Genomic DNA, 72,089 nt, shown 5'->3' with positions numbered 1-72,089 from the left:
TCTAATAACATGTATAGTAATTTGACAGAGTAAAATTATGTCTCTGTAATATAACAAACACATTGGCTTGTAATTTACGTATATTTTAACATCATCATTTTATTATTTTATGTTTACCATATCTTGTAAAAGTATCAGTCTGCAACAGATTGAAAATTTTTAAAATAATAAAAATAGAATTTTCAACAGAAATTGAGAAGCTCTGCTCTGGGGATCAAAAAACAGAAAGAATTATTCCCCCTGAGTGAGGCATGCACAAGCATCCTTGACTTTAGGGGTGGGGGTTGCTCCTTCTCAGGGCTCTCTAGAGTACTTCTCTTTATTCTTAGATCTAGGTTAGCCAAGGTCAAAACCAAGCAACCCAATGAATGACAACAACACCCTTTACTTTATCCATCATCCCAACTACCTTGACATTTAATTTAAAAACTACGTTTATGAAGCTATAGGAGAAAACAAAACTATCCTCAAAGAGACAACTAAGGAACATGGAAAGCCACTGTGATGTCTGCTTCCGAGACAAAATCTAGCCCATTTGGAAGACTAGTACCCTCTAGGGGTGGGATTCCTCTCCCACAATGTATCCTGTTCCTGTGACTGGCACAGGAAAGCTCTTGCTTCAGATCTTGACATGAGGACGTCCTCCTTCTGGCTTTAGCACCCACTCCTTTAGGGAGGCTGACCAGACAGGAGAAGACAGTAAGAGTGATTAACAGGGCCAACATCAGCACCAGACAGAACTGGTACTTTATAGGCTCTGGCTACTTGAAGCATGATTTTGGAAGTGTTTTATAATCACCTGTGCTTCAGTTTCATAACCAATTAAATACAGAATGGAGATAATGAATACCTACATCATAACACTGCTATGAGGAAAGATGAAATTCATACATGGAAAGTGCTGTTCTTAGTCATTGAAATAAAGTAGCAAATGATTATTATTTCTACTACTATGACTATCATTACTAATAGTAATAGTAGCCACGTCCATATCTATACCTCAGGGTCATTTTCAGAAAGAGAGGAATCTAACTATATATTTGCATGAAACTAAATAAAATAAAATTTTGGCAATTGAAGGTTTTGTGACATGTGCAATAAAAGCAACAATTAACACAGAAAGCTGTCTTCTACAATTATATTAGGTTGGTGCAAAAGTAATGGTGGTTTTTTAAGTTATTTTTAACCTTTTAAACTGCAATTACTTTTGCACTAACCTGATAACTGTTATTGAAGAGATGAATAGACATTCTAAGCAGCTCCAAAATCAGAACAATTAATGCGTAAGACTTATAGGGTGGCAGATATATATATAATGTATACACATTTTAAGAATGGAAAAAAAGCTGTACTAAAATCATGTTGATGGTAACCACTTTGGGCACTCTTGCAATTGCAGAAGTCAAATGTAACTTGTATTCATCTTTTCTTACCCATATTTATTGAGTATTACAATTTTAATACAGATTTTTCCTTTCTTAAAATGCGTATACATTTTTTTGGCACTGTGTGTATGTGTGTCTGTGTATGTGTGTATAACATACATATATACATACATATATGCATATATAGCAAGAGAGAACATTAATATGCTAGGTGGAATATGGAGATGGAATTGTTCTTATATACTATATTGTGTCATTTCATTTATCAATTTATCAAAATCATGTACTACAACTGTATCATTATCTTCTTATACATATAAGGATACTACATCTTAGAAATTCTACGTAACTTAACTGAAGATTCTGATCTTGAATGGAGGCCAAGCCAGGCCTTGAACCTAAGTAAACCCCAAATTATTTACTACTGTGCGGTTTGGTTTGAAAATGGGCCTTCTTTCAATATTTTATAAATATCTTTATCATTATGAGGATGATTTTGCTCTTCAACAGGGGAATATGGCAATGTCTGGAGACAGTTTTGGTTGTTGTACTTTGAGGTTAAGTGTTGCTACTGGCATCTAGTAGGTCGGGATTGGGACGGCTGCGAAACATGCTTCATTATACACGGAAGCTCTCAGTAGTACTGGAGTTGAAAACTCCTGCCAATTCACTAAAGTTCTTCAAATATTTAAGACTGGCTACCTCTACCGGGTTTAGTTGTTTGTCATCGTCAAATTTAAGAATATGCCCATTGTGTTTATATCTCTATGTCTCTAGCTTCCTTTTTGCTCCAGTTTTCCATTCAGTTTCTTTTTCAAGATCTCTTATAAACAATGTCTTCCTACAACAACTTGTTAAAACTGGTGTTCAACCTGGCAAAACACTGACCATCTTTTTTGTCCTTAAAAATTCTATAGTTACAAATTTTGAGAGATTTATTTTATATTTTGATATTTTCTACTTAGGAAATAAACATAAATTCCAGTTCCTTTGGGGGATTATTTGCTCCTATTTGTATAGTAGCTCTGAGAAAAGTAATTTGCCATGTAAATGTGTGTCACACAAGTTACTGGAAAACTTCCAGCTTCCTTCTCTTCTCCAGCACCCATCTTGGAAACTGCCACCACTGTGGTTCTGTCATTCTGGAAGCAGGTGAAGAGGCATCCCTGCATTTTCATTCCTTTAGGTTTTACCAGGAAAAGACAGATTCCATTGATTTCCACCTCCTCCACTGAGACTCAAGCTCCAAGCTGCACAGGGCTTTTAGAGCAAAATCAGAATGATTTGGAAGGTATCACCAGAGTTTCCTAATAGGCAAAAACATGCTTTTAATACAAAGCTGTGGCTTGACTAGATGCCCAGGATATGCTAGGCACAATCTGATTTGGGCATCTGCATTATGATTATATTATCATAATTGAAGCATTGCAATATGGGGAAATGGCTTTATTACCTTCAACTGATACTTCCATCTCAACACTAAAAATAAGATCTTCCTTATTTGGGGGGGGAAATTGAACTATTTTAAAATCTTGAGCATTTCCTCACGCAATAGAAATGCAAAGGTGCACGTTTATATAAAAGTAAACATCATAGAATAAAGCAAAGAAACTTGAAAAAACAAAAGTGAGAACTACTTGTAAAGAACTTATTTTTTAATATGTGTACAGTTTCTGAATATAATAAATGTTAAATGTGTATCTGTTAAATAAATCTAGCCATCAATCAACTACAAAATTCTACCAAATTATAATGCCTATCCATGTCTTAGCAAAGATCCATCTCATTAAAATGTTACACACATCTTATTAAAATGATACACATAACAAATTAAAATATCTTCCTACTAATAATCATAAATAATTTATACCTTACAAGTTTATTTTGTGCCAGGCACAGTGCTAAATGCTCTATATGAAGAATCACTTTTAATTCATTTAATTTACATAAAAATATCATAAGGTAGGTTGCAATATTAACATGCCCAACTTACAGATGATGAAACATGTTTGTTCAAAAATGTTAAATCTATTGTGAGTTAGTTCAAAACTGGAATACGAACCCAGATCTACCTGAATCTAAATCTCACCCTCCAAACCACTATGTAATAGTCTAAACGAGTAAGTTGGACTATTTCCATTCGAATATACACTTGCTGAGGAAACTGGCATAGAGGTACCTGTCAGGATTTATCCTCTAGGAGTCACTTTAGTTAAGTACCAACTCCAGAAAGCCTAAATTGGCCCTAGATGTTTGTCTACGTGTCCCTAGAACCATGCAAAGCAGCAAGGAGGTTTCCATCTAAAACACCCCATCTCTTCACCTGCTTAGGTGTCTTCTTCCTGTTCTGTTTTAGTCATATATTCAAAAGGCCCACGGCTATTTTCCTGGAAACTTTGAACTCTGTTTTTGTATTTACCTATGACTGGGCTGGATTATGCTTGTGCCTCTTGGGATATAATTGCTTATAGATTTTTACGCTCTACCTTGGACCCTCATCTGTAGAGGCTGAACTGAATCCCACCTAACAGGTCAAGGGAGAGCCACCAGCCACCTCCCCATTTACAAGGGTGACATAATCTCCAAAATTGGAGATATACTTACAGGACCGATACACTTGCAGAAATAAAGGATAACATGTTCATCACACGTATTTAAACATGTGTAACATTAGCTGACCCCACCACTAGACTAGCAATAATTTTTAAGAATTATGGAATTAAGCTGTGACATGCATAGTCATCATCAAGTATTGGATTTTTATGTTAAAATTGTTCAATGTTAACTGTAGACATTTAAATTATATCAGCTTTGAAACCAATATATTGACAACTAATATTTATTTAATATTATCTGCTTTAATAAAAGGAAGTGATATGAGTTTCTTTTGAATTAATAAGGGACTTGTGCAACTATCCTTGAGTCCTACTTACACTAGCACATAATGCTGGGGCAAGCCCCAAAATTAGAGTAAAATATATTGACGTAGAGAAAGAAGGAAAAGAGGAAAACTAGTGGCAGTTCATACTTCTCTTTTACTAAATTAGATGTTCCTTAAACGTAGGCACTCTAATGTTTATATGACCATAATATTTAACAGAATGTGAGTTTCTGTTTTTCTTTTTCATTTGGTGGCCCCAAAAGATGACAGCAAGATTTCTTTTTTTAATCTCATTAAATTGACAGCATAAATTTTATTTTATTTTAGTTGTAATTATTCTAAGCCCCACTGTAGAAGCGACATATTGGATTGCCAGGGCAAAGACAGCAACAAGGTGTCAATGAAAGTGGAAACAGTAAAACTACTAAAATCAGACCTAAGATCTCAAAATTCCAGCACTCTTGGGGATAATTAGTGGAGAGGTAAACATTCTGTTTAAACTTCTGTGACTATTGAGAAAATCATTGTGTTCACATCTGGTAGAATAACTGACAGATACAGGACTGATTTCTGGTTCTCAAGGGCAGGTTAAACTTCATGTAGCATCTTCTGTTGAAGAAGACAGGGAAGAGTCACACGACTTTAGGAAATATTTTCACATTAATGTTTAAAATGAAAGAAAGTCGTGATGTTCAAAGCCTTGGGGAGCTGGAAAACTCACTCATAAAAGCCCACTTTTCCTGGGATAAATAAAATACTTGATAATAAGATTACAACCTTCATAATATTAGTTATTAAATTGGTTATTAAATTGTTGTTGTGAAATATCTTTTGGAGGGCTATACCTGAGATGGGAAGAACTTAATAATTAATAACGTTTACTCAGAAAGCGCCATGATGTCCATGTTTTTATCTAAGGACTATCCATTTTGTCAAGAAGTTTTAAATGCCTCTCCTCCACTGCAGTGCAGTAGGGAAATCAGAATGCAAGTTCGGATTAGAAAAGGGTAAACCCATCCTGGATAAATAAGTGAGGCAGGCAGATAGCATTTTTCAGAGCCTCATGCACCCAGTTAAAAACTCAGAGGTCAAAGTAAACTTTGAACACAAACAAGTACAGGAACTTTTTTAAAAAATGTTTTCAAGTTGGAAAATGATCCTGATATCATAAAACAACAAAGTCCTACACGATACAAAAGAAAAGGCCTATGGAGTCCTCAGAAGTGGATCACCTGAACCAGACCAACGTGGGTAGAGAAATATGGAATGATTACAACCAGGCACCGTTTTATTCATTTTAATGTTTCTTTCAGCTCATTTATTAGTGAAAAGGGGATAGTTGTTTTTTATGAAAACTTCATAACACGTCTTTTTAAGATTTGTTGAATATATTTATGCTTAAATTGACATACCCTGTTTCTCCGAAAATAAGACCTAGCTGGACAATCTGCTCTCATGTGTCTTTTGGAGCAAAAATTAATATAAGACCCAGTCTTATTTTACTATCATACAAGGATATATCATATCATATCATATCGTATCGTATCATATCATATCATATCATATCAATACCGGGTGTGAAAATAATTTTGCTCCAAAAGATACATGAGAGCTGATTGCCCAGGTAGGTCTTATTTTTGGGGAAACAGGGTATAATAAATTAAATTGGGTTCTTTTTCCATAGTGTACTTTCTAAAACACATTTCATAATATCCTAGATCGAGGGTCAGCAAACATTGTCTGTAAAATGTCAGAGAGTCCTTTTCAACAAATGATTCTAGAGCAATTAGACATCCATCAACAAAAAACACAAAAACAAAACAAAAACAAAATAAAATGGGAACCTTGACAAAACTCTCACCTTATATGAAATTTAATTCAAAATGGATAAAAGACTTAAATGTAAAAATATATAACTTTTAGCCAAATATCATAAGAAAAATCTTTGGGATTTAGGGCTAGATGAAGAGGTCATAGACCTGACATTAAAAACATGATCCATAGAAGAAATATTGATGAAATGGATGTCATCAAAATTAGAAACTTTGGCTCTGGGACACACCCCATTAAGAGTATGAAAAGACAAGTATGGAGTGGGAGAAAATATTTTCAAACAATGTATCTGGCAATGCAGTAATATTTAGAATAAAGAACTGTCAAAACTCAATAGTAGAAAAAAAAAGACAATCTAATTAGAAAATATGCAAAAGACATAAACAATCATTTCACAAAAGATATCAAAAAATCATATGAAAAGAAATCAAACATTGAACCATTACAGAAATGCAAATTAAAGCTACAATGATACATCACCATAATGGCTAAATCACCTATCAGAATGGCTAAAATAAAAAAATATATAAAATAGTGACAACAAATGCTGTCAAGGATGCAGGAAAATGAAATCATTCATACATTGCTTATTGTAAAGCAAAATGGTACAGCAAGTCTGGAAGAGAGTTTGGTCGTTTCTTAAAAAACTAAATACGCAACTACCTTATGACCCAGCAATTGCACATCTGGACATTTATCCCAGATAAACGAAGATATACATTACACAAAACCTTTACATAAATGTTCAAAGCAGCTTTATTTTTAGTACCCAAAAGTTGGGAACAACCCAGATATACTTCAATAGGTAAATAGTTAAACAAATTGTAGTATATGTATACTACAATAGTATACTATTCAGCAATAAAAAGGAATGAAATTTTGATACATATAACACATTAGATGAATCTCCAGAGATTACACTAGGTGAAATAAGCCAATCCCAAAAGGTAACATCCTTCATGTTTCCATATATATATAACATTCTTAAAATGACAGTTATAGAAATGGAGGAGAAATGAAGGTGATTTTCAGAGGTAAAGGTGGGGGTGGGGACTGAAAGAGAAGTAGATTTGATTATAAAAGGGTAACATAAAGGGTCCTTTTGGTGATGGGACTTTTCTGTAACATAATATTGTCACTGTCCTGGTTGTGATATAGTACTATACTTTTGAAAGATGCTATGAGTGGGGAAAATGGGGTGCAGTTTACCTGAGTTATTTCTGTGTTATTCCTTCTAATGGCATTTGAATTGAAAGTTATCTCAAATTAAAGAGTTTAATTTAAAGAAAAAAAGCCATAAATATTTTTGGCTTTGTAGGCCAGGAAGTCTCTGTTGCAAGTATTCACCAAAGTCCTGCAGTGAGAAAGCAACCACAGATAAGTAAATGAATGAACTTGGCAGTGTTTCAATAAAACTTTATTCATCTAAACAGACAGTAGACTGGGTTTGACCCAGGCCCAGTAGTCTGCACACACTTGTCCTCAGTTAAACAACCCCTAGAAAAATAAGTATATGTAACCCTTCAGAAGAAGCTATGTTACAAATGATGAAACAGTTCAGAAACCAAAAAGTAAATTTAAAATAATAAATCCTTAATTTGAATTTTTAATACTATAAGAGGAAGATTTATATCAGAGCAATTTTTTGATATCTTTCCCTTTTACGTTGTCTTCACTTTGCAGGTGCTTTACCACTGCTCTGTTTTCAAATTCTTGAAAAATGCCTTCTCTAGCTTCTGCCCTCATGCTTTTAACTGCTCTTTATTGCTTTCTCCCACTCTAAATAGATTGAAAACTTACCATAGTTTGCCATATATAATGTGCACCCACGTTTCTGGCTCAAACTTCCAAGGGAAAAAATTTTTCCTTTTAATTTTTTAACTCAAATTTCTATTTGTTTACATTTAGATACTGGATTTTTGTATTATAAAGGAATTTTAGCATTTATTTTTTAACATCTTATGGTACAAGAAATTTTATGTAACAAATAATTAAAAAACACAAGAACACATACAAGGTACAAAAAATTTTATGTACCAGTAACAAATTTACAATATTTACATCATAGAAGGCCGAGAACTTTTAATCATTGCAAGTTCGAGGGAAGTTCAACAAAACCAATTATCGTATTCCAGATATTATTTTGCACACGGATATCATTATTGATTTCTAGAGTTATACTTTTAACTCATAAGCATAAATAAAAGAATTAAAAACATTTATATGGATACGGAATTAGTACTACCCATGTATAATGTGCATCCTTATTTTTCCCTCACAAATTTGGGCAAAAAAGTGTGCATTATATACTGCAAAATACAGTATTTTGTTAAGTCCAAACCTTTTCTCTGTTACCTATCTGGTCCTGTTTTCCACCCACAATCCTCAATTTCCCATTAACCCCAAAGAACAAATCTATCCAGAAAGAGCCATCTGTGAAGAATGGGTGAGGGGAAGAAAAAGCACTAGCAAAGTAAAAAGTCTTGTTAATGATTGAGACAGAGGAAAACAATAGCAAAAATTCATATACTCATCACTTCTGTCATGCTCTTTATGAACATGCCTGAATTAGGTGGGACATACCCATCTCTTTAAAGGTGCCTTGAGTAAAGGTAAGCAGTTCAGCAATTGCTGTTTTTACAGTTCTTTACTATACAATGCCACACACTACATACACCAGGAAAAACTCTTCTGAGACATTTGGGTTGAAAAGATAACTAATTATACATTCAGTTTGTTCAAAATAGGGTAAGGAGTTTTTGTGTTTTTTGTTTTGCTTTATTTTGTTTTTGCATAGTTTTCTTTCTGTGAATCCAAAATATCCAGCCACGAAGGACATTTGGTGTTTATTATGAATGATGACCCCCTAAATTCCTTCCTACATATTACAAGTCCAAGTCTCACCTGGACTCTTTGGCCCTGCACATTACCATCCATCTTGAAACGGAATGCCCCAAACCGATGAAAGAGAAATGAGGCAATCAAATAATGCCTGTCAGAAAACGAAATATGCCACGGCATATTTCTTCTCATTACTGCATATTATGAAGACTAATGGCAGAGATGAATATCTTTAGTCAGAGCCACTTATAAAGGAATTAACATTTAAAAGTAATTGCTGTAGTTCATAATTGGTTGATTAGGTGTTCTTAACTCCTTAGGCCCTTTTCTTACTTGAACTACATGATACATGCCACGCTTGCAGAGGGCCAATTTGAGTAAAAGGAAATGTAATGTATCCCTTAAAAATATTGTTAGAAGATGTTATCATCTATGTCACAACCTCCCAGATCAGTTATTGTCTTCTGTGATAGAAGTCACAAACTACCATGATGAAGGTAATTGACATGGAGATATAAATTATGGCATGGAGATATAAATAATCTATCCAACTTGTTTGAACTATTCCACAAATTGTGTTTGTTTTTTTTAAAGCCAGTCATATTATTTTATTAATCCTAGTAGCTACAATTCTCCGTGCCATACCAGTGGGTTATCAGTGAATTATATCCCTCTTGGGGTTTTTCTCTTTTTAAATTACGTAATCTCCAATAGGTTTTGTATGGGGGCAGGTGTCCAAAAGGGCTGCTATTTTTTTTTTCCTATGAGGGAAAAAAAAAGCTGTGTCTTTAGTCCTCTGTTGCTTTGCTTTCTGCTGCCACCAGTCCCTCTGTTGCCTATGGGCTCTCCAAAAGCAGAAAAATATGGACATTCCAGATCAAGAAGAGAGAGAGGAAATTCACACTTTCTTTGTTTTTTCGTTCTATTCAGGGCCCCGAGAGATTGGATAAAGCCTCTCTGTGATGACAGCAGATCTGTTTACTCAGTGTCCTGAAGCAAATGTCAGTCTCTTCCTCCAACACCCTCACAGACACACCCAGAAATAATGTTTTACCGGCTATCTGAGCATCCCTTAGCCCAGTCAAGTTGACACATAAAATCAACCAGCGTACTCTTTCTCATATCAGCCAATTTATGAACTTTAGGCTAAATAGACTTTTCATCACTCACAGCATTCATCACACAATGCACCCTGTCTACTTCTGTGAGGCAGAAAGTAGCAAAGGAAGACAGGAATGATTTAGGAGAAAGATCAGCTTTGCATCCAGAAGACATGCTTTTGGGACTGTCCATTCCACTTTCTAGCTGTGTGTGTTAACTTGTCTGAATGCATAAAATGTGCATAATCATAACAAACCTCCCAGAGCTGTTGTGAGTACTGAATGAGATAGATAATTTACCTGAAACCTCTTAATGAATAATAAAACTCTAGGTAGACTCAAAGAGATGTTTCTGTTGCCCAGGCATAATTGAGACTAAAGCCACTTTTAAATTACAATTGTATTTTCACACCTTGATTTCATATGTATAATTTGGAAAATTATAGGGTATGGTTAGTTCTAAAGCAGAGAAGCTAGCTACTTGTCTTTGACTTTCTGATTTTGGATAAAATTTGAAACCAGAGGGGCACAAAGAATTGCTTTGGTAAAAATGCAGAAATAATAGCTGTCTGCTGATAAGAGCAAACACATTTTAATTCTGAAATCCCCCACTGTGAGAAAGACCAGAAAATTATCTTTGCATAGGTAATAACATTGATTATGAACCAGAAAACACTGCATATCTCAGTTTCTGAAAAAGAAGACAATACCCTAAAGAGTTACCACTATTTGTCTTTCCTAAAAGAACAGGTGGTTGATTTTTAAGGTGGAGTAGGAAATAGGCTTTGTCTTTCTTTAATTCTCCTAATAAACCTACTAAAGCCTAAACAAAGAAATATATCAACTGAGCCTCTGGAAATTAAAAGATCAGTTGCACACAGGCTTTCCAAAAGTGAAACTTCTTGTATAGCTAGTTATTCCTTCATCTTTAATTAAGTCACTAATTCTTAAATATGTCCACTGCAGCTTATTTACAGGTGCAGGGTAACTGATAATATCAGCGTTCACAAGCGAACAGACTTCATCAACCTCAGGTCTGAGATTTAGGTCAAGCTTTGACATTTACTACACAACTATGAGAAAAATTTTTTTTAGCCTGTAAACCTGTTGCATCATCTGTGAAATAATAATATTTACTTCACTGTCATATGAAGGGAAAATGAGATGGGGCAGGAAGAGCACTTGCCACCTTGCTTAGCACAGAGGAGATCTCAGTAAACCTTTGCTATAAAAATAAACAAACCAAGCACTAAGCATCTGAGTACAAAACCCTATGTCAGCCTGCTGTATTACTACAGTTCAGGTAAATTTTGTATTCAACCCCATAATAATCTCTACTTGTTTGATTTTAAAAATAAATTTCTTCCAAAATATTGATGCAAAACTGACATTCCAGAAAGGACTATGATTGTCCCAAGGACCAATCTGTTTTCTCAATCCTAAAGGTTAAGACATGAAATTACGATATAAATAGACATTTTAACAAAAATCAAAAATCAGTTTTCTCCTGATAAGATGCTATCAACTCACAAATGAACTCATTTAGTGACTTGAGTCACATAAGTAAATGATCAGACTATAGTCAGCCAGGTTTTTTTCCTAATGTAATCTGCTTTAGCCAAGAGGAAATTAGCACAGGGAACCTGGGCTTCCTCTTGGAATAACCAGGAAATAAAATGCTTTGGCCCAAGAGGAAAACACAGAAACATGACAATTTTAAACTTTTTATCTCCCAAATGAATCATAATTACCCCCACCTTATTTCTGCCCAGCCTCCTACTCCCATGGTAAATCACAGGAATGTGAATTGGGAATGACCTTAGAGGACACATACTTAAAAGGGCACCCCATTCCATGGAAGTCCTGACAGATTTAGCCTTATGATTTCCACTTGAGACTCATATTCGGTGTGGGAGATGGTAAGAGCCCCTTTGGAGCACTGTAATTGTTCCATGATGAGTGGTAGAGTCTGTTGGTATCTCAGCTCTCCCTGGCTGGGGCGTGACAAAATGGGCATCACCCAAGGAAGAAATGATGGGGCAAATTATTGCTGTAGAGACGTTATCACACAATAGAGTTTCATTATAGTTCTTTCACCCTTCTTTCTCTATCCTGGGTCTTCTTTATTCTACTACACTGCATCACGACCACAAATTCATAGGGCTTCCTTTCTTAGGATGATCTCTCCAAAATCACTAAATTGCCTGGAAAAGGAAATGCTTCTCGTTATTTGAATAATTTAGGAATCAAATAGAGGTAGGGTGAAACAGACTGTGTGCCACGTACTATATATGAGAACTTGAGCATGTTTCTTAACTTCTCTGTGTGTTGTGTCCCTCACATAGTAATAATATTGTGATGACAAAATGAGGTACCTATTTTAGAGTGTCCAACACAATGTCTAGAATATAAAGATGTGCATAATAATCAGTAGCTTTTTCCCCCCTGCCCCATGTTAGTTCACAACCTAGTAACTCTAGAAATTTAGCAAGATTAGATTCTGGAGAGGCAGATCTTCACAAATCAAAGAATAATGCTTCTAGTTTAAACAAATTTCTGTGTACAAAATTAATAGCACACATTTACTGGCATTATGTTTTATGTGTTTAATTCCATTTAATCAGCTTAGAAGACTGTGAGGCAGATATCAGCATTCTTCCTCTGATAAAGCTATAGAACTAAGGCTCAGAAGGGTTAATAACTTGGCCACTGTCTCTCAAAAAATAAGTGAAAAAAGTTAGAATACAGACCTAGTTCTCTCTGTCTCAAAGTCCTGCCCTAGGTTTTTATGTTATAACTTTGAACTGGACTCCAAACAGTATTCCTCTAAGGGGATCCCTTGAAATTCCCTGCATCAGAATCAACTGTGCTACTTGTTAAAAATTCAGATTCATGGCCCATTTCCAGGCCTACTGAAACAAAATCTATGGGGTGTGAGGCCTAAACTTTTGTACTTTTAATAAAATGTCCAGAAAATCCTTCTGCTTTGTCAAAGCCTTTGTTGTTATAGGCTATTGCACATGACTATTCTTAACCCCTGTCCCATGGAGTTTAGTATAGGATTGGTCAGTTGATTTCTAGTTAACTGACAAATGCCCATAGGATTTAGTCATTTAAAAAACAAATAAATGAATAAAAATGAAATTCTGAAGCCCAAAAACTCTGTAGGTGCAATAAACAGGACAACAGAACTTTCCAGTTGTCCTTATTTTCATATCCCTATACACTGGAGGACTTGACTAAATGTAGCATCCTAGGGTACATACAAAACTACATAGTCCATTGAAAAGACTGGGGCATCATCATGTTCTCTTATACATTACATTAGGAAACTTGTCTTCAAATGCAAGAGAAAATTTTCTTGCTAGAAAGGATGGCAGAGCTAAATTTTATTAATTAGTTAGTTAGTTAGCTATTACTTATTTATTTTTATTTTCCCAAAGCTTTTCTCCAAGTAAAAGTATATTATCAGTAAGAGTTTATATTTAGTAAAGTTAAAGCTTTCAAATGTGGAACAGATGTCATGCAGACTCTAAAATATTGTTGTGAAACAGCCAAAGGCAGTTTGGGGTTACAGGTATTGGAAATGCACCAAGGCATATACTTTAGAGTCTGTGCTACCAAAAGGATGTCTCAAGGAAACTAATAGATCTATTTATCCTGAAGCCTGCCTGGTCCAGCCAGCCAGATGGGATATACTGAATGACAGGGCTTATTTCTATGAACTAACAAAAGCCAGGATGGGGTCATTTGGGAGTTGGAGATTGGTGAGTTTCCATTCCAGACCTTGAATTACATACAACAAATGCTGAAAGGGAAAGAAGCAAAGATCAAAAATCAGTAACTGGTAGCTTTGTGAAGGTACTCTCAACTTAGGGAAAAATAGAAAAATGTTCCTTCGCCATCCCCAGAGGCTACCTGACTCATGAGTTGAAAGGCAAGTGGGAGAACCATAATCTTTAAAGGACCCACTCAGTTCACTGCATGATTCTGGCCTAATGACCTATGGGCTCCTCAGCTTTCAGATGAGATAACCAAGCTCACCATCCTCTGTCTCTTATGTTTGGAGGTGAATGGGGAGTAAGGCAGGCAAAACACACTATAAACAGATAACGAAAAATATTTTTAGGAATGAAATGGATTGCAGTGGGCATTGGAGGAATAGCACCTCAGTTTCTAGAGTGGATTGCAGTTGGCCTAGGCCAATCAATGTAACTCATCCCCTTTGGAAATAGTAACTTGTTCAGATCCTTAAACAATTAGTATATGAAATTCAACTGGCCAGGTAATTTTCAGTAATTTTAATAGTAACTAGAAGCCCAGATAATTTTTATCTATCTGTCTGTCTATCTATCTATCTATCTATCTATCTATCTATCTATCTATCTATCATCTATTTTTTTCTAAATAGTCTTAATAAATTATCAAACATCAAAAACCATTGAAAGAATTTTACACTAAACTTGGTATACCCTCCATCTACATTCTACCGCTAATATCTTATTATTTTACCACCTATCCATTCTTCTATCTATCCATCAATCCATCTTATTTGTAATGTATTTCAAAATAAATTTTAGATGTCAATGGATTTTACCATTAATAATATACTTAATATAATTAAATTATTTGGTTACAATTTTCTTCTTTTGGATGTAAATTTACAGACAACAAAGTACATAAATCTTAAGTACATATTTGATTAATGCATATATCTCTGTAACACAAAGCCGTATTAAGATGTTGAACATGACCAGCATCCAAGAACGATTTCTCATATCTCTATCCAGTCATATTCCACCAATGCCAGAAGAAACCACTGTTCTAATCATTTTCCACCAGAGACTAGTTTTCTTATTATTGCTGTGTATATAAATGGAATAATACAGAAGGTATTCCTGTGTAAGTTTTCTTCTAGTTCAATTATTTTTCAGCTTTATCCGTATTATTGTATGTGATAGTAATTTGTGCTTTTTATTGCTGAGTAGTATTTTGTTATATGTCCATACCACAGTTTATCTGTCCACCTGTTGTTTGATACCTGGGCTGGTCCATTTTTTTTTTTAAATAAAGCTATCAATATTCTTTTACAAACAGGGGGGCAAGAGTGCATAGAAAAGTCTGCCCCAACAAGGAAGGTTATTTTAACACTGACATTGTATAGAACTGCTAGAATGCAATGATGAAAAGCAGACTGATTATCCTAAGTTTTATTCTTGTTTTTAAATTCACTACATGCAATGTACTCACTTACTGCCTGTCTGTACCTGGGTGAGCTTCTCCCAGGGTCCCTCATGTCCCGTCTTAGAACCCCACTGACCACATACCTGGTTCATATCTATTCACCCATTTCCTAGTGTAGTGCCTGGCACACCCACAGCTCAATAAATATTTAGCAATTTGCTGAGTGAATGACCTGCCATTGACAATGACAGAACAGCAGAACTCAAGAGGCCTTTCTTGTTTCTACAGCTTCTTATAGCCCACTCTTCTATGATAAAATAAATATGCCAAAATATGAATAAACACTTTTAATGTCATGGAAATACTTCTCAAAAATTCTCCTGGAGGTTTTGATTTAAGTCTGTAGGCAAACCCCGTCTTGTGTAGGATATTTGGCATCAGTTTGAGGTAAATGACATTTTACCCCTGTTCATTGGAATTTAAAATGTATTTACGTCAAATGAGTTCTTTCTAACCATTTCACTCCAGTTTTAAATAAACAGCCAACATTCATTTCATATGGACATCAGTTTGCACCTGTGTGAATAAATGGTCTAAATTTGGGAAATTTATTTTGTAATATTCTGTATGCCTATTTTCAGGGCTGTTTTTATAAGTGAGAAAGTCAATTTAAAATGTTACTACATCTAGGAATAAACCAAAAATTGTGTTATTGAAATTATATTGAATCTTGACTGTATACAGATAAACAGCTAGTCATTTCTTTGTAATTGGTATTCTGCTATATTTGGAATCCTAATTTATTGCATTATTCTGGCCTCCCCCTTGTCGTTTTTCAACAAATAAATTATTTTTATGCTCATGACTTATTGAGGAAAATGACTAGCAAATGTCCATACAACACAGAACCGCTATATCTTTGGAATGGGCTCAAAATCACTTCTAAAGATTTGAAGACAAAATTTAGCATTTAATTTTTTGTACTCTGAAAGGCATAATTATAGACTCTGGGATCAAAGAAAATGTCCTTCTGTCTCAATCTCACCATTTCCTATTTCTGTGAACTTGGGAAATTCACTAAATGTCTCTGTCTCCTTTTCAAATGGAGGCAATCAACACTGAACTACACTCATGGGATGTTTGTGAGGATCAAATGTGTTGCTGCACATACCACCCTAGTCCACGAGGACAGCTGAGTACAAATGCCAGCGCCTCTATCTCTTTCAACGTTCAATGTCCAACAATCTTTTTTTAATGTTCACAACCAAGGTCTGAATTATTATGAACATTGTATAGACAAGGCCACTGAGGCTCAGAAGGACTGATGCAGTATGATGACTCTCTGGGTCTCAAACATTCTCAAACATTGTCTCTATCGTCACACCCTATTCCTTTGTCAGGACACTGTAGCTTAAAAAAAATGTGTTCAGCAATAAACAGGGTCTCAAGTTCCCTTGCCTATTCAACTACTGCAAATGCAACAAAGAATTTTACTGCATCTAATAAATATTTCATATCAAAAATTTGATAGAAATTCCCCTACCTCAAGCTTCACTTGAAAATTGATGAAGTAAAGTTATTCAGAACAGCTTATCATTTTCAGCAAGCTAAGAAAACTGACTTCCCTGAAGTGAAATATGTGAAAATTGCCTGAATGTTTGAAATTTAAGACCTAAGCGATTATCCATCTAGGCACCTGCAATTCACTATCTTTGATTTCATGGGCAAAATAAATTCTCCAAAATGTACTTATACATATCTCCAAAGATGAGAAAATTCCTGAATTTATTGAACCGGTTGTGTTACACCATTTAATTTTTATATCGCCACTTTGTTCCTTTAAAGATCGTAGATGGAGCGCTACACTAGTACTAAGATTCTCTCATATATGCTTCACTGAGTCAAATTCAATGGTCAAAGGTGGAAGGTGAAGATAAATGCGCAATCCCCAGGTGGGAAAGGAAGCAGTGAAGCAGAGAATTCCTGAATCATAAATCTTTAACCTGCCTGACAGGCAGGGAGAATGTAAGCTAATGAGGTGTAAAAGGTACAAATCCATTTCTGGATTACTATCCATCTTCAGAATCACGGATCAGCGATCCCCAAAAAGCAGGCACAACCTGGCTGGACATTCACCGCTCTAAACGTCTTCCCTGCCACCTCCCATTATTCAATGGGTGTACCTTCTTAAGTAAAATGTAATTCGTATCTAGGGTAGGAGGAGCTTTGCGAATCAGGCTTTATGGTGTACGATTATTATTTTTGCAGGAACTAGGAATTTGCTAGGGAGAAGAGAAAAAATAAAAATGTTTAAACATCATCTGAATTTGAATTTATGATTTAGAAACCATCTGTTGCCTTGTGATGATTTTTAAGCTTCCCACTTAGGCAACATCTGCTTATGCACCATGTATTTTCCAAGTAGATTTATTTATTTATTTGTTTGTTTGTGTATTGAATTAATTCATCTCCAGGAAAACACAGATTTTCCTCAAAGTAGGATCTAGTAGAATATGAAATATAAGTCCAGCAATGGACTCATGTGTCCACATTATTCAAAAATCCTGGCGTGAAACCTAAGCCCCAGGGTCATGTTGTTTCCTTTCTTTCCCCCACTGTCCACTCTTGAGTTAGAGTTGTTCCAGAAATGTAGACAGTGGTGACTTCACGGGTGTGAAACCTGGGCGGTCACACTCAGAAGGGCCTCATTCATGATTTAATGCTCTGTTGTTTCCATCTTGACATTCGTAATAATTTCATCTTTGCTTTTGTGTTTTGTGAGTGAGGCTCCATGGGCTAACAGAACACGCATGTGAGCAAAGGAGATACACATAACGTGCATGTCTGTGACTCTTCCTTGCCATCCTGTCTGTGTAAGTGGTGTTGATACACCATAAACACAAAGTTCTGGTGGATCCACGACATAGGGGAGTGACAGCAAGACTCAAAGGTGGTACACGGTAAGCATGTTCCTTTAATGACAGACAAGCAGGGTACTGACAATTTTGAGAGACTACACTTTCTGTTCAAACTAGCACATTCTTTGGAGGAAGAAGACAACGTCATTCTAAAAAACAGGAACAATTAAGGAATTCTAGCATATCTTTTCTTTCTTTACTTCCCTGTATCAGCCAACCACTTATACAAAAATGTGACACAGAAGTAAAAGGAAACACAAGGCAACCTATAGTTTCTTTTCTTTTCACTCCCTCCTTACTTACCCTATGCCAAAGATAGTGTTGGTAAAATGTACACCTATCAAGAAGAAAAGTAAAAACAGTTGAGTTGGTTTGTGTATTGTTTCTATTGTTCTGTTAAGAATAGAATACATATGCATATACGAACTAGAAAATAGGAATTGTGTAATTTTGATAATTTTACCTATAAATTAAATGCTCTTATATTTTCATTTAAAACTAACATTGCCCAATATAAAGATGAATGGTAAAATTCATGGTAATAATACACAATTTTAATTCTCTATGTAGAAAGACTCTAAAATATCAAATAACTACCATGTTTCCCTGGAAATAAGATCAGGTCTTATATTAAATTTTTTGCTCTAAAAGATGCATTACGGCTTACTTTCAGGGGATGTCATCCTGAAAAAATCATGCTAGGGCTTATTTTCCGGTTAAGTCTTATTTTGGGGGAAACACGGTATGACAAGACATACCACAAAAAAGGGGGGGAAATCTTTATATTTTAGTGTTTTTAGTGGCAATTTTTACCTGCTCTTTAAAACAAGGTCTACATTTTTATTTGCAGTGGACCTCATACATTATGTAGTTGGCCCTGAATAGAGAGAAATCTCCTTTATTATTATTCCCGGGAATTACTGGAAGTGTCTCGTGGATTCAAGAGGAATCCGTTAACTATAAAGAAGATGATTTTGGTAGAAAAAAATCTCACATAATCTACCCCCTCCTTCAAAACTGGATTCTGTACATGTGTGTCAGTTGGCATTATTCTGATCCTATCCTATCCCAACATTGCTATACGTTACGAATTAAACCTTGTTTTGAATATTAGTTCATCAAAATCAAAAACAATGAAGCACTGGCACATTTTTCTTCAGGTGGTTCGGATCAAAGAGTTTCAAATGATGTCAGAACTCAGATCCTGATGCACATTTTATTATTCCTTCCCTTTGCCAAGGAACAGTGTTCCAGAAAATGTTGAGTGGACCCCCTTGGTAGGTTAACTCATAGCCAGTAATATTTCAGACAGTTGGTAAAATTGGGTTTTAGCAGACTTCCAGCAACATAAGTATGATATGCAGACACCAGTATTATGTGCATTCAGCATGTCTTTTATGAAGGGTAGTTTTGGGGATGCCCAGTATAGACCCTGTGGCATGCTTGCCTCCAAGGTTTACAAAGACTTAGAAAACAGGAGCAATAGTAAAATGTGAATGAACAGTTGGAAAGGATTAGAAATTGGTAAGCAAGCAAATCTCATGGGCCTATGTCCTTTTATTGCAGAATTAATTCTGTGGTATCTGTTCAAATACTTTCTGAACACCTGGTCTGGGTAAAGTATGGTGGAAACACCAAAAAGGGCAATGATGGGAGTGATTCAATAAGTAAGAAAATATTTGCGAATGGTCACAGCCCTCTATATGTCAGTTTTATTCTTCTGCAAGCTAATAACTAAATTCCCCTCTTTATCCTCAATGAGAGTATAACCACTGTTGAACTCGAGTAATTATGTATAAAACAAGCAAAGGACACTTTTGCTGATCATTACAGACCAGACCAGATACTAAGACAGTAAGTCTTTGAGAAAAAAAGAGATCATCAGGAGTTAGAGCTTAACTGCTTTAATTGGCTATCAATGTGTATCAATTTTGGCTACTTCATGAACTGAAATGTATAGACAATATCTTGAGACATGAATGTCTGAAATAAAGACACCCAAGTGAACTTTCTCCAACATGGACTCCAACCCTTTAATAAAATTTTTGTTTGAAAGATGGGTGAGTCATCTGACATAAGAAATAACGTGGATCAAATATATGGTGATGGAAGGAGAACTGACTCTGGGTGGTGAACACACAATGGGATTTATAGATGATGTAATACAGAATTGTACACCTGAAATCTATATAAATTTACTAATAATTGTCACCCCAATAAATTTAATTTTTTTTTAAAAAAAGAAATAACGTGGAGCTATCTGGAGAAGGAAATAATGGGTCCAGAATGCAAAAGAGGAAATAAGGTGTTAGAAGATTTGGGAAGCTGACAAAAAAGATGGAGCCAGATGACTATAAACAAAGGAAGGTAAAATAATGAATAGTGAGAAGCAATTACTGTGAGAAATACAATTGGAGAAGGATATGTTTTCTAGAAAGGTATTTTTAGAAAGAGCTTCTGTGTGCTATATGATGCAATTTCTCGTTTGCTATCTTTTCCAGATGGCTTTGTGAATACTCATATTATTTTTCAAGGCTTTATAAATTCCCATTTAAATTTATTTTTAGATGTGACACATTAAGGGGGCCTGCCATATTTATGTTAAACAAAAACACAGTAAAGAAGATAGATTTAAGCAATGTCTTTGGTAGGAGAGGTCAGAATTTAAGAAATTGTCAATAGAGGAAAAAAACAGTAAAAAAACTGAGGATAAATCATTTTAGGAGGGTAAAAGAAGGGGAGGACTCTGATGAAATGTTTAGAATTTATAGAAATTTAGAAAATACTCAAGAGGATGAGGAGAAAAATGCTAAAGGCATCATTTTGCCTTGCTGAATGCATTTCAGTATAGTTTGGAAGACATTTGACAGTGAATAATTCAAGCAAAGTAATGTAAAAGAAAAGCATAGAGACTAAGGGGTTAAGTTGAATCATAGTTTTTCCACTTGCTGGCAGTTATTTAATGTAATCTGAGAGATGAATAATCATCCATACTTATTTGTTTAGGGGATAAAAATGAACAAAATTGCCTATGAATGGCTTAGAACAGTGTTCAACAGTAGCTCAATAAATGTTAATTGCTGCTATTTTCTTCAGAAAACATTGAGTACAAATATTTTTCAGATTTAAAAAATTAAGATAGTATGTAAGTCATCAGTGGGAGTCTCAGGCAGCAGTTCATAATTAAATATTAGTATTTCTGCAGCAAAATGTATGACTACACACAATATTGGTATATGTAAAGATTATAGTCTCTCATTGGATTAGATCAGTTCTTACTGACAAGTTATAAAAACGAAACAAAAAAAAATTGGCTTTAAGATTCTTTTCCAATTTTAGAATTCCGGATCAAGGGGGTTGACCCCGCATTATTGCCAGTACGATTTCTGTGACAATCTGATTCATTTAATGATAGGTTTCCCACCATCTTTATCTGCATTTCTACCATATCAACCTCAATATCCTATCAATAATGGATGTAAACCTTAAAGAAAGTCAGGCTAAATTTTGCTTGTATCCTGTTAAGAAATTAGTAAGACAATAGAATGTTAAAAAATAATAATAGACATATTCAAAATATGTAAATAAAGTGAAACAATTTTAATGTCATAAAATGTTTAACTCTGTTAAATAAAAAAAGCAATTTTACAAAATTATATAAAGTGAGTGCGTACGCCAAAAGTGCAAAATATGGATATCATTAGATAATTGGATTACAGACAATATGTATTTTCTATTGACATTTTTCTGGAGTACTTCAATGGCTTAGTGTCTGATTTTTAAGTGTATATTTACCATTTTATCTCACTTTTTACTCTTTATCTAAGGTTCGGTCCATGTTAATGCTTAACCAGCCATTAGCTTTTATTAGTACAGCTAAAATGGATGATACCAATACAAGCAGCATAAAATATTGACCTACTTTTATTAGATAAAAGAAGAGAAATGATACAATCATTTTTTGGATTTTCTACAATAAGCATTACTGCTTGTATATATATTTTAAGAGTACGTGTGTTAGAGTATATAAAATGAGCTGAGAAACTAGAAAGGAAGTGGGCATTGAAAAGATTTTTGACAGTGCTATAAGATGTGGATAGTACATTGGTAATTTTTTAGCTAAATTGATAAATACTACATGTCCAAGTCGTCACTTAAGGAACACCGTATGTAGTGCACTGAAGATGGCTTAAAATCTTTTTATATTCCTCCCATTGAGAGATGGAGACAATTTCCACTTCCCTTGAATGTGAACCATGATGCAAGGCCTCTGACTTCAGAATGGAAGCCTGGCAGACTCTCCTTTGGTTTCCTTAAACATTTGCTTCCCAGATGCTCCCCCTGAGGACCACATCTCTTAGAATGAAACTATCAAGCTGTGCTATGCCCATGACCCATGATGGGGTCACATACAGGTGCTCCAACCAAAAGCCAGCCATTTGCTGCCGGCTGTGAAGCTGTCACCTTGATCTTTCCAGCCTAGTCAAGCCTTCAGTTGACAGTAACTTTAGGCAACATCTGGCTGCAACCACATGAGAAACACCAAGTAGACACTACTGCTTTCCAGAACTTTCCAGATTCTTGACCCTCTAAAGTATTAGAAAAATAAGTTATTTTAATCCACTAAGTTTGGGGGCAATATGTTAAGTAGTCATAAATAACCTAGGACATCACACTTTGTAAACTTCAAAAGGGCAGGTACCAAGTTCTGGCTAAAGTATCATCCTTACAGTTTCTACTTCCAATACAAACAGGCAAAAGAATATGGTAGGGTAACCGGGAGGGTTTTGCCTGAAAAGCTGTTATGTAATTCCAAAAGACAAGAATCTTAATAATTAAATTTTTAAAATAAAAACTATACATAATTAAATACATGTTGTAATCATTAAGGGAATTTTTCTCAATTGGCATGTTTGAGGTTTCATAATTCACCAGAGATATATGTCACTCTTTCTTTGTGAGCTACTGTATGGTTAGTTTGAGAAAAATAATATAAATGCAACACAGAAAAATTTTTCAGGGCTGTTAATTAATTACTATCCAACTCCCTACTTGTAGTCACATGGGAATTTTGGATTATTTTTCCTTTCAATAGGCTTTTGTGCTCTCCTTGTAAAAATCAAAGAAGGGCATGCTTGATTACAATCTACTCTGTAAAAATCAGTAAAATACTGATCTCAGCAACTATTATGTTTTTTACAAAGTCTATCAAAATTTAATTTTTCAGAACAGAATAGAGGAATTGGGTAAGTAGAGCAAACTGTGTGTTTGTACAAGGATGTATTCAATTGCCCAGTTTGTCAAGTGATTAGATACCATACAGATAAGCATGTAATCTCTTTATCTACTTCTAACAAGCAGAACTTTCTACCTTATTTGTAGGGATAAGGCTTTTGGGCTTCACAGGAAAAGGTAAGAACAAAAACCTGAGGAGAAACTGCAGCTAACATTAATTGAGAGGGTAGCTATGAAGGCTTTTCTTACAGGTAGGATCATTCCATAAATTCAAAATCAGAGTATTTGGAGGGCTAATTGTTCACACACTTTGCAGTTGGATTACTTGAAGTTTCTTTGCTTTTTGGAATGGATTTACTCTCTCAAACTGGGTATAAATAGTACATGAGGGTAAACAGGATCAAATATATGGTGATGGAAGGAGACCTGACTCTGGGTGGTGAACACACAATGTGATATATAGATGATGTAATACAGAATTTTACACTTGAAACCTATGTAACTTTACTAACCGTTGTCACCCCAATAAACTTTAATTTTAAAAAATTGGCTATAACTATAAATACGTGTTTAGAAAACCTACTTCCCCTACCTATCAGATGCCTTAGAATCCTAGAATGTGAAAACTAGAAATAACAGAGATTCTCCAACTCATTGGTTTTCTGACTGTATTATTTAGAACTCTGTTTCTTCATAGATTCCAAAACTGTTGTTTTAGCACTTATTTTAAATATGTTTAACCTGTTTTAAAATTAAAATATAAATGTCACATGCCTTAAAGATACATAATGACTATATGAAAAACCTACAGAGCCCCTGAGAGTTGAGCCCACTACAGACTCCTCTTCTACCTGGGGTATCTCAGAAGTCATGCTGGGATTGAACAGAAGATTGAAAATTCACCACAGTTCAAACTCTGTAAGGAGATGCAACAACTAAATATAATGACGTATCCTGGAGGGAATTCTGAATGAAATCCTGGAAGAAAACTCAGGAAAGAGGGGTGGGTTGGGCTCTTTTGGGTGAACGGTAGTTGGACAGTTGTGAGGCAGAGACTGCAAGCCTGGGGTTCTGCCTTATACTTTTTGCAACTGTTGTTCCAGGTCAGACAGATTGTGGCAGTAAGTATACACTGAGGGAAGTAGTTTTTATACTTGGATAAGGAGGGCCATGCCATTTCTTCTGCTAGGCCATCAGTGTTGGTTTTTGTTGTTGTTTTCGTTAATGCCTGGTCAAAATTGAGTCTGGGTTTAAGGTTCATTGTTGTTATGCTTACCCTTAGCATACTGCAGCCTTCAAGACATCTAGAGACGTCTTGTGTTTACGGTGTTTAGGGTCTGGAACTGCTGCTTGTTATTGCGGCTCCTTAGTCTAGTGATGGGGAGCAGGAGAGAATCCTAAGGACCTGGTTAATCTGCAGACTTAGGAAGGCACATTGCTCTTGTTATCATGGTATGGCCTGTTCAGGGCTCCCTGCCTTCCATTGTATCTCTTCCTGCCTCTCCCCTGGGAATAGAACTGGTGTTTTATATATATACAATTTTTATTAAATTTATTGGGGTGATATTGGTTAGTAAAATTATATAGGTTTCAAGTGTACAATTCTATAATACATCATCTATGTATTGCATTATGTGTTCACCACCCATTGTTAGTTCTCTTTCCATCACCATATATTTGACCCAACTCTTCTACCTATCCACTTCCCCCTTCCCCTCTGGTAATCACTAAACTGTTGTCTATGAGTTTGTGTTTGTTTGTTTATTTATCTTGTTCCTTTATTGTTTTCCGTTTTATATGACACATATGAATGAAGTCATATGTTCTCAACTTTTTCTGATTTATTTTGCTTAGCATGGTAATCTCAAAATCCATCCATGTTGTCGCAAATGGAAGTATTTCACATTTTCTTATGGCTGAGTAGTATTCCATTGTGTATATGTACCACATCTTCTTTATCCAATTATCTATTGAAGGACACTTCCATTGTTTCCATGTCTTGGCCACTGTGAATAATACTGCAATAAACATAGGGTACATATACCCTTATGGATAAATGTTTTCAGATTTTTGGGGTAGATACCCAGACGAGGGATTGCTGGGTCATATGATAATTCTATTCTTAATTTTTTGAGGAACCTCCATACTGTTTTCCATAGCAGCTGTACCAATTTACATTTCCATCAGCAGTGTGTGAGGGTTCCTTTTTCTCCACAGCCTCTCTAACTGTTGTCTTGTTGATAATAGTCATTCTAACTGATAAGAGGTTGTTTCTCATTGTGGTTTTGATTTGCATTTCCCTAACAGCTAGTGAAGTGGAGCATTGTTTTTCATGTGTCTGTTGGCCATTTGTATGTCTTCTTGGGAGAAGTGTCTGTTCGGGTCCTCTGCCCATTTTTTACATATTTTTTAAAAATTTCCCTTCACCAGTACCCTAACTGTGACAGTTTCTGTTGTCCTCCCCTGTCAGATTAAAAATGTTTTGTTTTGTTTAGGTTTCATCTAGGAGATGAGGAGAGGGGCCCCAGGATAGTTCTGTGCCCTAACAACTGCTGTCATGCCTTCCCCATGAAGCTCCATGAAGGAAGCTTCCTCAGAATCTACCACAATCTTCCCTGTGAGCAACTGGTAAAGCAATGGGTACGAGTACCTGCAACATGATGAGACCTCCCCCCCCCCCACACACACACACACACCTCTGTGGGCTGGACCTATTCGCAGATCTACATATATTACATCCACCCATTCCTCAACTCTTCTCAATTTATCCAGTATTGAAAGAAGGGGAATGCAATGGTCTTCAGTACTGACTGAGAGTATAGGAGCTGAGATGAGGAATCTGAAAATGTCTACTTCCCAACTTGGCTGTAGGTCTTTTCTTCTCTGTGTTAGGCATACACTTTTTACTTTATTTTGAAAAAGAGTGATATATTTGAGGAACACTAGTATATATAAATGGAGCAAAGAAAAGATATAGCCACATCAAAAAGACATCTTCACCTTAACTTGTTTGACTAGGTAACAGTTTCTGCCCCTGAGTGTAATTTTTGCTGAGATCCAGTGCTTCATGTATCATGTGCTTTGGGGAAGACAGTGAAATTATGGAAATTCTCTTCATGTCTGTTAATAAAAAAGAAAATTTGGTCAGCAAGACTACAAACCCTATAATCCTAGGGTGATTATCTCAAAAGATAAATCACCCCTGAAGTTTTAGAAATATTGATTGACCACTGTAAAGAGCAGTAATGGACTCTGCAAAAATGTATAGACCATATGCCATAAGTAATCAAATAATTCTGTCTCATGTTTCCCTGCAGGTGCCTGTCTCTCTCTAGATTTCCTGTTAAATGCCCTGAGACTTCAATTCAATGATACTTTCAAAAACGTCCTAATTTGCAGTCTGTCATTTTCTTGTTATAATGGTTGGAGAAGCACTACTACCAACTCTACTGAGGTAGGCATTGTGGGAAATAAACAGATAAAGAAAACATGAACTCCCCTGACAAAGATGTATGCATTAACAGATGAAATAAGATATAACCAAGATAAAAATATCACCAATGAGGACTGGAGAATTTATTTTAATAGCTTTAAGCTTTGTAAGTAGCTTTACGCTCTTCACTAAAATGATTTAAGAAAGAGATAACGTTGGAGTGGTCCTCAAGAATGCAAGATCTCATCAAATGGAAAAGCATGCTGAAGACACTCTAGGGGAAGATAATGGAATGAACAAAGCCTGAGTGGAGAGGACTTCAAAGAGTCCAGCATATCTAGAGTGTAGGGTCTAGGAAAAAGTGAAGTGGAAATAAGCCTGGAAAAGGGGCTTGGCATAATATTACAGAGAGCTTCAAACAGTAGACTATACAGTTTGCATTCTTATTGTCTATCACTCTATGCCAAACTATCCCAGGGAACCCTTTTATAGTATGCAAATCCAGATATTACGACAGTAGAGGGAAAGGGGGTCTTTCCCATCTATTCAAAACCTATGATTATTCTATTTACTGCCAAATATGTGAGCTATACAATGGAAGTCTTTATCTGGCTAGATTCTGACTGCATATCAAGTACATTTTCAGATTGTTCATCTCCCTCCCCAGCAGACTCTCTGGGCTAAATCTCTCATGCCTTGCATATGTCCAGTAGATATGTTAGTAAGGCAATAATACTTTATGTGGAGGCTATTGCTTATACTCCATGTGATCGTGCATAACTCTCTGAATAAAGTAGAGCAACATTGTTCCAGAGCTCAGTCAAGCATATAATAGAATTTGAGTGAATTACAGAGGACTCCTACTTAAAGAACGATTTGGTTAGCTCTTTTCTCAAAAGGGTTGGACCAATCTTTTTGCATGCTTTGGTAGACAGGTTTATGCTTCCTGGGATGTATGGAGTTGAATTTAAGTTTTCCTTTTCCGTGTGTCAATTCCTATGCCCTACATCACTGTCTAAGGAGTAATTCAGGGGGAATTGAAGAACCACTAACATTTGCCTGCTGAAGAGCAAGAAATTGTTTCCTAGAGAATAAATGGGACCATGACTTAGAAAATAAGACATGTCCATCTATTCCATATCCCTTTGCATTAAGACTTTACTATCTTCAACATCCTCTGTTAAATAGAACTTTATGAAATAATAACATTTAACCAATGAAATCTCTCCTTTATGGGGCTCAGTTTATTATAATGGTCCTTTCTTCTTCCGTTCACCTGAGGAATGATGATACCTCTTGTTAATGTTGGTACCTCAGTAACTACATCATCATTATAATGAAAAATGGGGGGTAAAGAGAAAGAGGGGGAGAATTTTAAATAATTATACCCAATATATTTATTGCTTATCCTGTGTCAGATCTTATTCCTAATTAATTTTAAATATTGCCATCAGAACCTCTAAATAACTTTATATGTTAGGGAATATTATTATTACCACTTTAATGAACATTGAAGATGAAAGGATTAAGATGTTTTCTTTAAAAAATCGCACATTAGGAAGTGACAAAATCTGAATGCACACTTCTAACTGTCTGATTTCACAGTCCACAATAACAGTCCACTGTTATTCTGTTTTCCTCTGGAAAAAGAAGCATCCCATGATAAAATCTTTCAGTTGATTGATACATCAAAATGAGATTACTGAGAATTATTAGTTATGAGAATACATCACTCAGTGTGGACAAGATGGGAAATGCAACAATCCTCAGAACTGGTTGAGTGCAGGAGGAACTAGAATTCCAAAAGCAACATTATCCACTTCCCAATCTGGCTAAAGATCGGCACCTATTCTTTCCTACTGTGTGTTAGGCACCTTTTTTTTTTTTAATTTATTTTGAAAAACAATGAAATGTTAGAGTACTAGTATAAACAAAAGGGAGTGAAGAAAAAATGAGGGTACACCAAAAAGACACCTTTATCTTAACCTATTTGACCAGGTTTCTTTCCCAAGATGTAATTTTTTCTGTGATTTAATTCTTGATAACACAAAAATAGAGCTTTGTATGGATCATGTTACTACATGGGGAAGACAGTGGAATTAAGGAAATATTCTTCACATATATTAATTTTTTTAATTAGTCATTAAGACTACAGATCCTATAATTTCAGAGTAATTACCTCAACAGATAAATTACTCTGGAAGTTTGAGAAACAGTTATTGACCATTGTAACGAGAGATAATAAACTGGAAAAAATCTTTGCACTTTTTAAGCATGGAGGAAATGGCTATCTATGCCAACGTCATTTGTTTGGTTGTCCGGCTCTTCAGATAATGCCCAAATATTTTGTGCCAATGACTTCACATTTCTGGATAAACAAAATTTAAACAGTTTTCAAGGATAGAAAGAAAGCGGTATTTGAAAAAAGTACCACTTTTTTCATCATTATCATCATCGCAGGTAAAGTTTTCCCAACTATATACTATTATCTATTTTTTAAAAACAAGACATCTGAACTTTCTTCAGAGTTTTTCCATAATTAAATATTTTATCATTATCAAGTCTCACTTGCTTGCAGGACCAGAACTGCAAGTTACTCTCGTTAAAAGAAAAAGAAAATAGGGAGAGAGGAAAAGAAAAAGAAAGAGGAGGAGGAAGAGACGGCGGGGGGAGAGACGGTGAAAGAGAGAATAGAAATTATTCATGAATATAATTAAACAAACAACATTGTTGATTGTTTGTGTGTCTGAATAGAGGCAAAGCTATATCCAGATGCTCAAACCAAGTCCCGAAGAGCTCTCAATTCTCCCTTCTCTCTTTCCCCTGCCATCTGCTTTGGCAATTCCTGGCACCATTTCTCTACCCCCATACCTTTTCTTTGACTTGATTTACTGCCATGTCTCTCACACATAGTAGAATACATGTTCCCTACAAGCTCTAAGATTATATGGTTCTTACAGCTTGGGCCTCAGAAAGAGAGAGAATTTATCAATTCTGAAAAGAACGGATGCTGATTACACCTGCTTGAGAAGGATCCGACATTGTTTTCAGTGGAAACAGAGTTTCAGAAGATCTGTCTTTGGTCATGTGACCAGTTTGAAACTGTAGAACCTTGAGAGAAGCACCTCCAGAAACATCTGGGAAAAGCAGGTCCCAGGACAAAAGAAAACAATCTTAGCCATTTATTCATCTATTACAACTAAATGAGGCAGTCCTTTCTAATTCATTTATTTCTCCTCAGAGTCATTAGACTCATCTAAAGATATTGCATCAATGTTTGCATTTAGTCAATAATTGTATAAACTGTTTATTGCTAATTACTTGATAACCAGGAATTACAACAGATGCTAAGAATATACACATTTGGAATAATAGCATTTGCCCTCAAGTGGCTCATATTCTCTATACACATATCAAATCATTATGTCGTACACCTTGGCCTAATACAATGTTAAAAGTCAATTATATCTCAATGAAGCTAGAAAAAGATTTTGTTTTCTTTTTTAAAGCTCATATTCTCTAACATTATGAATACTATATATTCTATAGTGTAAGGACCACCAGTTCCATAAAAGTTTGGGGATAATAAAAAACACTACCATGTTAAATGAACACAGGATTTATAAAATGTTTCCATATCAATACATTGAGATTAGTACTTTTCCACATTTTAACATAGCAAATCAAAAATAATACTGTGAGAATAAGAAAATAAATTTATTTTAAAATACTGTGGGAGTATAGCATAGCAAGCAAATTATTCTTCTAGTATAATCCAGAAAGCTGCACAGTGGAGAAATAGTTGTCCTGCATGGGCAATTTTGGGGAAAAACATGAAGCATATTAGGAATCCCCAGAAAGTTTTATATTGATATTCTTTGCTTACAAAAATAATAAAATCCACATATAGAAATTATTTATAAATCATATATATGATGTATATATAATATATATGTTACATATATGTGTAATATAATATATAATATAAACACATATATTACATATATTATATAATATATATGTAATATGTATAATATATATCATACCTGATGTCTCTTAAAAATAAAGACAATGTTATCCAGAAGCTCTAATCATGAGGAAACAAAAGATAAAGCAAAAGTCCCTCTTCAATTATGAAAATGAACAGCAAAGGAAGCTCGATCTCTACATTTCTAAATTTTTCTCAATGTCCTCAACCATAGGAGACTGTTTTTTCCAATTAAAAGGCTTAATGTTTCCAGGTTAAATTGAGTAATGAGCATGATTTCTATTGGATTTTGTGAGTCAGATTTCTTTACCTCCTGTCATAAAGGACAAAAAGCTCTATTGATATAGATTCCATGTTTTAACTGATAAGCACTGTGTGAGAAAAAAAAAACTAACCTGTTTATATGAACACTCAGTATTTAGATACATTTTTCAAATGAGAGTGAGTGAGAAGATGGGATGAAGAACCATTTGACACCTTCAGCATACACACAGCAATGTGAACCTATAAGATTGATGGATTTCAGAAAAACTGAGGAGGAGAAATAGTTTCTGATGAAAGCTTTTTTTTTTTCTAATGTCAAGGATAAGTTTATCAAAATAAATAAATAAATATGAAAAGAACTCACTGAAAATAGAGCAAGACATTTGACAAAACTCTGAAAGCCATTGGATATTTGCAAACAAAATAGAACTGACAGCCATCCACTCACCATAATGGAAATGTGTTTACTAAACACAATGACAAAGACTCCATCTTTAAAATAAATGCAATGCATTATGCTACCTGACAGTGTTCTCCACGTACATTATATGTTTTGTATGAAAATTATACAGGAAACAATTGCACATCTGCTTCTGTGTTCTTATAAATAATGAAGGAGAACTATTTCTTGATGATGTAGCCTCTCATGAATTTACTCAGGTCAAACCAATTGTGACCTGATTTTTCAAAGTTTCAAAGGCTACCCTTCAGCTACAGTATGATATAAAATATTTATGGGATTGGCTAGTGGGAGGGGACTGAGAATCCTTTAATTAAACATAATTTGAAGCATAAAACACTGGAGCAAATTCTATCGTAGCACTGCATTTGCATGGAGAGAAGAAAACAACTTTATTCACCAGTAAAACTGATTTCCGGTCAATACTCCCTTTTCATTGGACAATAAAAATAGATCTTACTTGTGGATCAGGTCACATGGAATCAGTTACAAGCAAACTTCCTAATAAGAATGCAGCTTTAGCCAATCAAATAATAGTTTAGAAACAAAAGAGACCTCTAGGAATCTTAATGCCCGTGGGTTCCTCAGAACATGGAACATTCTGAAAATGTGCCTTTGTAGCATTTGGTAGCATCCAGACAGAATGTTGAGCTTCCTGGCTTCCTTTCCTGTTTGACCACACCAATTCTTTGACCTGTGTGTTGTATGAAGCTCCCACAAAATTTTCACTTTAAGAAGGATTTCATGGGTCTAAAAAGTTTGAAACCAACTGACCATTATTTCATAAAGCACTGAGTGAAGGATTTGTCAGAAGTCCCAATCATTGACAGAGCCCATGTCTCCTGAAGGTAAATCAGTGTGTGTTTTGTGTGTGTGTGTGCGCGTGTGTGTGTGCGTGTGCGTGTGTGTGTGTGTGCATGTGTGTGTTGGTTTGTTTGGTATTAATTATTTAATATCTAGGCCAATTATTTTCAAACTTGGCTTGAGTTGGAATCACTTGGGGAGACTTTCAAAATATCTATGCCCAAAGTACAACCAAGTGCTGTCATTCAAAATCTCTGGCGATAAGACCCAGACATCTATGAATTTTTAAAGCATTTCAGATGATCCCACCATGTAACTAAGCTGGAGAACTAATGACCTTTGAACAATTTTTGAATTCTGTTTTTCTCAATAAACAGGTCTTGAGCTTGATTTCTTGCTCTGCCATGTGTTAGCTTTCAAAACTTAAGCACAAAGTGAGCACATGGCGAGAAGGTCCAAGATAGCAGATTAGGTAAATGCTGTGCCTACTGCCTCCCAGCATCACACCAAAATTACAAATAAATCATAGAACAATCAACCTCAGGAATGATCTGAAGACTAGCTAAACAGAACCCCTATCCTCAGGATCTGGGGAATAGGCCACATCAAGACTGGTAGGAAGGGTGGAAACGCAAAACTGACTAATCTCAAACCCACAGATAGAGGTTGAGCATTGGGAGGAACACTTTTTTGGCAGAGATACCCCAAAAGAAGGGAGGAATCCCAGCCCTATGCCTAGCTTCCCAGCCCGTTCCTGTGCCGAGAAGAGGAATTTCCACAAGATCTGGTAGTGAAGAGCAGCGAGGACTCTGTCTGTCCATCCTGGTGAGATGGAAGGCAACTGAAAACTCAGAGTCCTCTTAAAGGGACAACCCACAGACTCACTTGCACACAAACACTCACCTGGTCTCCAGTGGAGGCACAGCATCTTGAAAGACATACAGGGAAACATTCAATTGTGTGGCTTTAGGCAAAGGCTGGAGGGACCAGCCATTATCCATGTGGAGCCTGCCTCGTGTAGCCTGTAGGAGGGAGCCATCTTTTCTGTGTTGTGCCCTCCCCCAAAGGACGAAATCTGAGACCACATTGGTCTGGTACAATCCACATATGCACCCACCTTTGTGATGCTCTGGGTCCCTCCCCACATAGCTAGTGCTGTGTCGCCAAGGGCACTCCCGGCTGCTGAGTGCTGGCCCTACCCCGTGAGCTATGGAAGCCTTTTGCAGCAGCAGACAGCCTGCGGCAACATGGGGATTTTTCATGTTGAGCAACAAGCCACAATCTACACTGCAGCCTCTCTTGGGCTGCTCTCAAAGATCTGCAGGCTTGACAGGAGCAGTAGCTAACTGCAGTGTTCTCAGGGCATTTTTAGAAAGTGGTCATGAGCCCAGAAACGATGAAAAATTGAAACTGCATTAACTTTGTAAAACCCACTGCCCATACCCTGTAACTCCATGGAACCTCACTACACCCACCTAAGGCTACAATGCCAGGGGCACTCTTAAAACCTGGTCAACCAACCTGGCCCACAAACCTAAGGAGATGGCTGAGCCCTACAGGGAGCCAGCAGTTGGCAACAGGTAAAGGGGGCCCTGGATCTTTTGCTAAGCTGCCACAAGCCCAACACTGGTGGCAGCCAGCCTCTGTTCACAGTGAGGCCACCCCACGTGTCTCCAGGTCCAGTACAGGCAGCAACCAACCACATATAGCTTTGTAACTCCTACCTGGTAGCCCTGGGCTGGTCACAGGCAAGGTGAAATAGGCCTGCATGGGAGCCCCTGCCAAGAGAGCCCAGAGACAACACACCTAGAGGCCAGCTTCAGACTACACCAGAACATTACATGGTTAGCCCCACAAGTGGCACACCCAAAGAGTGGACTCAACAGATACAGGAGCCTGTGGGGGTGAATCCCACTCACAAGGTCAGCCCCCACACAGCAGCTCATACACTGAGGGCCCAACCAATCCTCACAGTCAATCAACCTGGGAGTCATTCTTACCCACTAACATGCCAAAGGCAATGAAGGCTCAACTACAACAGGAGAACACACACAACACACTCAAGGGAGACTCCAGGAATATATGCACAGGAGATCAGGGAGACTGAACTATTGGACGACATAGGACAAATACCACATAGAGCCACCCAAGAAAGACTGGGAGACACAGGAGATGTACCTAATACATAGAAGCAAACAGAGCAGCAGCTAGAATGAGGAAACAAAGAAACGTGCCAAATAAAAGAACAGGTGAAACTTCCAGAAATGGAACTAAACAAAATGGAGGCAACCAACCTACCAGAGACAGAGTGTAAAACACTGGTCATAAGAATGCTTAAGGAACTTAGTGAGGATTTCAAAAAGAGAGATAGTAAGCATAAAGAAGAACACAGAAACCATAAAAGAAGAAACAGACAGAAATAAAGAATGCAATAACAGAAATGAAGAATACACTAGAATGAATCAACAGCAGACTAGATGAAGCAGAGGATCAAATCGGCAATTTAGAAGAAAAGGTAGCAGAAAACACCCCATCAGAACAGCAAAAAGAATTAAAAAAGACAATTTAAGGGACCTTTGAGGCAACATCAAGCATAACAAAATTAGCATCATTAGAGTACCAGAAGGAGAAAAAGGGGAGCGAGGGATCAAGAACCTGTTTGAATAAAATAATGACTGAAAACTTCCCTAACCTGCCAAAGGAAATAGACATACAAGCCCAGACTTCACAGAGATTCCCAAACAAGATAAACCCAAACAGAACCACACCAAGACACATCATAATTAAAATAGCAAAGGTTAAAGACAATGAGGGAATCCTAAAAGCAGCAAGAGAAAGGCAACCAGTTGCTTATAAGGGAGCTCCCATAAGACTTTCAGTGGATTTCTCAACAGAAACATTGAGGACCAGAAGGAAGTGGCAGGAAATACTCAGAGTGATGAAAAACAAGGGCCGACAACTAAGACTACACAGAAAGGTGAACATTCAAATTAAAGGAGATTTAAAAAGCTTCCCAGACAAGAAAAAGTTAAAAGAATTAATTACCACTATCCAGTATTACAAGAAATGTGAAAGGATTCCTATAAGTAGAATAAAGGAGAAAACAAACAATGACAATCAAAAATATGAATAATAAAATGGCAATGACTGTGCGCCTATGATAATCACTTTAAATGTACATCAATTAAATGACCATCAGAAGACATAAAGTAGTTGAATGGAGAAGAAAACAAGACCTATGAATATGCTGCCTAGCAGACACCCACCTCAGACTGAAAGATACACATAGACTGAAAGTAAAGGAGTGGAAAAAGATATTCCACACAAATGGAAATGACTAAAAAATCTGAAGTAGCAATACTTATATCACACAAAATAGACTTTAAAATGAAGACTATAAGAGACAAAGAAATACATTATATAGTAATAAAGGGATCAATCTAACAAGAGGACATTGCCCTAGTAAATATTTATGCACCGAACATAGGAACACCTAAATATATGAAACAAATATTGACCAACATAAAGGCAGAGATCAAGAACTGTCACCTTAAAAGTGGCATTTGAGGACTGGTCAGTGGCAGAGATTGGGTTAAAGATGAGTGTGAATATTCTAACATGCTAACAAAAACCTTACAGTTATTCATGTTGATACAACACACTACGCAGGCAAGTATTAATACCTTTCAAGAAAAAATACAGAAATAAATTAAATACCAAAACAGACTCAAGTTTCTATATTTCTGTTATTAACCCCAACATGAGTGATTTTTTTGTTCCAGCCAAACAAAATCATCTATCACCTTCAATTAGTGGTGGTAATTTGAATTTAGTGTGTTACATCTTTGTTGGCATTTATTTTGTATATATGTTTCAAATTTGTAAGTAAAGAAAAAGATAAAAGAAGACAGAAAAAATATATATAAAAGAGTAGAAAGTAGCAAAGGACATTGACAGGGACCGCAAGGACCCTCAGAGTCTGAGATTTCCTGATGGGGTGCATCACAGAGATCCTTCCCCTGAACTCCCCTCCCAAGCCCCTCCAATAGTAGTGCTGACTATAGAATGAATAGAGAGTCACAACTTTTATAAAAAAATTATTTTGTATAAAATTCAAAATCTTCTGTTTGTAAAAATCTTCTGAGATGTTCAGATGAAAGAAAAAGTATCAGAACAAAGTGTCATCATGGTTAATAAAATTGCATGAATAGCTGCAGTGACTCACAAAAAGAAGCCAACTTTACTTTTCAGATCAAAGCAAAGAACACCAGACATCATGCCTTTTCGACAACCTCTATATTGTTGGAAGGATTAAAAGTACCTTCAAAACTTTGTCAAAGTTGTAATTTGCCCATATGATTACAAACAAATTTAGGAAAGAACCCAAACTACTGCCATCATCTATTAAAAGCCCTTAGAAAGCAACAGATTTTCAACTTTCTCTACTTTATTTCAATACTCTAAGAAATAAGCAATATTGTCAAAAGACAATCAACTCCAAAAGTTATACAATAGTTTTAAGAAAAAAATTATCTACACTTATCTGTTTTCTAACTTCATCTTGCCGATATAATTTAAGATGACATTTGATCACTAGTCATCAGAACATCATTCTACATTTCACACCATAAAATTTTATAACAAGTATGATCACTTGATTACATAACACCTAAAGTGAGTTAAGACATAAGACCTAAACAGCAAGTAGTTTAATTATAATTTCCTATTAATGAATTTCTAATGTTTTACAGGATAAGACAGAGAGAAAATAAAGGAAGAGAACTTGAGCTCACAGTTCCTTAGGAGTCTTTAATTTTGATCTCACCAAATAAATCTCTTCCTATCTCCCACAAAGAAAGATAATATCACAAATTATTGACTCATATGGAATATGAAACATCATTTGTGACTCCAAAACCAACAATTTAAGAGGAGGTAGACAAAGTCAGCATCTTGGAAGCAAACCCATGACTAACTTTTGCTGAAAAATCTCTTTTCTACACTAATGAAAAAGAACGTCTCCTAAAGTTATGTACATAATAACCACTCCACTTTGGAAATGTTTCCTTTATACTCTACTAATTAAAGGAAAGAGACTGAGTAACTCTGCTGCACATATTAAGCCTGATTGATGTTAATCCTTTTTCTACTTAATAAATCTCCAAATCATTGCTCTTTAAGGCTTCATTATGTCAGGAGTAGGGAATATTTACAGCTCTCAAAAAATGCCCAAAGGAAAAATAAATCCACAAACAGGTAGACATACATGCCTACTCATATTGAAATAGGAAGACAATTTTAATGCATTAAATCTACAAATAAAATATGCCCCACATTTTTGATGGTTCAGTAAGAAAGACAAACTCCATTAACCTTTAAAAGGGAGGTCACACTGCACATATATTCAAATTGGAAAAGAAATTATTCCAATTACTGACCACCACAAACTAAGGCGATGGATTCACTTGTGAGCTCTGTAATTTCAAAGTTGTTAGGTGTGATTGGCAATATGGGGAGCTTCCCTGGGTGCACATATTAAGCTCTCTTGCTCTGAACTAGAGTAACCGTTAATAAGGATGCTAACTATTACGTAACTGTAAATCCAGATATTTATAGTTTTAAGTTGAAAAAACAAAAAAGAAGAAAGAAAGAAAGAAAGAAAGAAAGAAAGAAAGAAAGAAAGAAAGAAAGAAAGAGAAAGAAAGAAAGAGAAAGAAAGGAGGGAGGGAGGGAAGGAAGGAGGGAAGGAGGAAAAAAAGAAAGAGAGAGAGAGAGAGAGAGAGAGAGAGAGAGAGAGAGAGAGAAAGAAAGAAAGAAAGAAAGAAAGAAAGAAAGAAAGAAAGAAAGAAAGAAAGAAAGAAAGAAAGAAAGAAAGACCAAGAGAGCCCATTCGCCAAATATTTATCCTGTTCCTACCCTGTGACAGATACTCTGTTGGGCATACCCATCTCTAGTTTAGAAGAAGTATCTAGGGAAACACAAAAACAGGGAGGGAGACCAAAATAAAGATGTAGAGGAAAGTATTTACTCCAACACCTACTGGTACAGCAAAAAGTAAACAGCCTAACAACAGGTCAGGTAAACTTAAAGCTCACACTGAACATCTATTAATCTCAATTCCTTCCACCCAATACACCATGTCTGACTTCCAAGACAAATTTTAAAGAATGATAAAAGGCAAATAACACAGAGACAAGGCAAGCATATGTTAAAAAGTAAACTGAGGCACATTAATATTATCACAATATTAATAATATTAATAATAGGCACATTACTACTAATAATATATGAGTTTGAGTGTAAATCGATTCAAATCAGGCAACACCAATTGAAAGATGTTGGAGTAGGTAAACTCTGGGCTCACCTCCTCTCAGGACCACATCAATTACAACTGAACCATAGAACAACCATTACTGAGAATCTGCAGTCTAATTGAACCCAAAGCTCTACATCTATGGACATACAGAAGAATTCACCTCCAGATTGGTAGGAGGGGCAGAGACAAGGAACAGGCTTGTTCCACACTCTGTGTGACCATTAAAAATCAGGAAGGATATCTTAGCTGCAGAGGTTTCCCCCACCCCACCCCCAGAGGAAGGAGGGGTCCCAGCCCCTCCCCAACTCAGGGTTTCAGTACTGGGGAGAGAAGTCCCCATGATGTCTGTGGAAACCAGCAGAGATTGTGGTTGAGTGAGACAGAGGGCAGCTGGAGTCCCAGGTGCTCCTCCTAAAGGGCCTGTGTACAGATTTACTCACTCACGGACTCACTTGCTCTGAGCTCCAGTGCTGGGGCAGCAGCTTGAAAGGTGCCAGAGACATACAGGGAGGAACTAAATTGTCTCACTTCCCAGTGAGGGCTGGAGGGGCAGCTTTGTCCTGGTCCAAGCAGCTGGAGGAAGCCGTTGTTTCTCTGTTAAGCCCTCCCCTTCCCTGCGTACCGACGCAGGCAGACGTCATATCTGAGTCTCCATCACATTGGCTAACACCTTTCATCTGCCCCAAACTAATGATATCCTGAGGCCACGCCCCACTCAACTTTCAGTCACACTCAAGCCACTTCCAGTGGCTTTTCCATACAAACAACCTGTCTTGGCTCACGCTGCGGACTTTTCTAAAATCTCCCAAAGATCACCAAACAAGCACTATCTGGCTTCGGCGTATCCTGCACCTCTGGATGATCAGCCCTAAGCCCGACACTAGTGACAGCTGGCCTTGGTCCACTGCTTGGCCTCTCAAGGCACCTCCAAGCGCAGCATGGGCAGCGTCCATCTCTGGATTGCTTTTTGGCTCATGCCAGGTGGTATTGGGCAGGACGCACACTGTGGCTGAAGTTGGCCTGCAGCAGGTCCCCTTCCAAAAGTCCCCAGGGCTGGCAGGCCTAGTGGCCAGCGTTGGACTGGGCTGCAGCATCACCCGGCCACCTCCAAGGACAACATACCCAAAGGGCAGACTGCGCAGGCACCAGAGCCTGATCAAGCAAACCCTTCTCTGTTGGGTCAGCCCCTGCACAAAAGCTCCTCAACTATAGTCACAGCCAGTCCTCATAATCTATCAGCTTGAGGGTCAATCCCTCTCATGGCTGTGCAAACAACAATCAAGTCTCAACTACAACAGATGGGCACACGCAACACGCACAAGGGACACAACTAGAGCACTCGGGTCTGGTGACCAGGGAGACTGCACCACTGGGTCCCACAGGACACCTACTATATAAGGCCACTCTACTAAGACCGGGAGGCATAGTAGCCCTACATAGATACAAACACAGGCAGCCAAAGTGGGGAGACAAAGAAATAGTTCCCAAATAATAGAACAAAGCTCTAGAAAAAGAACTGAAGACAAGCAAATCTACCAGATGCAGAGTTTCAAATACTGGTTATAAGAATGCTCAATGATCTCAGGGAGGATTTTGACAAAGAGACAGGAAAACGTAAACATGGAAATAGAAAACATAAGGAATCAGTTAGAAATAAAGACTACAATAACTAAAATGAAGACTACATTAGATGGAATCATCAGTAGATTAGATGAAGCAGAGGCTCAAATCAGTGATTTAGAAGATAAGGTAGCAGAAAACACCCAATCAGAACAGAAAAAAAAAAAAAAAAAACCAAAAAATGAGGAGAGCTTAAGGGTCATCTGGAACAATATCAAGTGCATCAATATTTGCATCATAGGGATACCAGAAGGAGAAGAGAGAGAACAAAGAATTGAAAACCTATCTGAAGAAATAATGACTGAAAACTTCTCTAACCTGGCTAATGGTGCTGGAATAACTGCACAATCACATACAAAAAATAATAATAATAATAGCGCAGACACAGACCTTACACCTTTCACAAAAATTAACTCAAATAGATCATGGACCTAAATGTAAAATGCAAAACTACAAAAGTTCTAGAAAGTAACAAATGATAAAGTCAGGTGACCTTGGGTTTGGTGATGACTTTTTAGATAAAACACCAAAAGCATGACCCATGAAAGAAAAAATGTATACTTTAGGTTTATTAATTTTTTTAAAAATTTGCTCTGAATAACACTGTTAAGAGAATAAAAAGACAAACCACAAGCTGAAAGAAAATACGTGCAAAGCACATATCTGGTAAAGAATTGTATCCAGAATCTACAAAGGATTCTTAAAACTCAACAATGGAAAAACAAATAAGCCAGCTCAAAAATGTGCAAAAGATCTGAATAGATAACCTCACCCAAGAAGACAAACAGATGACAAGTAAGCATATGAAAAGACGGTCATCATCATATGTCACTAGGAAATTGCAAATTAAAAAAAAACAGATACTACACATACCTATTGAACGGCTGAAAACCAAAACACTGACAACATCAAATGCTGGTGATGATGTGGAGCAACAGTAATCCTCATTCATTGCTAATGGGAATGCAAAATGGTACGGTAACTTAGAAGATGGTTTGGCAGACTCTTACAAAGTTAAACATAGTTTTGCCACATGATACAGCAGTTATGGTCCTTGGTATTTATTTACTCAAGTAAGTTGAAAATCTAAGTCAATGGAAAAACTTGCACAGGAATATTTATAGAGCTTTATTCATTATTTCCCCATTGAGTACATCCAAATAATGGAATATTATTCAGCAATAAAAGGAAATGAGCTATCAAGCCATAAAAAGACGTGGAGGAAACTTACATGCATATTGCTAAGCGAAAGAAGTCAATAGAAAAGAGCTACAGTATATTGTATAATTCCAAGTGCATGACATTCTGGAAAAGGCAAAGCTTTGGGGACAGTAGAGAGACCAGTGGTTATAGAGGTTATTCAAAGGGAGGAAGGAGGGATGAATAGGAAGGCACAGAACATGTTCAGGGCAATGAAACCATTCTGTATGATACTAAAGTTATGGATACATGACATTATGCATTTGTCAAAATCCATAGAACTGTATAAGACAAAAAGTAAACCCTAATGCAAACTATAGACTTCAGTTAATAATAATGTATCATTATTCATTCAGTTGTGAAAAGTGTACCACACTAATGCAGGACATTAATGACAGGAAACTATATCCAGGAGGGGGGGGATCCTTTGAACTCTCTGTACTTTCCCCTCAATTTTTCTGTAAACCTAAAACCACTCTAAAAATAGAGGCAATTAATGAAAAGCTACAAGGCTAGCCAAACAGTTAAAGACAAGATCACGCCAGATCATGTAGACTACATTAAAGAATTTTGTTTTACTCTAAAATGTAATGGACTATTGAAGGTTTTCACAAGGGCAGTAAAAACAGCACGATCAAATCTGTCTTTCAAAGAAGTAATATTGTCTGCTCTGTACAGAAAAGCCTGGCAGGGGTGGAGAGTGGAGTTGAGAAATCACTTAAGAGACTACTGTAGTATTCCAGGTGTAAGGTGAGAGCTCACGGATGGAAGAGATAGAGAAAAGTTAAAATCAAGAGGGCTTAGTGATGTATTATAGAAGAGAATGTGGAATGAAGGTAAGCAGTGTGTAGATTTTGACTACCTGGGTCGTTTACTGAGATAGGAATGACCAGAGGTATGAATTTCCTAGGGATACTGTAACAAATGACCAAACACTGGTGGCTCAAAACAACAGAAATTTATTTTTTCATAGTCTGAACGCCAGAATTCCAAAATCAAGGTGTCAGGCCAAACTCCTTCCAAAGTCTCTAGGGAAGAATCCTTCCTTGCCTCTTTGTTTCTGGTAGCTCTAGGTGATCCTTGGCTTGTGATTACATAACTCCAATATCTGCCTCCATCTTCCCATGGTCATCCTCTCTGTGTCTTCCCTCCTGTCTTTCATGAAGTTACTTGTCCTTGGTTTTAGGTCCCATCTAGATAATCCTGATAATGATCTCATCTCTTGATCCTTAAATTATCTACATCTGCAAAAACTCCTTTGCTAAATAAGCTCACATTCACAGGTTCTGGAGACTGGCACATGGGCATGTCTTTCTGGGCTGCCCAAAACGGCTGCCATTTAAAACCCACTACATTGGAAAGATAACAAAATTTGGTCAAAAATCTTGGGTGTGATTTTGGACATGTTAAAGTTAATCTGCCTTTGTGAAGACCAAGAGAAAATGACAATTAGTCAGCTGACTATGGACTTTAGAGTTCAAGGTACAGAAATTAATGATATAAGTGTGTCTTGTACATAGTTTGTCAGCTTCTTACTAAAGAATGACCAAGAAAACAGTGCTCTTGGTTTTTTTGTGGGTTTTTTTCCTATATAATTTGTGAATATTATCCATAACTCTGTTGAGCCATTTCTTCAGACAAATTACATGTAAGATTAGTCATTATCATTTATAACGCATGTTCGCAATTCCATCAAATCAATAAGATCGATTTATTTAAATATTTTAGTAGGAATTTCACTTTCTTCTTTGGGATTAGGGTTGAAATTTTGTATCATAACAGGAAGAGTTAATTGTAAGAATACCACGAAGTGACGTAGAACACCCCGAAACAGTTTGGCCATGTTACATTATGCACAGCTAAGGAGATGAGAGGAAATTAGTCCTAGTCACAGAAAGGGTATTACCATTTGTATCCATGATTATCTTCAAAATTATTTTAAAATTTACATAGATGAAATAAACCAAATACATAGAGTATAATCTTTTTAGCCTAGTATGTAGGGCGCTCCAAAATACATCGCCATGTTTTCTCTCCAACATTGTCTTTGTGCTTTAAACTGTTGTCAGATCTGACTCCTTGCCTTTGGGTGGCTTAAGCTCATGCTGCATTCTTCAAACTTCTTTATTGACCTAGTCACTCCAAATGAGATTCTTTCCCCTTGATTGTAGTTTCTTGTATCTCTAACACTGGTTTAGCCTATGTTAAATGCCACTTTTTCCAACCTTGTCTGACACCACCTAATTCATTGCCCCAACTCCACTAAAAGTTTGTCTCTGTTTAGTATTTCCAGAACATATTTATTAAAGTGTGATTTTCATGACTGAATAGATCTTTTTGTTTATTCAACAATTTGTTAAACTGTTTTATAATGAATACTGTTGAAAAATACACACCAAACAAGAGCAATCTCATGTAACACTTATTATCCTTGTGTTTAGAGACATGAAAACTGTTCTTGAAATGTATATTTATAGTGACCACACATTTGACGTTCTGCTCATCATGAATTGGGGTCTCTATGCTCTTTACTTGAATCTGGGTGGTCTGTGTGACTGCTTTGACTAATGGAATACAGAAGTGATGCAGGGACAGCTTCTGGACCCAGGTCTTAAAATAATGGTGACATTCACTTTCTGTCTTTGGAACATTCACTCTTGGAACCCAGTTGCCATGCTATGAGGAAGTCCAAGAAGTCATGGGGGAAGGCTCATGTGAAGAGAAACTACGATCACTAGCTGTGAACCAACACAAGCTTGTAAGCCACATAAGTAGCTACACTCGAGACAGCTTGAACTGATATGACATGGAGACAACAGGAGTCATTCCTTCAAGTCCTGTTCAAATCAAAGATTATGAGCAAAACAGTGGTTGCTGTTGTGTGAATCACTAAGATTTGCGTGGACTATGGGTTCTATGCAAAAGAGACACTTGTCACTTCCAGACCACAGCAAATAATAGCTTGTGCAATAGACCCTTCCAGTGTCTCTATTCTCCTGACAAGAAGGATTGGAGACTTGCTAAGATGTAGGTAACAAAACACGGAAAATGCTTGATTCCCAAGTAACAACAGAAAAAAAAAAAGAAAAACATCCTGGAAAAGTGCAGTTCTAGGGGCTGCAGCAGGCTTTTTAGTGGAGGGTATTAGGCTATTGTGTTGTCACACAATTTAGTGTCATTTGTTACCAGACTACAACCATACCTCTCCCTTGACTGATACAATATTAATGTCATTCTTTCCAGAGAACTGAGAATAAGAATGTTGTGACTTAAAAATAGGTTTTCAAACCAAGTTAAAATAAAATAAAATTATTTTGGAGAACAGTGAGGATTTTACAGTCAATGTACATGTTAGAAGGCAGGGAAAGAGCTGAGTTTGTGTCTTTGTAAATGTTCCTAATTGTTTTGGGGATATCAAATTGAACTCAAAAATAGCTTATCTGAGTACAGTAACATGCAGTATTCCTGATGTTATCCAAAAACAAACCAGAACAAATGAAAAATAAAAAAACAAACAAACCCTAAATCCATGCTTTGATTCTTTTTTAAAAAAACAGAACAGGAATTTTCCATAAATACAAGCCTGCCCTGAACGTTTATTGAAATGCTTTTGAAGAGACTTTCTTGTTATTTTAAAACTCACCACTGAAATTGTGAGAAGTTTAAAAGGCTGTCAGGCCTTTTAACAAAATGAGCAAACTAACGAATTTTCAAAAATCGTGTAGAATTGAGGAAGCCCTGTATTTTCAAAATGTTACATGAGTACAATAAAAAGTGTTCTACTGTAGCAGTAATTTTAGACAATAAAAGAAAAACCTCAAAACAAAACAAACAACGAAAACCATACACTCCCCAGTTTAGACTTTTCTCTGGGGAATGATATTCATGGTACTAAAAACTCAGCATGGGTTCTGGTATCCCTGATTCCCTTATTCTTGCTGCTGTTGCTCATGCCCCCATCTCAATAAAAGAGATTTGCATTTACCCAGATATCTGACCCCCTGAAAAAAAATGGAGTTCTGTTTGATCCCTCATCTTTTCTCTCATTGCATTTCGGATGTGTCAGCTCCATCTTCAAAACCAAGTCCTATTCCACCTTGACTCCTACCATAGCCTCCCACTCGGGAGCCAGCATCACGTCCCCTGTGGAACTGGCAGCAGCATCCTGCCTGGACACTGCTTGCACCTCAGGCCTTGTGGACTCTTCTCCACTCAGAGGCCAAAGGGATCTCTTCATAACTTAAATCAGTACGTGTCCTTCCTCTGCTCAGAACCCTCCCAAATGGATGATTCCAAAACATTTAGAATGAAATGCAAATGCCCACCCTGGCCCACAGGGCCCTACGGGAACTAATTCATGCCTACTTCCAACATCATCTTTCACTTCACTGTTTGCTCATTCCTATCCAGTCTTAAAAGCCCCAAAGCATACACAACAGGTCCCAGTCCAAAAACGCTTTTCTCCCTGTTATCCACCTGGCTCACTCAGTCTGTGGGGTCTGCTCAAATGCCTCTTCCTCAGAGGTTTCTTGGGTGCCTATATGTAAAATCACAGCATCCCTCTATCTTCCTCCCTACTTCCTACTTTATTTTTTTCAGAATAGCTCCTCCTATAACACAACTAATAAATTGTATATATATATATTGTATATAAATATATATATATTTATGTATATATATATACAATTTATAAATAAATTGTATATATATATATATATTTGTTTACCCCCCAATAAAATGTAAGCCTTATATCACCTCTTACTTTTACAAAAAGTACTGTACTGTACACATATAACTTCACTTTTTTTTTTTTTTAAATTTAACAACATATCCTGGAGTACATGCCATTGTAGCATAAAGGGAAATTCCTTATTGCTTTTCATTACTTTTGATGGCATCTTTCTCCTCCCTTTTGTTGTAATAGTTCCCCTTACTTATGCAGCCCAAAGGAACAAAGGAAAAAAAAATCCCTTTTGTTAGTGGCCTCTTATGACCAGGCATTGAGATAGATACTCATTGACCAAACCATCACGGTATACTTAAAACAAGACAGCTCTGAAAGTGGTATTCACTTCTTCAGTGACACATGCAGAAGCTCCTGGGAAGAGGGGACATCATGAATAAGAAGGTCACAGGCCCCTCCTACTCTCAAGACAGCAGCTCTATCTGGACTCCCAGCCTTAAAGGATCCACCTTGAGGCCTATCTGACTCTACAGTCATAGCTCCTGTTACCTTCCCTTCTCAGACAAACCATCCACATTGCATCCACGAACCTCCACTTTTATCACAAAGTAGATTTACTCTACTTCCAGAGCTGAAGAACACAAAGACCTGACTTTCCCCCTTCTATTTTTCCTCTTTCCTCTCCCTCCTCATCCCCCTCTTCTTCTCTCCTATTTTTACCAATTTAACAAATTAAAAAGAATTTAATTTAGCAATTAACTAAATAAATATTTATTGAAAGCCTTGTTTGCCATTGTTATTGATATACATACATATACATACATATATATATACATATGTGTATATATATATATATATATATATACATATGTATATGTATACACACACACACACACACACATATATATATAAAGATTACTCCCGAGCACCAGCATAGATTTTAGTATACTTTTCTTTACATTTGCTTGGAGTTCATAGATTATCTTGAAATGGATTTGATGTCTTTAATCTGTTTCTGTTTTGGAAAATTTTTACTAATCTCTCTTCAATATTGCTCCTAACCTATTTTCTTCTCTCCTTTGTAAATTCAAATTCATTTATATGTATGTGTACATATGCATGTATATATGTGTGTACATATACATATATATGTTTATATATAGATAGATATAGATATATAGATATCATTTTACACTCTTTTCCTTGTCATTTTTCTATTTATTTCAGTTTGAATATCTTCTGCCTCCCTCACTTTCAGTTTAAACACATAATCTGCTGGTATCAGTCTGCTGCTAAACCCATCTATTGATATCTCAATTTCAATATTGTATTTTTTAATTCTAAAATGTGCTTTTGTTAATATAAAAATCCCCTCTGTTTCATTTGTTGGTTTATTTCCTTAGTTATATCAATCATAGACATTTTTAATTTCATCCATTAATATCAACATCTGATTTACCTGTAGATGTGGTTCTGTTATGTATTTCTTCTCTCAGTTTTCAGTCATTTGTTTATTCTTTTCCTAGCATGCTTCATATATTTATATTGGATGCAGGGCATCAGAAAATAAAATTATAGAAATTCTGGATTATGCTATCTTCAGCTATAGTCATTATGTTTTTTTTCTGACAGGAAAAAATGTTGCCATTGGACTATCTTGGTCATACTAAAGCTTGGTGCTGGGCTTGTTAGCTCTATTCTGTTACTTTTGCTCTTACTCATAGGATGTCTTCCTCTGAGGTTGTGGTCTCTACTCTTGGAGTGTGACCCATCTAGGATCTGACCTGAATGCCTGGGTTTTTACCATTGCCTCTGTGCTGTGGTGGGGCTTGAATTCCAACCTCTTTCCCCAGCACGGCACACCTGTTGCAAGCTCTGCTCAGCACTTTGGCTTCTGAGACGTTGGGTCTTTGTTGATGATATTGTTGTTGGATTTCTCAGAGTCTTGCTCTCAAACATATATAACTTCATAACAAAATATTGACTTAATGGTAATCTGTATACAGGTTTTGGTCCACCTTCTCTATGTTTTTCATTTGTTTGTTTGTTTTTTCCCTCTCCAGTATTTCCCCTGCTTCCAGCAACTTAGCCCTGAACTCCAAACTCAATATGACTGAAGCTTCTGCTGTTCAACTCTACTATGCAAACACTCACCAAAATATCTGGAGTAAATGTGCTTTCCTTCCCACTGGTTGTTTTCCAATGCTTTTAAATAGTTATTTCATATATTTTGTCCGTATTTTGTAGTTGTTGTTTATGAAATATTTTTTTATGACAAAACTGGAAATATCCAAAGTAACTTTTAAAAAGTGCATTAAATAAATAAATAAATAAGTGCATTTAGAAAAGTAGGGGAAAAATAAAAATAACCCTTATCTTTTAGATATACAACTGAAACATTTATGGATGCTAGAAGATGATATTTGGAATTTTCACCAAAATAATTTGGAGGGGGAGTGTTTAGGAAAGACTGGCCATGAGACATGGAGTTTCCTCCCCACGGTGCAATGTTTGAGACCTGACATGAGACAGGAAACATGAGGGGAATGACCAGATAACTTTCTTCTCCTCTCCCTCCTCCAGTGGACTGCTCTTAGGTATGGCCTCTTTTTACCACTTACCCAAAGACATACTGTGTAAAGCTGTGCCTGTGTAATTGAACAGTGAACTCCATTATTATCTTTATGTTGTTATTATAATGCAGTGTCCAGAAAATAACACCTTACTTAGTGTTGCCTCCCATCTTTTCTGGTTTCTTTTCCTTTTTATATCACTCTCACTGCGCTGGGTTAGCACTTTCCAAATAAAGAAATAGCACCAGAAAACTTGTTCTACTTCTGCTTATATTTGTCTGAACAGAGGTACCATAAATGTATTTGCTTTCCTTAGATTTCTTAAAGATAATAATAGATACAAATATATCTATTTTAATTTTTGATGAAATGTCACCTGGAGATTAAGTAAAAATTGAAAGGCTATCTGATATATTGTAAGAAATTACGATGTGCCATCAAATTTCTGTGATTTATATTATTTATATATAGAGAAAGTAGAGTCCTAGGGAAGTTAAAAACCTTTCCAACATTGTAAAGCTAGTAAATGTACCACGGGGGAGATTGGAATTCAAATATCAAATTCTGAGCTCTTAATCACTATGTGGTGTCTTATTATAATTATGTATGAATATAATACTTTCTTATTATAACCGAGGCTATATTTCTTTTTCATTACTAATGATTTTCTTTGATAAAATGAATACTTGAATATCATGGAACAATATCATAATGGTCTAAATAAATGTCAGCTGAATGACATTGGAAAAAAAAACTGCTACTAAACTTGTGCCATCTATGGGAATTAGGGATTCAAACCTAAATTAGATTTGATTAAGAAACAACAAATATTTTGAGTGTTTTTCTCTTCAAGTGTTTCATAGTGAATTATCTGTTATACTTGATTCCACTTGACTCCATGGCCTATTCTGTTGGCTGTCTGCCCTTTATTCATTTCTCAAGTTGGAATCTCAACATCTGTGCCTAGAATATCTTCATAAGTTATATATTTAGCTCTTTTTCTCTTCAGCCAAACAGCAATCATAATACCTGATGAAAGCAGTCTATCGGCAGATAGAACTAACCCATTTGGCTTTAGCAACAGAAGGAAGTTCAGTTGTTTGTTCAGTCAGATTTAATTTAAAGCTCATATGCTCATTCACCAACCCTTGGGTCATTGGAAAGTTGCTTTTTATTTTTCAAAGTACCTTTTATAAGAGAAAATTAAAAATACAGGATATATATCTGTATCTATGTATATCTAAATATCTCATTGAAATTTTAAGAGAGTTGTAACAGATGAACTAATATACTGAAGAGGATTAATGACACAGAGACATCCCCCCTTAAATTTAATCAACCAGTTTGTTTTTTGGATGTAAAACTGAGTTTTGAAGTATAATGACTGATTGCTTTCATTATAGATAATATCTACTCTGATACGCCAACTTTATTTTTCTTATTGATTTCTCTAATTTCTACATCCTTTTTCCTTTTTTTTTTTTTTTTTAATTCCAGTTCTCTTATGGGTTGACACATCTAGGAATTATGTGAAGTAGATTATTTACAGGAAGGATTTCTTTTGCTAAACATTTTCCTCAAAGGCCTCCTTCTCTCAAGGACAGACATTACAGGGGTAAGTGAGATCAGAATGAGGTTCTTCTCTCCTCTTTTCTCCTTATACATAAAGAAAGATCAGAGCGGTTCTTCGCCATGTTTTCTTCTCCCCTAAAACAACCACCATAGCTACCTTGGCCACCAAATAAATGTAGATTTATATAGCACCTTGCCCTTTGTAATTTTTTTCTCTATCATTTGCACTATCCATTTGATCTCTGCAACAACTTTGAGGCAGAATTTTTTTAATATTTTTTTTAATTTTTAACATGAAGAAAACTAAGGCTCAGAAGTGTTGTGTCTCCTGCTCTATTAGCTATGTGGCCCAGGACGTGAGGTCTCCAATTCCAAATTCAACTCTCCTTTCCCTAAGCTACAATATCTGACAAAAACCCTAAGTTAGATGTCAGGAACACACAGGTTTATAGTAACAATCAACAATCAAATCATGCTGACTGCCTGTTTCTGTAAATAAAGTTTTATTAAAACATAGCCACAACCATTTGCTATAACTACCTGCACCTTACCATGGCAGAATTGAGTACTTGCAAACTTTTGGCCCACAAAGTCATATTTACTATGACTGTACATAAAACGTTTGCTTGCCTCTGTTTTATAGACATTCTAATTTATGTACCTTGTATAATGTGACCTAGTTATTAAAAATTTAAGTGTGGTTGGAGCCTACATTCAAACTTGTTATTATGGGAAACAATTTCATAATTCACTTAAGCTGACCCCTCCACTCCATTTGGCATGTAATAAAAAAAGTATGGAAAATATTTCATGGTCTGTAAATCAGTACTGCAAATTTCATTACTAGTATCATAGGGCTTATCATTAGTGATGTAAGAATACTTTTTATTTCAACTTTGCTTGAATACTTCAAGTATTAGAAGTATGAGGTTAATATAACCTAAAATAGTTCTTTACTTATTGAGCAGCTCTAATCTTTGAAATGTTCTTTATATTGTCAAAAATTATCTTCTTATGAGAAAAACAGATACTTGCAAATCTTGCAATGGTTGAAAAAAATTTAGGATAAGAGAAAATATCCAAATAACTAAAAGGTTTTCATAACTGAGAATATTTAAGGCACTTAAATAGACATGTTAACATACTATGATGATCAAATATGATAATATATATCAATGTTTGCTGTGTTTTCAATTTTAAAAATTAGGAATGAAATGCATTATCATTCTGGTAGTAAATGATAAGGTTAGAATTCAAACCCAACTTGTCTAAAAATTCATATCTGAGACTTATTGTTCCTAATGATTTTCTACATTCCGGATTTTTTTCTATGTCAGATTCCATATCTATCAGTTCTCTACATTGGTGGGTCAAAAAACGTTTTTCTTACTTTTTTAAAGTAGAACAAGTAAGTTTCTCATTCTTGTGTAGGTGGGGCTTTGTCTATCTGACCTGTTTACTTTCCTCAAATTATGAAAGCATAAAGCCTACAAAAAATTTTAAGTTCTTTGGTGCTCTGGGCATTTCTACATTTCAAATATTAGCTCTCTTATTCCCATCTTTTTAAAAGTAAAATACCTATTGGTCACCTTTTGAGTTCAGTTTTCAGTTAATTCTGGAGTCTACCATCCATTTTATCAGAGTTTATGTATGCTAACAAACACTTGTATCATTCTTGAAATACTGCTACAATGTCTATTTCATTCTTAAGTCATGAAATGCAAAACAGGTGTCATCTTTGAGCAAGTCTCCAACAAGATGCTGGAAGGCAGCTTTAACTATGCATTGGTTTCAATTATCTCTGATGATTAGATTCACTTCTTTCTAGTAAATATGACAGTTCTATCCTGATATTATTTTAAATAACTGTCCAGTGATGTTAGATATTCCTTGTTTCATTGGTTCATCTGTTTGATGCATGTTTACTGAATGTCCCCACTGGGCTAGGTAATGGAGATACAGTGCTGTGTAAGCCATTGTCCCTGCTCTCCAAAACCTTAATGTTCACTCTGATTGATGAAACTAAATCCAAACTGAAGTATGTACTGAACCGAATCAATATTTTACCAATTACGAAACCAAGGCTCAGAGAGCTTGTATAATCTGCTATATGACCTACAGAGTACATTCAATAATTGTGGAATATGTCATAGCATTGGTCAAGACAATTAGAACGGTTGGTAATGTGTACCAGGGCATTAGCATTTTTTAAAACTTTCCAGATAATTCTAATGTGCAACCAAAGTTAACATCTACTGGTTTTCTTAAATCCCTTTTTTCTCTTATCCTAAATGGTAGGTGAGTTCTTGTTCTTTAAATATCAACTTGCAGGTCTCTCTGATTGGATAAAGAAAAGCTGTTCTGTTCATTAAGACTTTTATGTTCCAATGTCAAATATGGGTGTAAACAATGAAGAGAATATTTTTTTCCTTCACTCTATGCCATGATGAGGTAGGTATTCATCTGTGGGAAAGCCACAGGGCCTCTGAAAACCTTAGTGGTCTTGTTTGTAAATTTGCTGTGAGCTTTTATAAGTGCAAAGGTATGGACTTCACCCCTTGAGTTTCTGCTGTATCATTCTAGCACAGGCTAGATTAGGTTGCGGTAATATAAAATCTCACAGTCTCAATGGATTAAAACAAAGAAAAAAACAAAACAAAAAATCAAACCTTCTCTTACCTGTAGAAACTTTTCAGTGTTTTTGGTGTGAGTGGTGGTGGCAATGAGTTAATACTAAGATTGTTGGATACGACTTCATTAGCAGTCAGAAATAATAGAAAAAGGCAATTACCAGAGTCCACCCCTTCTGTCTCTTTTGTCAAATATCAGCTACTCATCCTGGGAGGCAGGTTGTCATGGTAATGGAAGGTGAATGGGCATGACATACGAGTAATGGGCAAGATATTATTTATAATCTCTTTATCAATACCTTATTTGAGTGAGGCCTGGGACAACATATTACCTGTCCTTCATGAGGCAAGGATACTTCTCAACATCAATAAAGTCTCCCAAGAGACCAGCTCTATCTTTACTAAATGGAACTAGAATCTTGAAAGGCTACAACTACAGGATGAGGAGTACAGCACCAAACAAATTGATGATACCCATGTTGCCTTTGAAGACAAGAAGGAATTAAAGAGATAGATGAGGATATGAGGAAAGGCTGTTTCAGGTAAACAAACAAAACTAAAAAGTACACACACACACACACACACACACACACATACACATCATGTTAAAAAACATTGTTGCATAAGAGAACATGGCACGTCTGGAAACCACTTTTTAATTCTATGACTGGATGCACCAGACAATGCACAACTAATACATCATGTTAAAGAATTTGGATTTTAACTAGAAAAGCAATACTGAGTTGGTTTTCTCAAGATTATTCATTGAGTTGAGAGTAGAAGATGGACAGGATTACTCAGAACTCCTGATTCCCAGTTTAGAGGATACATGTTTGTGTAGGATTATTTTATATATATGGAGAATATATATATATATATTAACCATCTCAAATGGGGAAATAGCTATATGAAACACCGATATCTCAACCTTAGTGTGTAATCCACTAATGAATTGTAGAATACATTTTCCAAGGAGTAAGCATCACTCACATATATCCTTAACTTTCTGTCATTATCACATGTTAATTTCCTTTGAAGCTGAAAAATAAATGTAAATTCCCTAATGATTTTTCTCTTTTTTCTTTCTCATTGCAAATCCTATGTCTTCTCTCCTGCTGTTCTAGAGGCATTTAGGCAGCTACTATCCCTTTCATTTGCTTCCTTGCTGAGTCTTCACAACTTCAATGATATCACCAAGAATTGACACAGCTCTAAAGATCTCTATAAAATTCCCATTAAGTCACTGTAATATACAACTCTTCAAACATCATAAATATATGTATGCTGTTTTGAAAGCCACTAGCAAAGCAAAACAAAAATTACGAAGAACCTAACATTAGCCAAACAATAATATTAGAAAATGTAACACCAAGTTTTCACAACCAGATGAATTTACTATTATAGATTTATCAACAGTGTCACAAAAGGGACTACATCAAATTAAAAAGCTGCACAGCAAATGAAACCATTAACAAAATAAAAGGCAATCTACTGAACGGGAAAGAAATATTTGTAAATCCTATATCTGATAAAGAATTAATATCCAAAATACAACAAAGAACGCATACAACTCAATAACAACAACAGAAAAACCAATTTGATTAAAAAATTGGCAGAAATCTGGATAGATATTTTTGCAAAGAAGAAATAGAGATGGCCAACAGCTACATGAAAAGATGCTCAATATCACTAATCATCAGGGAAATGCCAATCAAAACCACAAATTAATAGTTCTTCACACGTATTAGAATGGTTTTTATAAAATAATAAAAAAAAGAAGAGATAACAAATGTTGGCAAGCATGTGGAGAAACGGAAACCCTTTTGTACTATAAATTGGTGCAGCCACTATGAAAAACAATATGGAGGGGCCTCAATTAAGAATAGAACTACCATATAGTCCAGGAATTCCACTTCTGGGTATTTATCTAAAGAAAATGAAAACACTAACTAGAAAAGCTATATGTACCCCCACATTCATTGCAGCATTATTTACAATATGGAAACAATATTAAGTGTCCATCAGTGGATGACTAGACTAAAACTATGTCGTATATAAATACAATGGAATACTATTCAGCCATAAAAAATGAGATCTTGCCATTTGCAACAACATGGGTAGACAATGAGGCCGTTATGCTAAATGAAATAAGTCAGAGAAAGACAAATTATGTATTGTCTCGCTTATATGTGGAATCTAAAATTAAATAAACAAATAAAAGATAAAAGAAGCTCCCAGATACAAAGAACAGATTGGTGGTTTCCACAGGCAGGGATTGGGGCATGGGCAAGAAGGGTGAAGGTGGTCAAAAGGTACAAATGTCTAGCTATAAAATAAATAAGTCATGGGGATATAATGTACAGTATGGTGACTACAGTTAATAATAGTATATTGAATATTTGAAAGTTGCTAAAAAAGTAGATCTTAAAATTTTTCACTAAAAGAAATAATAATTTGTAACTATATATGTTGACAGATGCTAACTAGACTTACAGTGGTGATCATATACACAAATATCAAATCATTTTGTATGCCTGAAACTAATATAATGTTATATGTCAATTATACCTCAACAAAAAAGTCTCACTTTTGCACCATAAGAATCTCCTGGAGAACAGTTTTTAAAAATCACTCCAAATCTAACATTAGCCTAACTAACACTAGAAAATGTAACATCAACATTTCACACCTATATGAATTTACCATTATAGGTTTATCAATATAACCGTTACTGTTTACTCCAGAATTTTTATGGCATTTTTGTTTGCTTTTTTCATTTTCTTTTCTCTTTTTTCAACATTTTTTATTTGATTTGTTCTTTGTTGTTGAATTTAGTTCAGTATTTGCTACTAGTTCCATTTACTCATGCACTTATTAATCCCTCACTCATTAAACAAACATTTTTTAATCATCCACTATGTGTGACAAATTTACAACTAATTGTCTCATTGTTTTCACGTGGAATCATTCCAAGGTTTTCAAAATCCCATATTGGATGAAACACTTCCAAGAAGGATGTAGATTGCGTTGCAGGAATATGGAGCTATCCAGTGCAATTGTGTCAAAGCAGAGAAGAGGTCAAGTCTGGTAACAACATCAATGGTAGTAGCATGATGACTGTAATTGTCAGCAAAGTCTAGAAATTCAGGCTGCAGGGATCAGAAATCTTATTTGAGAAAATGGCTAATCAGCCATGGGTCTTGGTAGTAAGAAGATGTGATCTAAGTTAGAGGTCTGAACAATCCTTATACAAGGAATGAGCAGCAAAGACCTGTCATATATAACAAGGCTCAAACCATATACTCGTATGCATCCTGTCTAAAAATGAATTTCTTTCCAATGACAATCACCTGAACCAAGAGGTGATGTTAAATGTAGGATGAGAGGATAGACAACTGGTCAGCTGCTGACTTTAAAGGCTCCAGCGACACACATCAGTTATCAGTTGAGCGGTTTTTAGGAGCAGCAATGAATGTACAAGGATCTAGACAGAAGAGCTTTGCAGAATTCTGGAGAATGTCAAGGTATTGAGGGCAGGAGTAAAATAATGAAAAAGGAGACATAGTGACCAGTTCCTTGCTGTTTTTGCCATATCCAGGGGCCTTTCGTTAAGTTGGGAGACCAGATAAGGAGCAGGTAGCCAGTTGCAAATACCATCATATGACAGACAGGTCGAAGAACCCTTCAACTGATATGAACACATTTATGTATTTAGTCAGGGAAAGAATAAGGTAAATGGATTCCTGCTTAGTACTGTCGCATTAGTTACATATTAGTTACACATACCCTTATTTTCACTGGTTTTTGTCTGCCACAAGGTGGGAAGGAATTTATTTTCTCTCAATAGAAGCTTTCTAGAATAGGGTATTAATAGACAACACAAACTCCTAGCCTCAATTTTACCCATCTCTAGCTCTGTATTGTCTGCTTTTAGGAGACTAAAGAAAGGGAAAAACAAGGAGGTGGCGGGGAGATAATCCATTATCTGTGTCTCCTGCTTCACACCTCTGAGACACTTCTCATTTTCGCTGATAGAAGATAAACCCATGGTCACCCATCATCCATCTGCTGATATTACCATCGTATGAAAATAAATGAACAAATAAAAGTCACGGACACCTTCTTCTGTATTAACTTCTCCCTCACTCAGCAATTTCCTTTTTCCTTTGAGAGTAACGTATTCAGATGTCAAGGTATGGCAAACATGACCCCTTTGGTATGCCCAGGAAGAGTACACATGTCCCACTGTGTCCTTGCGTGTATCTTTAAGAGGTACAGATGCAGCCCACATCACTCTCTTATTGACTTTGAGTTTCTTAAGGGCAGCCACTGAACTTAAGGATTCTTGTGTTTCTGTCATGACCGTGATTTACATATAATATAGTAGATGCTTTCGAAATAGTTGCTGAATAAATAATGAGACAATTGAGTAGTTTTATGAAGTCACCCACCTTCTTCCTAAATTAAACCTGAACCAAAGTTGCTCAGAATTTTCTACAACAGTCTAGAAAAGATACAATTGTTGAAGATAAATATCGTCATGGCCATATATGTTTCTTTAAATATGAGTCTATTTAAAGTATCCACCATTTTGCCTTTTTCTGCCTTTGTAAGTGTAAGACATGTTGACACTTTATAAGAAAACTTAAAATATTGCATGCAACCAAGTCTGCAGAACTGATGCCACACAGAAACGTCCCATTTCTCCTGGAAGGGGGCAGGCTGTACGATGGTTTATGAGGTCAGGCTATGGACATAAACTTCCTGGGTTTGATCCCCAATTCCACTATATACCTATAAAGGAGATCTTAAATAAATTAAACAGCCTCTCTCCCTCTGTGTATGAATCTCCTCATCTGCAAAGTGGTGTTCAGTTCCTAGGATGAATATTGCATCTAGTGCATAGGATTGCTGTGGGGATAAATAAATGAAACTCTGTGCTAAGTGGAAGACACTTAGCACAGAGTCAGGTACATGCCTTTAGATATTATTAATATTCCAAGTATAGGATAACGTGAGGGCAACATTTACAGCTTATGAATTATTTTACAGCATGTACTATTTTGCAGACAAATTTTCAATAACTGATAATGCTCTTTAAGACGCTGCTGTCAGAATCAAGGCCTTTTATCTGCCCTCCTTCGTACTCAGTTTCTACTGGGTGCACTGCCTGACATGTTCTCCATCTGGCAGTCAGAGAATCAATAGCTCAGCAACAACACATTTGTTGACTAATTCTCTGTATTAGTTCCCTGATGAAAGAAACAAACACAGAAGTCAACTGCAACTAATTTCTCAAGGAGATTATGAGAGGAACTGTATCTGTGGGAGACTGTCAGAGAGGGCTATAAACAGAGCTAGCCTCTCTAGGGAATGTAGAGATTTTCATTAACATGAAATAGTCTCCAAATTTTGTTCTCCATGGCAGTGTGATCTGGGAAAAGGAACAGCGGTCTGGGTGTCAGGATGCCCACATTTTCACTTTAGGTTTTGCATGATTTAGCAGGAATGAGTGTATGTGGGAAGTCTCAGTGGCAGTCCTAGCTTACTGTTGCCTTCTAGAATAAGCACAATACACAATAGCTAAATAAATGATCTAAGGCAAATCCTTTAATATTGAGGTTTCAAGCATTCACATTTTCTCTTATTTCTCCATCAACCTGGCATACACACAACACTTCATTTACGAGCATTTATTTTATAGAAAATATTTTTTTAGAATCTCTCCATGGGTTGGGAGGATATAGAGAACCCAGACATCACCTTCATCCCTGTCTAGACAGAAAAATCAGGTTTAAAAAGGCAAAATTGACTTAAAACCTAATAATACATGTCTAATGATAACAGATCTTATTATGTTCAAAGTGTAATCCTCATTTATAAACCAATAATCACACCTTTCCTTTCCACCGTTTTATTAAAATATTTCTACAAGAAAATCATAAGCAGAATTCTAATGGAGTTGTGTTTTTAGTATAATAATGGTGATAACATTAAAGATGGCACTGATAGTAAGTTAATATTGAACAAGTACTGGCTCCAGGCCAGAGGCTGTAGCAGCCGGCAGCGGTCATCTGGGATGTCTGCCCCTCCAGCCTCAAACACTCCTCTGTCCCTTTCTCAGTGAGGGTGATCTAGGATGTCCCCACCACAGTGAGGATAGACACCTGATCTAAGCCTGGTTAATCTGCATATTACCTTCCTCCTGGCAAGTTAGGCCTGGGGATTTTCCTAGGAATAATGAGCATGAGCAATTTTTCTCTTTCTTCAATTTGACAAGTGGGAGGTTATCAGTCTGACTTGCTGGCATGCCTTTCCTCACATTACAGGGAGAACCTGTCTGGAGATGAAGCAAAGGAAACTAGAACAAAGAAATATAACAGATTTCTGATTCCAGCCTGTGAGTTCCTGGAACCTGCCATATCTGAAGTCAATTAATCAGACACAGTTAAGTAATTTGAGCTAATGAAACTGCCTTTTTACTTACATCTCTTTGAACTCAGTTTCCGTCACTTACAACCTAAATATAAAAATGTCTACCTCCATTTTTTTCAATTAAGAATGAGCACAACTTTTTCTGTCTGACTTACTTCGCTTAGCATAATAATCTCAAGATCCATCCATGCTGTTGCAAATAGCACTATTCATCTTTTTCTTATGGCAGCATAGTAGTCCATTCTGTATGTATACCACATCCTCTTTATCCAATCATCTATGCTAAGCGAAATAAGTCAGACAGAAAAAGTCGAGAACCATATGATTTCACTGATATATAAGATATAAAACTGAAAACAACAAAGGAACAAGACAAACATAAAGAAACAAAAACTCAGACACAGACAATACTTTAGTGGTTACCAGAGAGTAAGGGGGGAATGGGGTCGTAGATGAGGGTAAACGGCGTCAAATATATGGTGATGGAAGGAGAACTGACTGGGTGGTGAACACACAATGTGATATATAGATAATGTATTACAGAATTGTACACTTGAAACCTATGTAACTTTACTGACCATTGTCTCCCCGATAAACTTCAATTAAAAAAAAAGAATGATCACAGAAATCATAGAACTTTATCACTCCTGGATTTTACATTTCTACCAAGTTCTCATAGAGATAATTTCTGGAGAGTCATATTGCATTTGTATCCAAGCATATAATTCAGACCTCCTTCTGATACCAGACTATGGATACTTGGGCTGCTGGACCAGGTTCTCAGCATCATCTTTCCTCCCAAAATATATCTACCACCAACAATCTGAAAACCTAAATCTCATGTTTGGGAAGGAGATTGGGATCGATAAACAGAACTTATTTAAAATTCTGCAACAAAATACAATTTGAATATGTGATACCCCACAAAGAGTTAAGTCTTACATTTAATCCCAAAATATGTTCGAATTCTATAAAACAAGATCTGGTCATAGAACAATGGTTTGGTTTCTGCTCTGGTACTAACAGCTGCAAATTTTAGCAAGTCACTTTACTTCTCTCATCTTCTGTTCTCTCACATATAAAATAGGAGTAAGAGTAACAGTCACTTCACATGCGAGTCATAAGAATCTTGGTGACCAGCAGCTGGAACACGCTGCAAAATGCCTGACAGCCACTCAGGCAGTGTTTAAGAGGCAAAAAGCATTGCCTATCTCTAGATGTGGCTGCCCATTTCACAGAAAAGGGTGAGGGCAGTTAGCTAGGCACTCCGAAGTAGCCATGGAGCTGGCCAGAGGTTCCCTAGGTTTTTCTCTTTCATGATTTTGCTGGGGTTTTTTTTGCATTCACATATTCAATCCACCCATAATCTTTACTTCTTATCCTTGTTCTTTCAGCAATATTATTGGTCTATAAGCTACCTGGGAGTTGTTTAAAATTCTGTTTTCTAGTCTAATTCTCAGGCATTTTGATTTTGAATCTGAGATAAAGCCCAGACATCTGAATTTTTAACTACCATTTCTCCAATTTCTGATACTGGGGGTCCATAGAGCATGCTTGGAGAAACATTGAGTCTAGCTTGTATATATGAAAACAGTCAAGAAAACGTAATTGCTTTTCTCTTGGATTATAATTATCTCACTTTATACAGTGTTTAGATTTAAAACTGAAATGTTCTGGCCACATGTGCTGCAGGAGCCCCTGGGAAGACGTTTATGTGAAAATCTGCCCATCTCAAACATATTATTACTGGAAATTCAATAAATAAAAATTGCCTGAACTAGAGGAAACATATGAGGTGAGCATTATTGTTCCCTTTGTGTGGCTAATGTTAGAGTCAAGAGAAGGTGAAGTGAAAAATACATATCATTTGCCTGACTAAGGCTGTCATTTAAAACTCCCAATTCCTGCAGAGCATTTTGTATCCACATGGAGCTGGCATGTGAAAGATAATATGTTACAAAACAACAAGGTTCCTGAATGAAAGACTGCCATGTTGTTTAAGGAAATAGCCTCAAACATTATCCTTAAATATTTATATTTTTCTCCAGATATTTAGTGAATGTTGCTTCTTTATCAAATGTCTAGAAAACAAAGGAAATTTTTAACATGTGAGTTTAATGAAACTATCATTGTGTTTGTGCAGAATTGAAGAGGACCTTCATCAAAATATCCTAATAAGATTTTCCTAGCATTTTTATACAAATATTTTGGAAGACTAGAGTGATAAAATGAGTGGGACATCTGGTGTTGCTGTGCAAGTTTACCACCTGACAGCACTGTGGGTCCAATCCAACCTGGGAAGTAAAAACAAGCCACACGGCTCATCTACCTGACATCTTGGCTTTATGGGTATGACTCAGAGGGTCCTGTAAATTCTGGGACGGACTCACAGACACCACATCAATTAAAGGTAGAGGTAGAGTAAATCCAGAACTGACTTCCTTCCTTCCTTCCCAGTCAGTGTTTCCCAATATGGACAGTACTTCTCAAAGAGGAGAGAGAAAAAAGGTTACACCCATTTTCAGAGGTTCAGAATTTAATACTTAGTCTTTTGCATTCATGAGTGGCTTTCTTGGATTAGCTCACTAGGTTAACATTGTTCTATCTTATGATAGTGCTGATACTACTTTTCATGGAAACATTATCACATTGTGAGTTTCATTAGTTAACAATGAAAAAGTACTGTTTTACATTTGTATAAGATTGTAAAGCATTTTCCTCCTTTGTTCCTTTGTAAAATAATCTACTGACAGCAGATTGTGAGGAGCGCCTTCAAATCAGATGACTATTGCTCAGGCAGGTTAAGTGACCTGACTGGGCTACCCAGCTAATGACATCTGTAGACCTATGATCCTTGGTATGGAGCTCTTTATACCCTCACACAGCTTCTTCTGAAAATAACTGAATTTTTCATCAGCAGCCTGATTCATATACTTAACCATCATTTCCCGTAATACATCAGTCCTTTGTATGAAGGTTCAGATTGCAATGCATCTTGAATTAGTTTTTTTTCTCTACATTATTCAAGGATTTTTGCAAAGTCACACATATGTAGATCTGTTTGAAAGAACCCTTAATATGTAAACTGAGACAATGCATGCTCTTCTGGCAGAGTTTTGACAGTTGGAGGCCAGCTGATCAGGAATAATAACATGCAATTGGCTTGTTATAAGTTCCTCCATTCTCATCTATGACTAAGAACCAGGCCAACCAGATCACTTTCATATCAGTCAAGTGCCCATCTCTGAATTCATCATCCCTGGCCTGTTTGACCAGCAGTCTTATGGTCATAACCTGTGACTTATCCCACCACAGACTCTGACATCCAGGCTTTAGCCTCATAACAGGGAAATTTCTTCGAAGATGTATCACGCCTACTCTTCAGGTCCTGCCAGAGCAACTGACCTGATGTTCTAGGATTACACAAAGATCACAGATAGAAAATAAAATATCCCCTATTTTCTTTTCTTTGGAATCACTGGCCATTAAAAGGATAAACTCAATTTGGTCCCTAACTCATAATAGTGATCATGGTTATGATACAATTTTCAGAATGAAGAATAACCTTGAATCCAGGTTTATAAACTTTGTCCAATAAGGAGAACACCTCTAACACATATACCATTTCTCTTTGAATGAAGTCTGAGATAAGAGAGGTAAAACGGTTTAAAATGCAACTAAAGTAAAAGTAGAACTTTCAAAGAAAATCAATAGGAGTAGGGGAAGTAGAGAGTAAAGACAACAAAAGAATGGGGCAATAAAAATGGACATTGATATAGACAAACTGTATCTGTTCTTGCTTCTCCGGAACCTACCCTACCAAATGAGAATCATATTATTTTCCAGATCACTAGGCAGGATTTAATGTATATCTGTTCAGCACTTACATAAAGACAAAGACACATTGATTGCATGGTCTTTTTGTAATATTGATTAGCCCTCCCTTTCTGAAATCTAAGTATTTAGAAAACTAGTAACAAAGTCTCTTAGGAGGCATTATGGAAAACATTGATTAATATTTGCTGCTGTATACTCAATGCTGATTATTTATCATGGTTACCTCCTAAATCGGCACTCAAGTAGATACACATGCCCCAGTGAGCCTTCTGGGTATTCGTTGATGGGTAATAGGACTTGCTCTAGCACACGGTTTCTCATGAAAAACAAGTTACTTTCTTTTCAAAAAGATGAGGCTTCTGTTTTTACCTGCCAGCAATTCCTGCTATTTGTTAAGCACTAATTATGTGTTTCTCTTGCACATGATTTCAGACCAGATAGTGTTTTCTGTCTGGAATTTCAGATGGAATAAATGCAACTATGTTGAAAGCCAAGCACCACCTTTTATTAGCTGGGTGGCCTTGTGTAAATCATTTAATTTCTCTGAGCCTCAATTTTTAAACATTCAGTTACATGCAGATAATCACGATCTCATTGGGTTCCTGAGAGGATGAACTGAGATAAAGTAGGTACAGCCCACAGTACTGTGCCTGATACTGTAGAAAGCCTCCATAAAATATAACCACGATGTTACGCTTTTTGATCATTATTATAAGGCCATCACTCTGCTCAACAGGAGTTTGACTACAAATAGAAACTGAGGTATGTGGGATGGCCTGATTTAATTAAGAGTTTTTTAAACAGTGGTTCTTCACTTTGTCTGCATATTGGAATCAACTGGGGAGCTTTAAAAAGCCCCAGCGTAAATCAAAAGAGCATGGTAGTGGCATAAAAACAAACACATAGATCAATGGAACAGAATAGAGAGCCCAGAAATATGCCTATATGGTCATTTATTCTATGACAAAGGAGGCAAGAACATACAATGGGGTAAAGACAGTCTATTCAATAAATGATATTGGGAAAACTGGATAAATACATGCAAAAAAATGAAACTAGACTACTTTCTTCCTCCATACACAAGAATAAACTCAAAATAGACTAAAAACTTAAATGTAAGATCTGAAACAATAAAACTCTTAGAAGAAAACATAGGCAATAAACTCTCTGACATTGTTCTTAGTAATATATTTTTTCCAATATATCTCCTCATGCAAGGGAAACAAAAGAAAAAATAAACAAACAGTACTAGATCAAACTAAAAAGTTTTTGTACAGCAAAGGAAACCATCAACAAAATGAAAAGACAATCTACTGAATGAGAGATGATATTCACCAGCGATACATCTGATAAGGCGTTAATATCCAAAACTTATAAAGAACTCATATAACTCAAGACCAGAAAAAAAATCCAATTAAAAAATGGGCAGAGGACCTTAGTAGACATTTCTCCAAAGAGGACATACAGATGGCCAATAGACATATGAGAAGATGCTCAACATTACTAATCTTCAGAGAAATACAAATTAAAACCATAATGAGATATCATCTCATACCTGTCAGAATAGCTATCATCAATAAATTGAAAAACAAGTGTTGGCAAGATGTGAAGAAAAGGGAACCCTCACGCACTGTTGGTGTAATTGCAGCAGCCACTATGATAAACAGTTTGAAGTTTCCTCAAAAACTAGTAGAACTACCGCATGATCCAGCAATTCCACTCTAGGTATTTACCTGAAAAAATCCTACACACTAATTTGAAAAGATATATGCACCCCTATGTTCACTACAGTGCGATTTAGAATAGCCAGGAAATGGAAGCAACCTAAGTGCCCATCAATAGATAACTAGATAAAGATGTGCTATATAGTATCTACAATGGAATATAACTTAGCAATAAAAAATGAAACCTTACCATTTGCAACAACATAGATGGACCCAGAGGGTATTATGCTAAGTGAAACATGTTAGACAGAGAAAGACAAATACCTTACGATCTTACTTATATGAGGAATATAAAGAACAAAACAAACAAACAAAAAATAGAAACAGACTCATAGATACAGAGAACAAACTGATGGTTGCTAGATGGGAGGAAGTTGGGGGGCTGGGTGGAAAAGGTGTAAGAAGTAAAAATTAGTACAATATAATCACAGAGATGTAGAGTACAGCATGTGGAATATAATGAATAATATTGTAATAACTATGTATAATGTCAGGTTAGTACTAGACTTATGAGTATGGGGGAATTACTTCATAAATTATATGTAAATGTCTAACCACTATGCTGAGCACCTCAAACTAATGTAAAATAATGTTAAATGTCAACTATAACTGAAAACTTTTATTAAAAGAAGAATTTAGCTGAGAAAAATTGTTTTTTAAATTAAAATTGTAAAAAGTGCTGGTGTACAGTATGTCCACCAAGACAAATAAAGAAGTTTCTCTGGGATTGAAACCTAGATATCAATATTTTTTAAAGTTTCCTAGGGAACAATTTCAATTGGTAGTCAAGGTTGAGAATAACCATTTTAAAATATTATAGATCATATAGCCTAGGCCAGAGGCAGGCCTTTATGGAATGTTATTTCTCCACAACTCTACTATATCACTTTCTATGAATTGGCTTCCCTACAGGTTAGTTAGGGTCAGCGGGAATCTCTTTACTTCATCCACAGAGACCAATGATCTTTAAATATTTTGTGACAGAATATTTTTTTATAATTGAAATCTTAACATAAGAAAACAGTATTCTAGGTGGATCCAAATAGCAAAGTACATAAACGCTGGGTTTGCCTCATCCTGCGAACACATCAAAATTACAACTAAATTTAAAACAATCAACCTGGAGAACCATCTGAAGTATGGCTGAACAGAAGTTTTATAACTAAGGACATAAAGAAAAAGCCACATTGAGAGTGGTAGGAGGGGCAGAGATGTGAAATGAGCTGGTCCCACACACATATGTGTTGTGGTTGAAAATTGAGAGAGATATCTCAGCCACAGAATTCCCCATGAAGGAGCAAGGGACCCCTGTCTCCCATACCAGGCTCCCCAGCCCAGAGTACTGGTTCTGAAAAGATGAGCACACACAACTTCTGGCTGTGAAAAACACAGTGGGGATTCCAACCATTCGGGTGGGATGGAAGGCTGCTGGAAACCCAGACATACTCTTAAAGGGCCCATGCAGGCATTCACCCTGGGCTCCGGGGGAGAGACGGTGACTTTGGGGGCATCGGAGACATGTGGGGAGAGACTGAGTTGTGTAATTTTGGGACAAGGATTGGAGGGACAATTGGCATTTTCCTTGTGTTGGGTCCTACCTCACAAACAGCCAGCCAGTGGGTGCCATCTTTCCTGTGTTAGGCCCGCCACCCCCTTCCCTCACAGGCCAAATCTGAATCTGATTAGCCTGATGAGCTCTGCTGCTCCATCCTGCTGATTCACAGGGATCCTGCATCACCCAATTTGCTTACTGCAGGAAGCTTTATCAGCAGCTGAACTTTACTGGAGCCAGCAGGTGGCAGCAGGTCTCAGAGTGTCTTGGATTTTTGTAGAGCTACACCAGACCTGGTTTAGCACAGGGAGCAAACAAGCACAGATCCCTTTGTAGCTCCTATCAGGTACTACCTGGCCAGTAACAGGCAGTGGCTGACCTGGGCCTGCACCAGAGCCCTTCCCAAGAGGTCCTTGATCACCATACTTGGAGATTGGCTTCAGACCACAGCAGAGCACCACCCAATTAGCCCCACAAGCAGCACACACAAACGGTGTTCTCAACAGGCACCAGAGCCCACTGGGGCAAATCCCACTCCATGGGGTAACCCCCCCACACACAGTGGTCTAAAAGCTGTGGACAGGGCTAAACCCAAGAGTCAGTCAGCCTAAGGGTCAATACCACCCACTGGCATGCCAACAGCAATCATGGCTCAACTATAACAGGAGGGCACACACAACCCACAAAAGCAACACTCCTGGAACACCTAACTCAAGTGACCAGGGAGATTGTGCCACTGGGCCCCACAGGACACCTACTACATAAGGCCACCTGCCAAGACTAGGAGGCATAGCAGCTCTACCCAACACATAGAAACAAATGCAGAGAAGCAGCCAAAATGAGGAAACAAAAAATTATGTCCCAAATGAAAGAACAGAAGAAAACTCCAGAAAACAAACTAAACAAAATGGAGGCAAGCAACCTACCAGACACAGAGTGTAAAACAATGGTTATAAAGATGCTCAAGAAACTTAGTGAGAACTTCAACAAAGGGATAGGAAGCATAAAAAAGGACATAGAAACCATAAAAAAGAACCAGTCAGAAGTAATGAATACAGTAACTGAAATGAAGAATGCACTAGAAGGAATCAACAGCAGACTAGATGAAGCAGAGGATCGAATCAGTGATTGGGAAGACAAGGTAGCAGAAAATACCCAATCAGAAGAGCAAAAAGAAAAAAGAATCCAAAAAAATGAGAATACTTTAAGAGACTTCTGGGACAACATCAAGCATAACAACATTCACACCACAGAGGTACCAGACAGACAAGAAAGTAAGCAAGGGATTGAGGATTTATTTTAAGAAATAATGACTGAAAACTTTCCTAACCTGGTGAAGAAAATAGACATACAAGCCCAGAAAGTGCAGTCCCAAACAAGATGAACCCAAACAGTCCCACACCAAGACACATTGTAATTTAAATGGCAAAGGTTAAAGACATAGAAAGAATTCTAAAAACAGCAAGAGAAGAGCAATTAGTTACCTACAAGTGAGCTCTCATAATATTGTCAGCTGTTTTCTCAACAGAAACTTTGCAGGCCAGAAGGGATTGGCACGAAATACACAAAGTGATGAAAAACAAGGATCTACAACCAAGATTACTCTATCCAGCAAGGCTATCATTTGAAATTGAAAGACAGACAGATCTTCCCAGACAAGAAAAAGCTAAAGGTGTTTATCACCACTAAACCAGTATTACAGGGAATGTTAGAATGACTTCTTTAAAATGGAAAACATAAAATATCAAAACTATGAATAATAAAATGGCAATAACTGCATATCTATCAACAATTGTTTTCAATGTGAATGGATTAAATGCTCCAATCAAAAACATAGGGTGGCTGAATGGATAAGAAAACAAGACCCTTACACGCTCTGCCTACAAGAGACTCACTTCAGATTGAAAGAGACACACAGATTCAAAATAAAGCTGTGGTAGCCATGCTTAATACCAGACAAAATAGACTTTAAAACAAAGAGAGACAAAGAAGAACCTAGTCATCCCACTTTTGGCTATTTATCCGAAGAAACCCAAAACACTATTTTGAGGGGATGTGTGCATCCATATGTCCATTGCAGCCTTGTTTACCATGGATAAGATGTGGAGGCAGCCTGGGTGTCTGTCAATGGAAGAATAGATAAAGAGGAGGTGGTACATGTTTACAGTGGAATATTGCTCGGCCAGTGAAGGAAATGGGTTGTTGCCATCTGAGGTGGCATGGATGGACCTGGAGCATGTTGTGCTTTGTGGAGTATGTCAGACAGAGAAAGACAGATGCAATGTGATTTGGGTTTTACATGTGATCTAAAGAACAAAATAAATAAAACAGAAACATACTCTTAGATACAGAGAACATTTTGATGGTTGCCAGATGGGAGGGATTTGGGAGTGGGTGTAAAAAGGTAAGGGATTAGGAGGTACAAATTGGTGTTACATTATAATCATGGGGATGTAAAAATATTGATAGGTGGATACTAGACTAGTCAGGGGGATCACTTCTCAAATTATATAAATGTCTAACCATACGCTGTACACCTGAAATTAATATAAAATAACATTTAATGTCAATTGTAACTGAAAAATTAAAAAGGGGGGGAGGAAGGTGAAAGGCAATAAGTCCAAACTTACAAATTCCATGTATAAATTTCCAAATTTCCAGATATAGAACAAATAAGTCATGTACAGCGTCAGATGGTTGCCAGATTTATCATGGTTGATCACGTTAGGCATATGAATGTTGAATAACTATTGTGTACACCCAAAACTAATACAATATTGTATAGTAATTATATTTTTAGTAAAAATACACATTTTTTAAAAACAATATTCCATTAAGATAAAAAGCATTTTATAAATTTTACCATTACATCATTAACAAAATTGTACATATTTTGATAAACACAAAATTAGAATTTGAGTGTTTAGGTGAAAACTAGTCTCTTTGGGGCTCAGAATCCCAATTATTGTGTTTTATGTGTATAGCATAATACTTTCCATATATACTATATTGTATATATTCTTTGGCAATGGTAATGGGGTCTTTTTTCTTATTTTTTTAACAACTCATTTGCAATCATAGGATATTCTTCAATTAACTGAATTAGATGCCTGAAAGGGTAGCAATATTTTGGGTTATTGTTCAGACATGTCTACTAAAAAACATCTAACACATTCCATTTCACAAATACGAGTTATATAAGAAGTACTAAAACTTAAAATAAGTGCTTAAATTCTAAAGAATACAATCTGACATGTACTGACAAGGCACTTGTGAAACATAGATAATGTGTCTGAGTTTTGCATAACATTTTAAGGTAATGTAATGCCCATGAACTGTATAATTTTGTCTGAGTGGATATGCAATTTTGAAGTGAGTGGATATGCAAAAGCAAAAGAGATTACAAAGATAAAAAAATTAAAAGTTTCTACAACTTTTCCAATTAATGTATACATTTGAAAAATAAAAACAAACTCAAAAATATGCTTCAAGATGGCAGAAGCAGTTTTATTCTGAAGCTTGCCACAGCCTGGCACAAGTTAAAGCATTGATGGTCTCCAGTATTTTAAAAGTTGCCATATGATTATTGCATATGCTTAATTACTAAAAAAAATCCAATTTAATGAAATGTTTCAATAAACTCAGACATATTTAAGCAGAACTTCAGAGACGAGACATACATTGTGACAATCACTATTAAAAACCACTAGTTTATTCCAAACATTTGCAAGCTACTGAGCTCCACCATGGTTTTCATTTATATTCTTATGCATTCATCATAACCACACTTTCAGGAAGGTACTGATTTTACTTAATTAGGGTTAATCTGTATAAGACAGACACCCTGGAAGCTGGCCATCATCAGAAAGAACGTATTTATAATCGAAGATCACGTGGAGACATGCTAACTGGCATGTTCACATTCTGCCCCGTTCCTGGGTTACCTTTCAATCAGAGCCAACTAGGCCTCACTGAAGTCCCCTCTATTTGGACTCCCATCTGCTTCATCCCATTTTTTCTCTGGGGTCTAGTCCGGTTTCATCCATTCCTTTGCTGTCTTCTTTTTCTGAGATAGAAAGTTCGGTTTCCCTGGATCACAACCCCGTCAGGTTTACATAAGGTTATTTCTGGTTTTGCTTAAGACTCAGATTCCTTCAAATGGATCGCCTATCATACAAACAGCCTGCTGACTCGTTTTCCCCAGACTCATCTCAGAGGGAGGGCTTTTAAAGCAACAAGAAAAAAACCAGAAGTTGCACATCTATAAAATGTACAAAAACCACTGCTATTAGGTTTGAGATACAAAACTACTTTTGCTCTCCTGTGTAAAACAAGACTGAGGACAAGCAGAAAGAACTTAGCTCTTTGCTCCAGAAAATAGACGTCTGGAAAATAAGGCTTTCAACTAAATAAAATAGTTTCCTGTTCAAAACTGACAGATTTTTATCAAACTCACTTCAAGAGGCTCAATAACCATTATGTCATAAAGTCAGCCTAGTTATGAGCAGTTCCCCATCTTGCAAGATTTGCCTTAAGTTGTCTGGGGCAGATCTAAAACCCCCGCCCCCAAAGTCTTTCTTCAGAAACCCCACTGATTCTCTGTCAATTTGTATTCTCTCTTATAAAGTAGGTCTAATACACTTAACTTGGCTTCATCAACAAGTTTTTCGGGTGGTCATTGGGGAATTAGAATTGATAGCCAGAATCTGCAAGTGAAAAATAAGAAAAATAAAATAAGAAAAAAGGTATAATGGGCATGAGCAAGCAATTCATAGAAAAGGAAACCCTTAGGACCTATAAAGTTATGGAATATGTTCAAAGGAAGAAGAGTATATCTACATAATGCAGAATGTAGGTGAAAATTTCTGACAACAAAGGCATTCAAACTTAGACTCTTTTGAAGGGCAGAATTTCCACAATCTGATCAGAGGTGGAGGACACAATGTAAGGAAAGTCTTCAAAGCCAAAAAGGTCCGAATAACCTCAGGAAATAAAACTAGGTAGTGTGTGGTTAGCGGACCAGCCTTATGGGTTAAGGTTTAAGTATAATTCAAGAAAAGGCTGGACAAGGAGCTGAAGTCAACGCAGGAAGGGTCTGGAGTACTTTGCAGATGTAATGTAAAGACTGTAACAGTGCTATATTGGTACTTTATTCTCATGTTTTTATTAAACTCTACAGGGACCATTGCAAAAGTGGGTTATGACCTAGTTCTAGCAGGAAGGGATTTTGCTGTGAACTGCACCCTCTTGGGGTTTGAAAGCATAGATTGAATAAATAGATAAATAAATAAATACCTACATACATGCAACAAATCCTTTATTAGCATCTTATATTTGTGTAAGAGATTCATTGCAGCTCTACTCGTGCAAGAGGCAAGTCAAGTACTATTCCTTGATTAATGAACAAACTGTGGTTCAAAGAAGAAAGGGGAAGAAAATTAGTGACCACTGGCAGCATGTTTGTATGTGCATGAATGTAAACTGACTTGCATTTGTGCTTATATGTGTATGTATGTATATTTATGCACATGCACACACACACATTTTTTTTTCTTTTTAGTGCTCACAATTTTATAAAGCAGGTACTGTTATTACCTTTTCGAAAACAAAGAATCCGATG

The sequence above is a fragment of the Rhinolophus hipposideros genome (assembly GCF_964194185.1).
Source record: "Rhinolophus hipposideros genome assembly, chromosome: 14".
Taxonomy (NCBI): Eukaryota; Metazoa; Chordata; class Mammalia; order Chiroptera; family Rhinolophidae; genus Rhinolophus; species Rhinolophus hipposideros.
This window is presented reverse-complemented; position numbering follows the sequence as displayed.